Below are 72089 nucleotides of genomic sequence, written 5' to 3' on the forward strand. Positions count from 1 at the left end.
GGATACTTATTTGACTTTCTACCTGGAACAACTTCTAATTCCAAATCGCATATTTTATGTTTATTTTAATTTTTTGAACAATATCTTATTCAGTTTGAACAATTTGAAAGTATGATATTATGCTTATTTTATTTAATCTAACTAATATGTAATTATCTATCATAAAATCCTACATGTTACTTTCACATTGCTCCCCTACTCTTCTGTAGCTACCAGATTACTTGATTATAAGATGGAAGCTTCTCATTAATTGCTTTGATTTCGTAGGTATCCATGGGTTTCTGAATCCGAATATCTTAAAACGGTTATATCACATAATCTGAATGAAGTGTTATTCATTCCCTCTTGCCTCGTTCATTTAACCTTAATCTTTAGTCGCTCCTCCAAACTGTCAATCGGCTTCAAGGCTATGACATCATCTATTCATGATTCCTCGTTGCCAAACAGACATCAAATCGATTTTTGATTTATGGTTTAAAGTTATTGTATTTATTTAACTATTTATCTATTTATGGTTGAAACCTGAACATGTTAATCGTGCATTGATTGATGGTTTAAAGGTACTATTTTCTACATTAACTGTTAATCGTAACTCCAACATGATGATCGTTAATCTGTTTAGGGTTAAAGGGTATTATTTTTTTTATATCAAATGTGAATCGATTTAGTTTTTGATTGAGACATGTTAATCGATTTTTGATGTTGCTTAAACACTGGATTCCAAGGGCTAGAGTTTAGGATTCTTGCAAGCAGTACGAATGTTAAATTTATTTATCAAAACCAAATTCTATGAAACTGAAATTATGTGATAACTTTGAGATGGAGTCATATATTGCAAACATATATGATCATATGTAGATCAAGAAAACCATATTTTGTGAAAAAAAATGTATTTAAAATCACTATAAAAGTACTAATTAATAAACATTATAAATGAACCAATAATATTCAAACCCATTAATTATGAAAATTAATTTAGTAATCAATATTTTTATAAAATCTAAAAAGTTTTAAAATAACTATAAAATTACTAATAAACATTATAAATGAACTAGTAATAATTCACTATAGATTATAAAAAAAAACCAAGACTAAACCACCTAAAAGTACAAAAAAATTGTCTTTTAATTTTCTCTGTTGTTGCTTGGAAATTTTAATAGTCTCCTGTGGAGGACAAGTACAACAAAACTTATATACCTCAAGCCATTGTCCATAAGCAAGTTTTTAAACAAATCTAGAAGAAAGTCCATGATAGATATTCATTTGGAACCTCATAATCTTTTTCATACTTTTCTGAGTTTTTTTTCTAATTATTCCCACCACATTTTAATTAGTAGTTTCCTCTAGACAGATCAAAACTGCAGTCAATGAACAATAACAAATTGATCACCATTAGAAACTAAAAATTAAATAAATTGTAAATCGTGAATCGTCAAGGGGTTTAACGCGTTCTTATGGTGATCACTCTATAAATTGATATGATATTTGTTATTAACACACACAAAAGAGGTATTGTAGTACTTACCAAATAATAGATAGAGATGTTTCTTCATTTCATCCTTTTTCTTTTCACATTTCCTCTTACAATGGCCATCACAAACAACATATTAAAACCAGATTGTCAAATCCGTTGCGGGAATATTACTGTTCCTTATCCTTTCGGTATAGGCACAGAATGTTCCCTAGACAATAACTTTAATGTTACCTGCGAAACTCCTAAGTATGAAGCCCCAAAGTTGTTTCTTGGTACCCTCCAAATATACAACATTTCAGGTTCAAACATGCGGATCTTCAGCCAAGTTTCTTACAAATGCTATGACCCATCGAATGTGTCAGCTATGAATGCACTAGAGTTACCTATAGGATTGACTTTCTCAGAAAAGAACAGGTTCACAGTCGTTGGTTGTGACGATCTTGCTTTACTTTACCGGACAACGCAGATGGACGACTTGGCTGGTGTTTGTTTTTGGACTATGTCGAACACCACAAAATGTGTCTAATGGGGAATGCTCAGGAGCCGGTTGAATATCTTTTCCCAAGGGTCTCGTGAAATACAATCTTGTATTTTACAGCTTTCAAAACCACTCGCCAGTTTTGTCCTTCAACAAATGTGGCTATGCCTTTATTGTTGAGGAAGACAGTTTTCAGTTTAGTGGTGCCAATGATTTATCTGCTAATTATCTGGACTTTGTGAATAGGATCGAGTCTACTATGCCCGTCTTGCTTGATTGGGTAATCTCACAAAGTGGAAATTGCGCTGCTGGTAACGAATGCAAAGGAAACAGCTCATGCCATGACGTAGATGGCGGGTATCGTTGTGAATGCAATAAAGGTTACGAGGGTAACCCCTACCTTGGCTGTCAAGGTATGTGAGCATCTCATTTTACATGGAAAGCACAACACTAAATAAGATACACTCTTATAAGAGAAAGTGACCAAAATTTTCATTTAACTGTCGGGGTCACTTAGTGTTTCTTCATTGGCGCCATCCGTGCATTAAGCTAGAACTTTTCTTTTTCTCAGTTTTTTCAAACTTCTGGAAAGATGGTTAAGGTTACTCCGATGCCAAAACCACCGAGTAACCAAGAAACTCCGGTAACCACAACCCCAGCTGCTGGGGGGAACACCGGTGAATACACGATTGTTACGAACACTACCCCGGTTACCCAAGCCGGGGCAAGTGCAGTAAACAATCCCCTCCTGGGATTCATTGATACCCAGTTGGGGAAACAACAGACGAGACTTCCGCGACAAACACCAGAACAAGTTAAAGCTTGGGCGGAAGCACGTCAGAAAGAATTCCAAGCCGAGTTGGACGAACGTTTAAGTTCATTCCAACAGGCCAATGACGAATTCGGAAGCACTCAACAACAGCTCAACATGAGCAATGATTGGGAGTATGTGGATGATGAAGATTGGGAAAAATCTGACAGTGACGCAAACCCTCGTCATAAGGCGAAAGGGAAGCGTAAAGAAGCAGACTTCCACTCGAGAAGAAATTTCGAGGAAACCTTCAAACCAAAGAACACGGGGGGAAACCCACGTGACTTCTCCAAAACTTTCAGACCAACTGTTGCGAATGAGGGAACGTCCAAATTTGCAAGGGACATTGCGGAAGCAATCGCTCCAAAGAGTGCCAAACAGATGTCCAACATAGGCACTTACGATGGCATATCTGACCCGGACGATCACTTGAACAGATTTATAGCGGGGGCAACCGTCAGTAATTGGACGGAACCCACATGGTGTTACATGTTCCAGATGACGCTCGTCGAGGCAGCCAGAGCGTGGTTTGATCGTCTACCGGTCCACCACATCTACGATTGGGCAGACTTCCAGCACAAATTCAGCCAGCACTTCAGTCAACAAAGAAAATATACTGAAGAGCAATGGACGATCCTCAACTGCATCCGGGAAGAAGACGAATCTTTGCTAGACTTCATCACTCGCTTCAACTCAAAGAAGCTGAGTCTGGGCACTATTAGCGAAGATCTTGTTCGCGCTGCTTTCATCCAGGGCGCTGAGTACCCAGAGCTTATCCGCACGTTGACAGGAAAAGACGGCATGCCATCATGACGGCAGCTAAACGCTTTGCCGAAACGGAGAAGCAACTGGGTAGAAATCTTCCCCAGAACACAAACCTCTACACCCAGAGAACAAGAGAAAATAACGTCCGTACTGCCCGACAGAACAAAAAGAGGAAGCTTGGTATTTGGCAGTCAAGGATAAACTTTGACATCTCATCGAACTCTCGCCCTCTCTTAGGCGGAAGGGACAACATGCAGTCGCCGAACCGGAATCCCAGATGGACGCCACTCACCAAAAGCGTCACCGAGATATTTACCACCGAGAGGCTCCCATGGCCAAAGGCTCCAATAATCCGACAGCGTCAAAACGCTGATCAGAGCAAATCCTGTGACTTCCACGGGAAAAAAGGCCACACCACTGAGGAATGCACATCCTTGAAGGATGTCGTTGAAACATTCGTCAAAGATGAGAAACTCACACACCTCGTGGCGTCAATCAAGAACGGGGGGAGGAAAGACAATCGGTACAAGGGAAATGGACAGAAGCCCGTCGACATCAGCATTCACATGGTTCACGGCAACATCAGAGGAAGAAAACGACGAAAAACAGAGCCAAGTGCGTGGAAGGAAGCAGAAGTGCGCTTCCCGCGTGTGCCAGGGGGGCCCAACAAAGAAGGCCCCATAGTCATCAAAAGCCAGCTGGGGCACTACATCACCTCCCGCACCCTTGCTAATGATGGCGCTTCATCAACGGTCATGTATAGGCAATTCTTCGACAAGCTAGACGACGAAGACAAAGAACGCCTAGAAACAGTTTACGCCTCGATGGAAGGGTTTGACGGCAGCACAAACACCCCCTTGGGAATCCTATCTTTCCCTGTCACTCTGACGGACGGGAAGTACTCCCGCACAGAAGACATGGACTTCGTCGTAATGAGGAAGCCACACCACACATACGACATTCTCTTCGGGAGAGATGGGATGGCAAGATTTAATGCCGTGGTGTCTTCGGTCCATGGTATGATGGGATGGCCAACAGCTGAGGGCGTTGCTATGATCACGGGCATTCCCCAGGTATGCATCGCATCTGTCTCATCTAAACCCAAACCAAAAATGGCTAAACCAACCACTTCTGAGCCAGAAGAATGGGCCTTCAATGGCAAATACCCTGACTAGGCCGTTACCATTGGCCCAACGATCACTAATCCCACACGCACCTTACTCAAACGCTTGTTGCAAAAAAATGCTGACATCTTCGCGTGGACACCAGCTGACATGACTGGTGTACCTCGAAGTAAGGCTGAGCATAAGCTCAAGTGTGACCCAGCGTTTGCGCCGGTCATACAAAAGCGTCGCGTAATGGGTGCTGAGCAGGCTAACGCGTGTAGGACCCAAGTCAGGGAACTCCTTGACGCAGGCATCGTATGCGTTAGCAAATATCAAACATGGGTTGCAAATCCCGTCATGGTACCAAAATCCAACAAACAATGGCGCATGTGCATAGATTTTAAAGACCTAAACAAAGCATGCCCCAAGGACTGTTACCCGTTACCCGAAATTGACCTTAAGGTAGATTCATTAGCACCGTTTCGCCTTAAATGCTTCCTTGATGCATATAAATGGTACCATCAAATCCACATGGCTGTTGATGATCAGGATAAAACCGCATTTCGGACGCCCGATGGCACATTTTGTTACCAAATGATGCCATTAGGACTAAAGAATGCCGGATCCACATACCATCGCCTGATGGACAAAGAGTTTCATGCCCAAATCGGGAGGAACTTGGAAGTTTACATGGATGACTTGGTCATCAAAAGCCTTGAGCCAGATGCGATGTTGAAAGACATCGAAGAAACTTTCAACACGCTCAGAAAAATAAACATGAACCTCAACCCGAGCAAGTGTTCCTTTGGGATGGAAGACGGGAAGTTCTTAGGAGTCATTTACCAAAGATGGCTTCAGAGCGAACCCTGAAAAGGTTGAAGCCATTATGAAAATGGAATCACCTACTACCATCAAACAGGCTCAGACACTGAATGGACGACTAGTCGCACTTAACCGCTTTTTGGCAAACCATGCGGATAGGTCGTTCCCATTCGTGTCAACATTGAGAAATTGTTTGATGAAAACGCACTTCCGCTGGACACCAGAAGCGGAAGCAGCTTTTCAAGAGATTCGGTCACGCTTGATCAAACTCCCAACACTCACAGCACCGGAAGTGGGGGAGGAATTAATTCTCTACCTCTCCGCCACAGACAGAGCAACTGGGGCAGTCTTACTAGTAGAACGAAAGGGCATCCAAATGCCCATCTACTATGTAAGCCGCGTCTTAACAGGCGTGGAAACCCGGTACTCCACCTTGGAAAAATTAGTCTTAGCGCTTGTACTTCACGCAGGCTAAGACGATATTTCCAAGGCCACCCAATCACCATTTTCACCAACTTCAAACTTACAAACGTCCTAGGCAAACCCGAGTTGTCAAGGCGCCTAGCCAAATGGGCAATTGAGTTGGGAGAATACGCGATAAAGTACAAGCCAAGACCAGCCATAAAAGGCCAGGTCTTGGCCGACTTTATTGCAGAAGTCCCCGCTTCGCGGGAAAAAGAGTGCCAGGAAGAGGCTCAACCCTCTCCAGCACAAGACATTAACGATGTCTGGTGACTCTATACTGATGGAGCAGCCAACAATGAAGGTTCAGGCGCAGGGTTGAAACTAACTAACCCACCAGGCCAAGAATACACTTACGCTATTCGGCTGGATTTCCCAAGTACGAATAACGAAGCGGAGTACGAAGCATTCTTGGCCGGATTAAGAATTGCGCGTAAGATGGGGGTGAAAAACTTGGAAGCCCACGTGGATTCCATGCTAGTAGCCAATCAGATAAACGGGACGTACACGGCCGTAAATGACACAATGGCCCTGTACCTCGCACAAGCAAAAACCCTTATGCGCAATTTCAACGATTGCAAAGTTGTGCACATCAAGCGAAGCGAAAACAAATCTGCGGATGCGTTAAGCAAGCTTGCATCGTTAGCCTTCACCCACTTGGGAAAGGACATCCGCGTTGAACTTCTTGGAGCACCATCAGTCCCGCACAAGGAAATTTGTGTTATCCAAACCGGCACGAAAACATGGATGACGCCAATCATAAATTACCTTGCGACGGGTGTACTACCAGAGTCAAAGACACAGGCAAGAAAGATACGCTGTAAATCACTGAACTATCAACTTGTTAATGACATACTGTACATGCGTAATTTTCTTGGCCCTCTCCTTAGATGCGTTGACGACCAAGATGCCGACTACCTCCTAAGGGAAGTACACGAAGGCATTTGTGGAGTACACGCAGGTCCACGCGCAGTTGTAGCTAAACTAAACAACGCGGGATACTTTTGGCCGGAGATGCACACGGATGCGCTGGCCTACATCAGAAATTGTAGGTCCTGCCAGCTCTACGCACCCAACACGCATCGCCCGAAGAACGAACTTGTTCCAGTCACTTCTTCATGGCCATTCCAGAAGTGGGCCATCAATGTTACAGGCCATTTCCCACAGCAGCAGGGAACGTTCAGTTCCTAGTGGTAGCCATCGACTACTTCACCAAGTGGATAGAAGCAAAACCCCTAGCCCAAACAACCGCAAAACATATCAAAAAATTTATTTGGGAATTTATTATTTGTCGTTTTGGACTTCCACGGAATTTGGTGAGCGATAACGACACCAACTTTGCTGACCAGAAGCTACAAAAGTGGTTGAAAGAGCTTCAAATCACCCACACCTTTACCTCAGTGGCACACCCGCAGGGTAATGGTGAGGTGGAAAGAGCAAACAAAAGCATCATCGACGGCATAAAGAAAAGACTCTTGGAGCATAGATCCGGTTGGGTGGACGAAGTTCCACACGTCCTCTAGGCAAACAGAACGCAGAAAAAAGCAAGCACGGGCGAAACCCCGTTCAGCCTCACCTATGGCACTGAAGCCATGGTTCCAGTCGAGATCGGTCTACCCTCTCCAAGAGTCATGACTCAACCAGAAGACAATGACGCGGAAAGACGGTTAGACCTGTCACACCCTCAAAATCCACTAACGGAGTTTTACCGTCAGAGGGTGTGAACTGGCAGGATCGGAATCATCAGTTATAATCAAACCATAAAATAAAGTTTCAAAACCATGAAAACGTTTACGAGTAATTAAATGCGGAAGCGTAAAAATCTTTAATCAAAAGTTGCGTCACGCAGGACGACTTAAAACCAATGATAACCGTTAAAAATAAGTTTTGCATAATTAGAATGTGTCAAGCAATGCATGTTCCTAAACCGCGCGCCCGCCTCGGCTACCTGAGAATAACATACTAAAAGTGTCAACACAAGGTTGGTGAGTTCACAAGTTATATAAAAATAAATCGTTTAGCGTTTGCGTTCAGCGTTTTGCGTTTTGCGTAACCACGTTACGGCGTTTTGCGTTTTGCGTAACCACGTTACGGCGTTTTGCGTTTTACGTAACCACGTTACGGCGTTTTGCGTTTTGCGTAACCACGTTACGGCGTTTTGCGTTTTACGTAACCACGTTACGGCGTTTTGCGTTTTGCGTTACCAGATAGTGTTATGTCAAATTATATATCGATAGGTAGCTAGTCTATACAACAAGTATTACTAAGTGGTTCGAGACCGAAGCTGACTGTTTATCAAGTGCCCGTCACCAGGTCAATCCAGACCATGGTAAGTGTTAGGCAAAATTACACCCACTCAACCTCCAGTTGAGCTTAGCGTCGGGTGGGGTTTGTCAAACCCAGTAGTACTACTCAACAGTGACTCGCTATTCTAAATATTAACCGGTTCGATGTGTGGGACTTCAAGTGTTACGTTTGCCGCTTAGCCTTTACAAGTGATATATAATTTATAACAAAATCTTAAATATGCGTTTATCTCAAAAATGCGTTTATCGGAGTATGTTATCTCCCCCAAGTGAAAAACGTTTGAAAACAGTTCAATGAGCGGGGTAAGTGAACTCACTGTTTGCGAAGAATATCCCAAATTAGATCACCAAGTGATGCGCGTCGTAGAAAACTCTCTAGCGTTCTAAAATAACAAAGAGATTTTCTAAGTACCGGAACGTTTAACGAGTCTCTAGACTCGGCACATAATACCTATGCACGTAACATGTTTCGTGTTTCGTTTGTGAATCGTGTGTGACTTAAACAAGTACACTTGTGATACGATACGTGAGTGAGCAATTACTTTCGTGTCATGTATTAATAACATACTTTACTAGCAATTATCCCCGTAAGGGCATTTTGGTCAACAAATAACAATTAACTAGCCATTATTCCCCATAAGGGCAATTTGGTCAAATCATGGCAATCAATTAGCAACTATTCCCCGCAAGAGTATTTTGGTCAAAACATAACAATTATATAAGAAATATCATATTTCATGCATTTTTACACAACTCAGCAGCTAGTTTCACCGAGACAGAATTTCTACTTGAAAGATTGTACTATTTCACCGATCATAACATCTCAATTAATTCACCAAAAATCACCACTGAAACATACATGTCTTAGGTTTCCAGAACATATTTTATTTTATTTTTATTCCACATAGATTTCTTATAATGATCAAAACACTACAGCAAACTCATATCAGTCAGATTTATGCACAACAGAATGTTATTTGCAATTCCCGTTAAACGAAAAATCCAATAAATGCAAGACCACTTGGGTTTGGTTCCTAACTCAATGAGTCAACTTCCAGAAGTGGAACCAACCCAATTGGTCTCGTAGTTCATGAGATATAACATTTACAACATAACCTAACAGCAGGTCTAACAGCTCAGCTTTGCACAACGTTTTTGTAAAATCATAAAAGCAGACTTCTACTTATCCAAAAATTACAAATTTATACTTTATAGAAACTAGACTCAACCTAGTTTACTGCAGTACCCACAACCTCAACCAATTTTCACGTTTACACTTCGTTACAGTCACTTAAACATCGTATACACATTCTGTCCAGAATCTGTTCACATCAAAACTCAACAATTTAACTATCTATGGACCACAAATCAATCATATAACATTCTAGACACTATAACTACTATCCATGCATATCAATTTCACCATACATACAAGATTAGGGTTTGTGTTTTAACTCAAATCAAAGACAACAATCAACATGCAACAACATCAATGCTAGTTATCAATCATCATGAATTCAACAACCATCATGTTAACTCATACATACACATGAAAATCGGCTGCCTAGGGTTTTCAATTAACCCATTAAACATCAAAATCAAACAACAAGAAGGTAAAGGATGATCAATTATACCTTCCTAGCACCTAGTTCTTGGATTAAACACTTGATTTGATGGTGTATATGTGTGTGTTTGTGGACGGCAGCCAAGGAGAGCAAGGGAGAGAGGCCGATCGGAGCTTTGGGGTTAATAATAATAAGTTAGGGTTAAGTGTTAAGGATATATTTATAGATATACAAGTTACACTCAAGTCCCTCTACTTTCAAGTGTTGTTTTTCTAGCCTAACTAACTTGTTTTCGTCTTGACTTAACGTTTATAATCATGTTATCACGTAACACATAAGTCTAACACATAATTATCACATAATTACTGTTTTGACGTTTTTCGTTTATTTATCAATCGTTTGCGTCAACTCGTTTGCGTTTCGGTGCAAATCCCGAAAGACTACACATGTAGTAAGTGTTAAGCGTCATTTAAACCCTAGTTTAAATGTAATGAAGTGTGCGTTATAGATTCAATGATCTTAAAGTTTGAATTGACGGAGTTGAGTCAACGGGGTTAACCTGAAATTGACGATTGTCACATCATTCCCATGTTAAAGAATTTTCGTCCCGAAAATTTGAGTCAAGTCGTGATGAGAGTCTGAAAGAGTAAAAAAAAAATTTTCAGTTTGTCATATCATCCCCTAGTAGAAAGAAATTTCGTCCCGAAATTTAATTCATACCTCCGGTGATGTTTGACGGTTTGCCGGGTTTCGCGGTTTTCGGTGTTTGGTTAGCCCTTCAAAAAGGTGAGGATACTTTTTCATCATTTGATCCTCGCGTTCCCACGTGAACACCGGTCCACGTCTCGAGTTCCAACGAACCTTAACGATTGGAATTTTGCTGTGTTTGAGCGTTTTGGTTTCCCAATCCAAAACCTCGACCGGTTCCTCAATGAAACGTAACTGTTCATCAACTTGCAGTTCCTCCAAAGGGACTACTTGGGTTTCATCAGATAGGCATTTCTTCAAATTTGATACGTGGAATACATCGTGTACGCCACTGAGTACTGTTGGTAGATCCAGTCGGTACGCCACCGGACCAATGCGCTCAGTTATCCGGTACGGACCAACATACCGTGGGTTGAGTTTGTTTCGCTTTCCAAAGCGAACCACACCTTTCCAAGGTGAGACTTTGAGTAACACCCGATCGTTCACTTGAAATTCGAGAGGTTTTCGGCGCTTGTCGGCGTAACTCTTTTGGCGATCTCGTGCTGCTGCCATGCGATTTCGGATTTGAACAATCTTTTCCGAGGTTTCGAGTACCAGTTCTGGACCAGTGATTTGGCTGTCACCCACCTCTGCCCAGCAGAGTGGTGATCGACACTTCCGTCCGTACAACGCTTCAAACGGCGCTGCCTTAATACTTGCGTGGTAGCTGTTATTATACGAAAACTCTACCAAGGGTAAGTGGGGTTCCCAACTTTTTCCGAAATCTAAAACGCATGCACGCAACATATCCTCCAGGGTCTGAATAGTCCGTTCACTTTGCCCATCCGTCTGAGGATGGTATGCTGTACTCATATCGAGACGGGTGCCCAGTGCGCTTTGCAGCGACTTCCAAAAGTGCGAGGTGAAACGAGAATCTCGATCGGAAATGATCGAGACAGGCACTCCGTGTCTAGACACCACTTCTTTCATGTATACGCGAGTCAGTCTTTCCATTTTGTCCGTTTCTTTAATTGCTAGGAAGTGTGCCGATTTAGTCAACCGGTCAACGATCACCCAGATGGTATCGCATCCCGTCGGTGTCTTAGGCAAACCCGTAATAAAATCCATTGAGATGTGTTCCCATTTCCACATTGGGAGTTCCGGTTGTTGCAGTAGACCAGATGGTTTCTGGTATTCTATCTTGACTCTGGCACAAGTCAAGCATTTGCTCACGTAGGTGGCAATGTCGGCTTTCATGTTCGGCCACCAGTAAAGTGCCTTTAAATCATGATACATTTTATCTGAGCCAGGGTGGATAGAATATCGGGACTTGTGAGCTTCGTCCATCACTAGAGTTCTCAACTCTCCGTATCGTGGAACCCAAATCCGGTTCTCAAAATATCGGACCCCGTCCGATCTGGCTTCAAGTTGCTTGTTCATGCCCCGCATGAGTTCCGATGGAAGATTATCATCTTTCAAAGCTTCAAGTTGCGCATCGCGAATCTGATCGGGTAAGCTGGCATGAATCGTATGTTGCAATGCTCTCACCCGTCTGGGTTTATCTGATTCTTTTCTGCTGAGGGCGTCGGCCACCACATTGGCCTTGCCAGGGTGGTACTTGATGGCACAATCGTAATCTTTAAGCAACTCGACCCAACGACGCTGTCGCATGTTCAGCTCCTTCTGATCGTAGATATGTTGGAGACTCTTGTGGTCGGTGTAAATGGTAAACTTGGTACCGTACAAGTAATGCCTCCATATCTTAAGAGCAAACACCACAGCTCCGAGTTCCAAATCATGGGTCGTGTAGTTCTTCTCGTGAGCCCGTAGTTGTCGAGAGGCGTAGGCTATAACCTTCTCGAGTTGCATCAGCACACAACCGAGACCTTGTATAGATGCGTCACAGTGTACCTCAAAATTTTCCGTTCCCTCGGGGAGGGCTAAAATAGGGGCGCTACAAAGCTTGGTTTTCAACAGTTGAAACGCGGATTCTTGCGCGTCACCCCAGTTGTACTTAGTGCCCTTGTGGGTCAAAGCGGTGAGGGGTTGAGCAATCTTTGAAAATCCCTCGATGAAACGCCGGTAGTAGCCGGCCAGTTTTAGGAATTGTCGCACCTCAGTCGGAGTCTTAGGTGCTTCCCAGTTTTTGATGGCCTCTACCTTACCGGGATCGACATGGATACCATTCTCGTTGATCACATGTCCTAAAAAGTGAACCTCGCGAAGCCAAAATTCACATTTCGAGAGTTTAGCATACAGTTGTTCCTTCTTCAATAGTTCCAGAATTACCCTTAAGTGCTCTTCGTGGTCAGTCTCGTTCTTGGAGTAGACGAGAATATCATCGATGAAAACAATCACGAACTTGTCGAGGTACGCCTTGCATACTCGATTCATGAGATCCATAAATACGGCTGGCGCGTTGGTTAGGCCAAAAGGCATAACCGAGAACTCGTAGTGACCATACCGTGTTCTGAAAGCCGTCTTTGAGATATCTTCTTCGCGCACTCTCAGCTGGTGGTAACCGGATCGTAGATCAATCTTCGAGTAGTAACTCGATCCCTGAAGCTGGTCAAACAAATCATCAATTCGGGGTAAAGGATAACGGTTCTTGACCGTCACCTTGTTCAACTCCCGGTAGTCGATGCACATTCGGAAAGTCCCGTCTTTCTTTCGGACAAACAAGACAGGGGCTCCCCATGGCGATGAGCTAGGTCGGATAAAACCCTTATCCAACAAATCTTGCAACTGAGTGGACAACTCCTGAAGTTCCGCCGGTGCGAGCCGATACGGGGCTCGTGCTATGGGTGCTGCACCGGGTGTCAACTCGATTTGGAATTCGACTGGACGAATAGGAGGGAGTCCGGGCAAATCCTCCGGGAAAACTTCCGGGAAGTCTCGCACAACAGGTATATCTTCAATTCATTTCTCCTCAGCGGGTTTCTCAACAATCTGCGCCAAAATTGCCGGATGACCCTTTCGTAGATACTTCTGTGCCTTCATAAGGGTAATGACGCTGGTGGTCATGCCGCTTCTCTCGCCTCGGACCGAAATGATCTCGCCGGAAGGGGTGGTAATATGGACTATCTTATCATGGCATATAATCTCCGCTCGGTTCTCGGATAACCAGTCCATGCCGACAACGACATCGAAACTACTAAGCGTAAAAGGAATAAGGTCGATGTCAAAGACATGACCTGACAGTTTCAACTTACATCCCGCAAGTATATGAGTTGTTACTACAGTTTTACCGTTAGCTATTTCAACAGGAAACTTAGCGTCTAACGGGGTTGGAGTAAGGCCTAAAAGTTGGCTAAAGGCTTTCGACACAAAACTCCTATCAGCTCCAGTGTCAAACAAAACAGAAGCAAAACAATCATTTACAGGGAACTTACCAGACACCACATGCGGATCATTGCGGGCTTGACCCGATCCAATCACAAACGCTCTTCCTTTGCCATTGCCTCCACCATTACTGCCACTTCCATTACCCCCATTGCTGTCATTCTGTTTCAGCTTAGGGCAATCTTTTCGGAAGTGACCTTCCTGTCCACATTCAAAGCATCCATTTGTTGTCATCGGTTGCTTAGGAGCACCCTTTGCCGCAAGGTCTCCTCTACATTCTTTCGCTTGGTGACCTATCTTTCCGCATCTTTGACACTTGACACGGTCACACTGGCCAACATGATGATAGTTGCACCTGTTGCACTTTGGATATTTCCCAGCATATCCGCTCGAAACCTGCCCGCTACCGTTGTTGTTGTTGTTGTGATTCTGAGTGTTAAAGCTCCGAGTGAACTCGGGCTTACGGTAGTGTTGTTGCGGTGGGAGGTTCGAGGATGAAGATCTGGTGTTGTCAAACTTCCTCTTCCCGCTGCTCGGGTTGCTGTTGCTGTTGCTGTTGTTGTCATGACTCGGGTTGTCACGGGCTTTAACGGTCGAACCCCTAAGTGGTAACGCACCTTGGGTCACAGCCTGATCCGTCAGTTTGTGAGCTAAACGGATCGCTTATTGAATCGCGGCTGGTCTGGAAGACGTCACCATGCCCTGAATCTGCGGTGCTAACCCATCAAGGTACATTTCGAGATCCTCTTGCTCGGCGGATCCACCATCCGCGGACACATCACAGCCAACTCGTGAGAACGAGTAGTGTAGGCTTCAATTTCCGAGCCCACCATCTTCAGTGACCAGAATTCTGACTCTAACCTTGAAATCTCTTCTCTCGGACAGTACTCATCTCGCATCATGCTTTTGAACTCCTCCCAGTTCATCGCGTTAGCCAGTTCCAATCCAAGGATCTGCACATTTGTACATCGTCTGTGGACACCTCTGAGTGTGCATCTGGCTCAGCCGGTTCTTCCTCCGGTTCCTCTTCGGGTTCCTCCTCGGGATCTTCCTCGGGATCTTCTTCAGGCTCCTCTTCGGGATCTTCTTCAGGTTCGGCCTCAGGCTCCGCCTCAGGCTCGGCTGCGTTCTGAGCAAGTTGCATTTGTAAGACATCGCAACGCTCTAGAGCTATCTCGGTTCGGGTCCTTGCTTCTCGGAGTTGCTCTTGCAAGTCTATCATCTCGGCTTGCATCTTCATCATAACCTTCATCTGTTGATCACTAGCCTCTTGCATTTCTTTCATTGCCGCTGCCATGCGGGCAATCTCCTCCTTAGTCTCGGTTCCGTCTTTAAACAGTCTGGAAACGTTCTCTCTCGTGTAGCGCATGTAACCCACATCACGCTCCAAACAAGAAACGACAGCTGCGAGAACTCGCTCTACAGGTTCGGTTATGGGTGGTAGGGTGTTGGGATAAGCAGGGTGGTTCGGGTGAGGCAACGGGGGAACTTGTTTGCGATAGACCATACGTCTGATCATGTTAGGGTACCAATCCCAGCTAACGTCGTTTTCGTAAAGGCCTCCGGATAGGCGGTACCTCTTCGGTGCGGGAGCTTCGAGTTCCGGGACTACGCGAGGTGGCGAGGTGGTAGGTAACTGAGGTTCCTTCCCGTGAGCATGCGTCATCGAATCGGATGATGATGAGGGTGGCGTCGACATTCTTACAGGTAAGCCGTGAATGCGCGCGCGTATGAGTGAAAATAGGTAAAGAGATAAGATTACAAGACTACACAAACCTATGCAGTGCGTATCATTATAACTAATGGGTCGTCGCGGTTATAGTCTAGTATGCATGCAGCTTCTAGTTCGCTATAACCAATGGCTCTGATACCAATCTGTCACACCCTTAAAATCCACTAACGGAGTTTTACCGTCAGAGGGTGTGAACTGGCAGGATCGGAATCATCAGTTATAATCAAACCATAAAATAAAGTTTCAAAACCATGAAAACGTTTACGAGTAATTAAATGCGGAAGCGTAAAAATCTTTAATCAAAAGTTGCGTCACGCAGGACGACTTAAAACCAATGATAACCGTTAAAAATAAGTTTTGCATAATTAGAATGTGTCAAGCAATGCATGTTCCTAAACCGCGCGCCCGCCTCGGCTACCTGAGAATAACATACTAAAAGTGTCAACACAAGGTTGGTGAGTTCACAAGTTATATAAAAATAAATCGTTTAGCGTTTGCGTTCAGAGTTTTGCGTTTTGCGTAACCACGTTACGGCGTTTTGCGTTTTGCGTAACCACGTTAAGGCGTTTTGCGTTTTACGTAACCACGTTACGGCGTTTTGCGTTTTGCGTAACCACGTTACGGCGTTTTGCGTTTTACGTAACCACGTTACGGCGTTTTGCGTTTTGCGTTACCAGATAGTGTTATGTCAAATTATATATCGATAGGTAGCTAGTCTATACAACAAGTATTACTAAGTGGTTCGAGACCGAAGCTGACTGTTTATCAAGTGCCCGTCACCAGGTCAATCCAGACCATGGTAAGTGTTAGGCAAAATTACACCCACTCAACCTCCAGTTGAGCTTAGCGTCGGGTGGGGTTTGTCAAACCCAGTAGTACTACTCAACAGTGACTCGCTATTCTAAATATTAACCGGTTCGATGTGTGGGACTTCAAGTGTTACGTTTGCCGCTTAGCCTTTACAAGTGATATATAATTTATAACAAAATCTTAAATATGCGTTTATCTCAAAAATGCGTTTATCGGAGTATGTTATCTCCCCCAAGTGAAAAACGTTTGAAAACAGTTCAATGAGCGGGGTAAGTGAACTCACTGTTTGCGAAGAATATCCCAAATTAGATCACCAAGTGATGCGCGTCGTAGAAAACTCTCTAGCGTTCTAAAATAACAAAGAGATTTTCTAAGTACCGGAACGTTTAACGAGTCTCTAGACTCGGCACATAATACCTATGCACGTAACATGTTTCGTGTTTCGTTTGTGAATCGTGTGTGACTTAAACAAGTACACTTGTGATACGATACGTGAGTGAGCAATTACTTTCGTGTCATGTATTAATAACATACTTTACTAGCAATTATCCCCGTAAGGGCATTTTGGTCAACAAATAACAATTAACTAGCCATTATTCCCCATAAGGGCAATTTGGTCAAATCATGGCAATCAATTAGCAACTATTCCCCGCAAGAGTATTTTGGTCAAAACATAACAATTATATAAGAAATATCATATTTCATGCATTTTTACACAACTCAGCAGCTAGTTTCACCGAGACAGAATTTCTACTTGAAAGATTGTACTATTTCACCGATCATAACATCTCAATTAATTCACCAAAAATCACCACTGAAACATACATGTCTTAGGTTTCCAGAACATATTTTATTTTATTTTTATTCCACATAGATTTCTTATAATGATCAAAACACTACAGCAAACTCATATCAGTCAGATTTATGCACAACAGAATGTTATTTGCAATTCCCGTTAAACGAAAAATCCAATAAATGCAAGACCACTTGGGTTTGGTTCCTAACTCAATGAGTCAACTTCCAGAAGTGGAACCAACCCAATTGGTCTCGTAGTTCATGAGATATAACATTTACAACATAACCTAACAGCAGGTCTAACAGCTCAGCTTTGCACAACGTTTTTGTAAAATCATAAAAGCAGACTTCTACTTATCCAAAAATTACAAATTTATACTTTATAGAAACTAGACTCAACCTAGTTTACTGCAGTACCCACAACCTCAACCAATTTTCACGTTTACACTTCGTTACAGTCACTTAAACATCGTATACACATTCTGTCCAGAATCTGTTCACATCAAAACTCAACAATTTAACTATCTATGGACCACAAATCAATCATATAACATTCTAGACACTATAACTACTATCCATGCATATCAATTTCACCATACATACAAGATTAGGGTTTGTGTTTTAACTCAAATCAAAGACAACAATCAACATGCAACAACATCAATGCTAGTTATCAATCATCATGAATTCAACAACCATCATGTTAACTCATACATACACATGAAAATCGGCTGCCTAGGGTTTTCAATTAACCCATTAAACATCAAAATCAAACAACAAGAAGGTAAAGGATGATCAATTATACCTTCCTAGCACCTAGTTCTTGGATTAAACACTTGATTTGATGGTGTATATGTGTGTGTTTGTGGACGGCAGCCAAGGAGAGCAAGGGAGAGAGGCCGATCGGAGCTTTGGGGTTAATAATAATAAGTTAGGGTTAAGTGTTAAGGATATATTTATAGATATACAAGTTACACTCAAGTCCCTCTACTTTCAAGTGTTGTTTTTCTAGCCTAACTAACTTGTTTTCGTCTTGACTTAACGTTTATAATCATGTTATCACGTAACACATAAGTCTAACACATAATTATCACATAATTACTGTTTTGACGTTTTTCGTTTATTTATCAATCGTTTGCGTCAACTCGTTTGCGTTTCGGTGCAAATCCCGAAAGACTACACATGTAGTAAGTGTTAAGCGTCATTTAAACCCTAGTTTAAATGTAATGAAGTGTGCGTTATAGATTCAATGATCTTAAAGTTTGAATTGACGGAGTTGAGTCAACGGGGTTAACCTGAAATTGACGATTGTCACAAGACCTTATGCTAACCGAAGAGCGCAGAGACTTAGCCGCAGCGCGTGAAGAGAACTACAAGCGACAAATGCAAAAGTACTACAACACGCGGGTGAAACTCTGCAACTTCAATGTCGGAGACTATATACTGCGTAACAACGAGGCTTCGAACGAAGAACGCCCAGGAAAGCTGGCCCCGATCTGGGAAGGGCCTTACATTATTAAAGAAGTTCTGGGAAAGGGCGCATACCGGCTCGAAAAGCTCGATGGCACCCCCATCCCGAGAACATGGAATGGAGCTCAATTACGCAGATGTTACATGTAGATCAATTCCAAACTTGTAAAGAAAAGGCCTAGAGCCACTTCTAATGGAAATGATTCTCCTTAACACATTGATGTTGATAGCCTTACCTTTATACTTATGAACTGACCACACTGATATGCCGGTATTCACCGCATAAAAAAGTGAGGGAGGAAGTAAGTCGTTGCGTGTGGAAAGCGGCACAACCCGCATAAACACAAAAACAGTAAAAATTTCTAAGGGGAAGATGAGGAAAACCTTCACGCAGGTCAGATATAGATGAAGTTTGGTCATCCTACTAAGTGAAAGTGACGGTCCTACCCGCACAATCATGATAGAGGAAACAGAACATTAACCTATTATCTGACGCGTCGAAAGGTTAACTTATTCAAAACACTTAGAAAAATTGCTAAGTTAAACAAAAATATGCATGAGCAAATCATATAATGTTTATAAGGCAAGGCATTAACAAAACATTTATATTCACAATAAAAGCTGTTCAAACATTACAAAATGGCTAGGTATCTACCCGCCTACAAAAAGTACAAATCTATCCTAACGACTTGGAGGAATCAAGATTCAGGCTTCGGGACCACTCCCTCCAAACCGACTTGAACCCGCACCATCAGTTGGCTGCGGCTGTTCAATGAAAGCTTTGAGAACAGCTAGCCGTCATCAGCAGCAGCAACTTCGTTCACCTTCTCCACGACCGGATGAGAGAAAGCAGCATACCGGTTCACAGCTTGGTCATAGGCAGCTTCAGTATCAACATCGTGTAGAGGAAATTTGGAAGGCGAGATACCTTTCTCTACAAATCCTAGACCAAGTAAGAAACCAACTCTCTCTCCATCCTCATGAGAAGCGTTGAGGGTTGCGCTCATGGCATCATCATAGGATGTGTTCGCGAAAATCCGAAACCTACACAAAAAAAATATATATAAACTTTTCTAATTATAAAAAGCAAAAAGCAAAGAATAATTGAGCTATGCGTACCTGCGACAACGCTTCTCGTAGAAGCCAATCCTTATTGGACAGAGCCTTCTGAAGGGTAGCTTGAGCCTGATTGCGGGCGCGTTCGGCCTCATTCTTGCTAAGGTTGGCTAGCAACACCTCCTTTGCAGCAGCCTCCTCAACGCCTTTAAGCTTGCGCTCAGTGCGATCAAGCACACCCCTCTGATCCAAGAGCTCCTGTAGCTTCTTGGCGTCCACCAGAGCCAAAGCCTCATGAGCCTGCTGAAGCTTCTCCAGTTTAGCTTTCAGTTCTTCATTTTCAGCGCGTAGAGGCTCAGCAATAGCTTCAGCTTTTGAGGCTCTTTCAGTAGCATTGCGCGCAGTTTCCTTGGCCAACCTAAGCTGTTCATTAACAACTTGGGCAGCCTTGGAACGGGCCTCATGCCTAGCTTGGATTTCGGCCTCAAGATCCTTGAAGGCCTTTTCTTTCTCAGCAGTGGTGGCGGCAAGCTTCTTGTTCTCTTCCCTCAGCGATCGCACCTGAGCCCCCTCCAAGCTGCGCGCAGTCCTTAACTTATCGTTTTCACGACAAAGTAATTCGACACGCGGCTGCATCCGGGCGAGTAGAATTCGGAGCTCGGTGGACAACCGGCCTTCCTGGTAACTAACCATGGCCTCCCCTAATGCACCACTTGGAGCGGCATGGCGCGTCCAATCGACGCAGTCTGCAGCCGTCCTGAGAGTCGTCCCTCAGCGGATATTCCACCTTGGGGCATAGACCTCATTGGAATCTGAAACTGCAACAAAAAAAAAACAGTTAAGAAAAAATGACTAAGGATGGATAACAGGCCAAGTAACCCCACGCACCTGTAGGGTCGATAACAGGCCGATAGCCGCTAAACCCATCACCCGAACCTAAAGGATATCCATCCAAGAGGTTAAGGAGATGGGAAGGAGGCAAAGATCAGACCCCCTCAACAGAGGTAAGTCTAGAGTTCCCAACTCTAAACATACCTGAAGAACCGGCCAAGGACGAAGTAGTCGTTGACGCCGAATGTGACACTGTAGAAGCCACTGAGGTAGAGACCATCGGAGATGAACTCATTTGAGATGAAATCATAACCGTGGTAGCCGCTGCAGATGAGCTCACAGAAAAAGTCACCGCCGATCCGGTGAATGATGTAGTAAATATGGCATTGACGGCCGGCGAAGAAGTTGAACTGCTCAACGCAGCAACGAAAGTGGACGCCATCGTCGGCACATCGGCCATGACAGACGATATCATAACGGGAACAGTTGCTTCAACAGTATAAGCAACTGAACCAGTACCAGAAACAGGCGCAGCCGCCTGGGTCATCGCCTCGGATAGGTTGACCAAACCTATCGTCGTGGGTCCTGAACTAGCTCCTCCCGCACCACTTTCTTCAAAAGCAGATAAGTCCACTCCTGCATAAAGAACAAAGATATAAAAAACAAAGGCGGAAGGAAATACGGAAAAGGTACACAAAGAGTATACTTACTGGTTTTCTTGATCTTGAAAGCCCTGACAGGCGGAGATGGACCCGATGAAACTGGCCTCTTCACGCCAGTCACCTTCGCAATGCTTAGCGGCTCGGAAGTGACAGCCGTAGTCTCAACCTCTGAGACAATGGTCTCGTCACCACCACAATGGTTCCCCGCCGCCTCCTCACTTCCAGTCTCGAAACCAGACTGATTCCCCAGGTCAACGAAGGTAGCAACCTTCATTTTGCCTTTCACGCCAGCCACCTTCTTTTTCCTCACAATAAAAGGCCCGTTTGCGGATCCCTCATCAGAAGATGACAAGATCAGAGGAATTCCAGTAGAAGTTTGAGCATGAAGAGGACGAGGATTAAAGAACTCCTTACCTGGCCGAGTGGCGCTTAAAATGTCATGGCCTGGCGGGTAGACCTCTACGAACCTATCCGCGGTCCTCTCCAAAATGGGCAACTCGTTCTCATCAAGATCACGAGTACCCAACCGCGCTGGACCACCAGTCTCCCGCGGGTGCAAGAGCGACTGTAAGTTGTTCCCTTCTGAAATAAAAACGATAAAAATGTTAGAAGGAAAACCCTAAACCAACACAAAAGACTGGGCGTACCAAAAGGAAGATAGTTCAAACCGTATTCAAGAACGATGGGTATTTGCAGCGTCCCAGACCCGGCGTCCTTCCACACGCGACTCATCCCAAGCATGACCATCCCAGACTCCGCGAAGCGATATACAGGAGTCTGAATCTGGGAAATCTTGGTGAACCATTCCGTCTCCTGGTAATTGGAAGCCGGAAGGTTAGGGAGTGCTCTCCCATTCTTGAACGTCATCGCGATGGGAACGACACGAGCGGAAATGAAGAAAAACTCGTGCTTCCAAGAGCGAAGACTACGCTCAGTAGCACAGATCTTCAAACCCTTGATCCGAGTGACAAGGGTATACCAACCCTGGACGCACCTCCAAGTATAGAAGGTCATCAGGCAGTCGACTCGAGGCTCGACATCCAAAATACGACACACCCACTCGAAATGGCGAATTTTAGCAATCGCCATTGGGTGCACCTCTGTCAAGTGAACACCGTGTTTCTCCAAAACACGGTATAAGAACTTCGTTAATGGGAATCTTAGATTCCCATATACGAAGAACGAAGCGTAAACCGCTATCTTTCCCTTAGGGACGTCGTATACCGTCTGGTGGGTCTCCGGGAACTCCGGCTCGTAGGACTCCAACATGAATTTCTTAACGATGTAATGGTATACATCGACAGAAAGAGTACACTAACACTCGCCAGCAGTACTCTTATTGTCCTTATCGGACGTTGATGTTGGGTTCTCAGGGAAAACATCGGACTCTTCGACGTTAACCTCTGGGTCATGAGAGGAAGACATTTTTTAATGTTGAGGAAAGAAAGCGGTTTCAGGAGAATGCTCGCCGGAAAAGATGAGTATTCGCCGGAAATCGCTTAAAAGGAAAAAGAGTGAAGTGAAGATAATGGACGACATACACCCTCTCCCCCTTATATACTCATCGCAATGAATGCGATGAATTTAATGCGGATGAGAGAGAAAGCGCAGGCGCAATGACACGGCGACACGTGTGGATAAAGCAAGCTGGCAACAGGTGTCGGAATGGCGCGTCATGAAACTCGCGCCCACGCGCCTGAAAAAGCGTTCGGATTGACCACATGCTGTCACGTCGTCATAACTCCCTGCACGTCCTGAAACCGTCAGAAGACGCCAACGTCCTTTCAACCGTTTGGACTGTCCTTATCCTTTCACCAACCCTTCTAATTTCAAAAAGATTCAAAAAGATTCAAAAACAAGAGGAATATACCCCCTTACCTTGGAAAGCAAGAAACCATAAGACAAGTGCGGGTACAGTGTCAAGGCGAAACCCTTCACATACTTAGCACTTGCAGGGAATTGAACCCAAGATAGATCTTATGGGTCATGCTTGCGGAAAGGAAAATAACACCCCCGAATGGCGGGAACGTTGAGAACTAGATTGTTTGAAGCTTCAAGGTGGAATTGGTTGTTTAACATAACTGATCACTATGTCTAAAACTACCAATACCCCGTGGAGAATCTACACAAGTGAAACTCAACGCTCTCGACTTGCGGAGAGGTTACACACCTACCCGCATCATACCCAAAGATCGGGCAGAAAGAGTCGGGAATTTTCTGCAAGTGACATTAGGAAAACTGCGGGAAGAATCCCCACGGAGAACCTTAAAAAACGAAAACCCCTTTAAAACCCCTTGCTTAAGTCCAAAAGTTCACCTCACTTATTAACAATTCATGAGAAAAACAATGGACTGGGGGGACTTGAAGAGGTAGGTCCCCGCAAAGCCCAGTTGGACCCGCAAGACTTACCTTGAAGAGGTACGTCTGCGCAAAGACCAACTGGATCCGCAGGACCCACCATGCTCAGAGAGATGAAGACCTTACACGCAGTAAGCCAGCTGTTCCCGCAGGAAAGCCTCCCTTGGTACAGTACCCTGCCTGTCCCCGCAGCTGTGGGTACAAGCCAAGAAGGAAGGCTACCCGCACTAACAGTAAGGCTACACACATAAGGCACTAACTCTTATACTTCAGTAATGTCACCTGAAGGAATGAGCAGGGCGGGAATATTCCCGCCCAAAAGAGTCAGTCCGTACGCTTCTAGAAGATCTTTTGTACTATACCTACCAAGATATGGACAAATGGACAAGATCTGACAAAAGCGACCCATGAACCAATCACAGGGTGACAGCTCACCGACAATAGTACGAGGAGGAGCACGCTCCAGTACAAAATGTCACTATCAAGCCGCTGCCTACCCACCAACTCCCATCGTGGCACGAACGTAGCCCATAGTTGGTGGAAAAGGAATATTATATACAGCTGGCCGTACATGCTTGGAAACCTACCTTCGGCTATAAATACTCTAACACCTTGGAACGGTATCATTATCTTATCTTATCTTCTCTCTAGCTATTTCTCTCTATATAAACTTATATTCAGAGCAACCTAGTCTGATTCTCACGCCGGAGGGTGGTCACAAGGAGGAACCCCCCCTTCTCAGTGACGAGCTCACGGTGTCTGTTTTGCAGGTTGAGAAGAATAACCATTTTTGCCTGACCTAACTCTCGTGGGAAACATCTACTTAACCCTAAGATTATCCTTAATCTGTCGGGGTCACTTAGTGTTTCTTCATCCACATTTTTCCTAACCAAGTAATACTCATAGTCCCGACCCCTTTTTAATTACTTAGCGGTTGTTTTAACTAACCAGAATCTGACACTTGTCCAAAAAAATCTCGTCAGAAGCCAAATAAATCTTGTCGGAACCCAAAATAAATCTCGTAGGACGACTAAACAATCATATTAGCGAATAATGATTAATAAGCGACCATTATTCGAATCTGGTTAGCGATTTGATTAACAATCCTGTTGGCTTCGACAGTTTTATGCCGCGTGGTAGAATCTGGTTAGTTAAAAGTTCTACCGAATAATGATTAATAAGTGATCGGGCCAACGAGCTTTAAAGGACATTTAACATAAGCATGTCAAATGAACATGTTGATTATTATCCATTTACTATGAATGACTCATGTTCAAATGGTAGAACCCCAACATAAAGGCCCTAGGGATTTAGATCACAACCGAAACCAATGGTGTTTTTTAGGGAGCAGCAGTTGATTATATAGATTTAATTTCCTTCTAGTAGAAATAGTAAATTAGACGTTGATTATATAAAACAAAATGGTCGAAGATTCAATCGGAGACCTTGAACTAGTACATTGCTAAAGATGTAACTTTTAACAATCTTTATGATCGAGCTTATAGTTTCTATGTGATTGTCGAGCAATTTGTATGGTAAATCCATTTTTAAGCATTTCCGGTGGTAAATCCAACCAATCCACCAATTCCTCCCCAAGAGATGTCACAAGGGTTTTTTGGTTTTGAATATAAGTATAGTTTTTTTTTTTGAAAGGTGTTAGCCATTCAAGATGTTTGCGTAGCGATGCTTTAAACCTGTCCCTTGAATGATTCAGGTGCCTTACCACTACACGATGTTGTTATATACAGTTGTTATATAAAAATGATACAATGAGGATCATGTATATTTTCTGAAAATATCTTGCAACATAACATTACCACATATACCATTAGAGGTGTTAAAAAAACCCATACCTGGAACCGGACCCGAAAAAAATACTCGAAACCGGTTTTTTTTATACCCGGGTATTCTATACCCGAAACCGGAACCGACCCTACCCGTAGGGTATGGATAGGGTATGCTTTTTGAGCTCAATACCCGTACCCGGAACCGTGCCCGATTTATACCCGTAAATACCCGAAACCGGTCATACCTCATACCCATACCCGGTTATACCCGATACCCGATAACAGTTTTCTAATACCCGAAATAATACATGAGTTTTTATAGTATAATTTTATGTTTACTTCAGAACTATTATGTTTAAGTTTTTTTAAAATGCATATTATTAAGTAAATAATTTATACGTAAGTGGAATTATGGTTTTTGTAATATAGTTTAATTATATTTATAAATTACAAAGCAAATTTAAATTTTAAACAAATTTAAAAATGAATAAATAATTTACAAATTCAGAACCGGGTATTAATACCCGGTCGTACCCGATTCCAATACCCGAACCCAAATATACCCTACCCGGGTACATAGGGTTGAGTTTTTCTCCTCAATACCCTACCCGAACCCTACCCGATTTCTCTCAATACTTGAATTTTCAATACCCGATCATACCCGAAACCGGTTCATACCAGAAACCCGGGTATTAGAAAAAACCCGATTTGTGCACCTCTATATACCATTAACGCAATATACTCTTAAGATAAACAATACTATCCAAACAAACATTATAAAACAAGTTTCTAAACTCAAAAGTTTTGAGGACCAAGGTTGAAAACAAAAGGTTAAGAGAAGATATTTGTAATTAATCAGCTACGTATAGGGGTGTTCATCGTATCGAATAACGGATTATTCGGTTCGGGTTATTCGGATTTGAAAATTTTTGGACCTTATCCGAAATCCGATCCAATCCGAATTAAGAATATTCCTATCCGATCCGAATCTATCCGAATTCAATTCGGATAGGATTCTGATAATATCCGAATAATCCGAAATAAACATAAAAAAAATTCCTATTTTTTTGTTGTTAATATTTAATAGTTTACAATCACAATAAACATACAAACCGGAAAATACGAATTACTCTTAACACAAGTTTAAACTTCAAATAATAGTCTAATAAATACACCAAACTGGAAAATACCACTAAAAACATGTTTTTTATTCGGATTAAACGGATATCCGAATAATCTGAACAATCCGAATTTTTTAAAATTCCATATCCGAATCCGATCCGAATCCGAATTAGTTATTCGGATATTCGGATTGATCCGATCCGAATATCCGAATAAGAATTTGGATCGGTTTATTTGTGTTTCGGTTTCGGTTCGGATTCGGTTTTTTTCGGATTTCGGATTTCTTGAACACCCCTAGCTACGTACAAGTCTACAAGGATAATTTATATAATTTTCTCTTTTATTTGTAAATTTTGTTGCCTTGTGTTTTTCTAACTAGTTTGTTTAATCTCCTTTTCTTGTCAGACGTCGATGAGTGTAATGATCTTCAAACGAACCGTTGTTATGGTACTTGCATGAATACTGTAGGGAATTACAGCTGTACTTGTAAGTCAGGATCTGGTGATCCTTACAAGCTAAATGGTTGTAAGGAAAACAATACAATAACCATACTATTAATTACAGGTAACTCTTCCATGTTAGTATGAACATATTTATATTGTCCACTTCTCTAACCTTAAAAATTACTATGCTTGACATGTTGATTTCCAGACAACCACTAATTGTAAAGTGTTTGTTCATATTGATGCAAATGTGTAGTGAGTGTATCAACCATCTTTGCAATACTATGCGGAATAGCGGGGATTTGCTTTGGTGTAAGGAGGAGAAATTTAATAAGACTCCGAGAAAAATTCTTTGAGCAAAATGGGGGTGTGTTGTTGAAACAAAAGATTAAGTCTCAAGGATCTCATGAAGTAATGACTTTGTTTAACACAGAACAACTTAGAAAAGCAACTAATAATTATTCTCAAGATCAAATTATTGGTAAAGGTGGCTATGGTGTAGTGTACAAAGGTGTTTTGCCGGATAAGCGTGTAGTTGCGATAAATAAGTCTAAACTAATAGATGAGAGCCAAGCAGAGCAATTCATAAATGAAGTCTTGATGCTTACTCAAGTCATTCATCGAAATGTGGTAAAGCTTTTGGGTTGTTGCTTGGAAGAAGAAGTCCCAATACTAGTTTATGAATTTATCTCCAATAACACTCTTTTCCATCATATTCATCATAGACCAGGTGGAATGAATTGGTTATCTTGGGAAAATCGATTAAGAGTAGCCATCGAAGTGGCAAGTGCACTTGGGTACCTTCATTCAGAAATTACGATGCCAATCGTACACAGAGATGTCAAGTCAGCCAACATGCTACTAGATGATAACTACACAGCAAAAATTGCAGATTTCGGTGCATCAAGGCTAGTCCCATTAGATCATGAAGAAGTACCTACTCTTATTCAAGGTACGCTTGGCTACTTGGATCCAAAATACTTTAACTCAAGCCAGCTAACTGAGAAAAGTGATGTATATAGCTTTGGAGTAGTCCTTGCCAAACTCATGACAGGAAAAAAAGCCATTGGTGTTGACAGAACCAATAAAGAAAAGAGTCTAGCTACATATTTTGTTAATTCAGTTAAAGAAAACCGCTTATTTGAAATTCTTGAACCTAGACTTTTGCATGAAGGGACTTTTGAACAGTTACATACATTAGGTAATCTTGTAAAGAGATGCCTTAGTTTCGTAAGTGATGATAGACCTACAATGAAAGAGGTAGCAGTGGAGCTAGAGGGATTAAGGAAGTTCACAACTCATCCTTGGGTTCAACAACAAACATGGAATGAGACTACAAGTTTAGTCCTAGAAGTTGAGGAATTTGATCTTTACGACGTCCCACAAATGAATAGTACAAATGAATGGGAATCGTATTCAACTGATTTGATTCTTGAAAAAAATAATCCACATTAGCTTCGTTGATGCTTCTTATAGTATCGATTGTGTGAGCATCACCACTATGCATATATCATGTTATGTTACTAATGTAGTGATGTTACATTTGTTATGTTTAATCTTTTATATAGTGTTATTATTTTAAGGTGTTATTAAGTAGTCACTTAGAGTTGAAGACATGTGATGCAAATATAGCAAGACTTGCTTGTAATAGCTTGTTAATGATTATTACATGAGATTTTTTTATCATCTACTCAACTGTAAGCTTCCAAGAAAAACTAACTCAAAAGCACGTACATATAGTTTCCATAATCAAATGAGCAATTTAGTTATTGAAGTTTTTCAACTTAATTCTACCTCTTCACTTTCTTCCATTTGAATTTCTACAACTACTATTTGAATTTTAAAGTTTTTATTTTGTTGTATAGTCAAAGGTTGTTGTACTTGACTCCTATCAATTCTCATTCACATGTGTAAAAACTCTGTATATATATTTGTGATTTGTTAATGAAAGATTAACCTTTTCCAACCAAACCGTATTAAATGATACATACAGAAATCTAGTACATATTGCGGAGATGTTAACTTGTACTGATAATTTTTTATGTTAGTTTTTTAGAAGAATTTATGTGGATTAGTATTTTCTACCATTTACATGTTTTTTTTGAATATATATATATTATATTTTTTTTCCATTGAAACAACATGATAGAAACCGATAACCAGCAAGGAACTAGCTGGAACTCGGAAAAACAATTACAAGTACATGAGAGTTTCACTCCACTAATATTTAACTTACATTTTCTACTAACTAATTCGGAAATATGAAATAAACTAGTAGAAATAGGTAACCTCAAATCCTACCATATGAAACTCACCTCCATGTTCTATGGCTATAAAATGATCCATGGGCTCAGCCTCCTTATAAAACACTCGATACAAAACCGAAGGAACATCTATTATGCTAGTTTTGTAGTTTACAAAGAGTCATTCTTAATCATCAAATATAATATTAAATTTTTAAAAAACACGGAAATAAGATGTCTTGATTTTCTTAAATCTTGAAATATGATTTGCTGCTGTTGAATATTCTTTGAAAGTTTAACAACCACTTGGCTATGGTAGAGTCATTATAACAATATCAATTGAAATCCAAAAAAAGTAGTTATGCAGCTTGTTTCTCGTTTTCCTTCTATTTTGATATAAAAAATAAATAATATCATTTTCACCAAAATTAAGTTTTCAATACAAACGTAACTTGGAAAAGGGGTCTTGGTTAATTACTTTTCCGTTGGCCTAAAAATTGGTTGAGCACCTTATTTAAGTATCACACCATTAGTTAAAACTCTCATTAACGATACTAGATATAGGGCGTCTCAATCTTTTTTGGAGCCTAAAACGCTTAGTAAAATTAATGTCCTTTCCAAAAGAATTTTTTTTCCGACCATGGGACTCTTTTGTCATTTATGCGTATGTATAGTTATAAATCTATCGTCAAACAATCTTAAAAATAAAATTAATTGTAATGTATAATTCGTTACTTTTTAGAATTTCATAATTAACGAGTTAGAGCATTCTCATCCCATTCCACATCCTTATCTCTATAATTACACTAAAAAACACTACATTTCTCTCTCCTGTTCAATTAAATAATATTTTTTATACCTTTATCATTATAGTTTTCTCTCTCCTCTACTCACAACCAATCCAACAAATATTAAAAAATAAATATGGGCAAACAATATTCCCCAAATTTACAAAAAATCACTACATTTTTTCCTCCATCTTATAATTTACACTCACAACCACTTAAAACCTCACCCTATAATTTACATATTCTCCTCACATAAATTTAGAGGATGGGATGTGAATGCTCTTGGCCGTAAAAAGCCACTATTTTTTTCCACTACTTAAAGTGGGGCTAATGTAGCCATACTTTCGGTTATTAACTGCTGTTTAAAACTTATATATATATTGCATTGTTGCACATGGTCAGGACTTATAGGACCCATTAAACACCATTATTTAAGAGTAAAATTATCACTGTTACTTTACCATCATATTCCAGCTGTTATAATGTTATGCATCATGGCATCATGCTACTATCATATCATTATTATTCTGGCACTATATTCTCCACACTCAGTCTGCATGGTAAATGGGTCGGGTCGGGTCAGTTATAAATTTTGTTGAGGCATATATCTGGTAAAACTGTTAAAAGTGTCATATGAAATTGGAAGATGAGTTGATCCAACTGTCTAAAAAGCTTAACTAATTACTTTAACTCCCATTGAATGTGGTTTCTTGTTGAAATATTGATGGTAACTGCAATCTTTGAAACTTGCAACCATGACAACCATTAATGTGCAAATTTAGTCAACTTATACTCAGATATGTATAGGTCTTTTTAAATGCTCATTAATGTATGCATGTAGTATTACAATTGAACTCACACACAACAAAATCTATATTTCAAGTGTTAGTGTTCATTTGGTTGATAACTTGATATTATAAATTTATAACAAAGTATTATCCACTAATTGGCCGGTATCTATTTGTCCGGACCGTTTAATTATCTTGTGACAAATTTTCAATATGGTAGGTCGATCAGCATTTTATTTTTAACGTTTGATTATACAAGTCGTTTGTTAAATTACCAAAATCTAGTGTCAAAGTAGTGTAATTATCAGTTGAAAATGTTGATGAATTTAATATAATCGAATACATTTAGGTAATTGAGATTTAATTAAGACCAAACGGAAATAAGCTTTGATACGAGTTAGGAATTATTAAGTCATAGAATATTGTTTTAGATTGTATTGTTGTAAGATTTAGGGTTACATCATAGGTGAGTTATGTAGCCATTATATTACATGAATAGTCCCTATACTATTACCAACATTACTATTAGTCTAATAGGAAGTGTGGAATGTAAGTTTGTTTGAGATTAATACGATTTTCAGTTTCTATTAATAATGCGTGATGATCAGTCTTTGAACGATCAAGAGGAATTGGCGTACGTAACAACCAATCATCGGTAACAACTAGATTCACATTATGAACCTCCGCTAACCACCAATTGTTTTAACTGACAACAGACACTACACTTCATTAAACTTTGTGTTAATACGAAATATATTGTGCTATTTCAACTAAATGTTAATATACAATCGAAGGTTTTTTTATCGGGTACATGTTTTCACAACAGAAACATACATACTATTCTTATTTATTATATCAAACTATTCGAGTGACAATACTAATAACACAATTTAGAAATACCATCAACAACATTACCTAGAATACATATATGATATAACCTACATATAACATCATTAAGTATAACTAATCAACTTGACCATCAATCTAATTAAGTAAGTAGTTATTATTGAACCTTAACCCCTATGTTACAATGAGTAGGAAAATATTAAAGCTATATAAAGATGAAGGGTGTAACACAACTTATTTCAAGGCTTATGGTGTTGAGTGTAAATATAGTCCAAATGAGCATCTGCTAGAACTCTTCTCTTCAAACATTCTTCATCTTCATCTCCATTATTTCCACACTCCTCCAACCCCATAACCTCCTATACATGTTACTTAAACAATTAATAAGAAACTTTATAGTATAAGTGTATAACAACATAAACTAATTAATAAAAAAGATGGTAAATAGTAACTATACATTGAAGTCAAGAAGAGAAGTGTTGATGGATTCATCAAGTTTCACCATGTTTTCATCTACAAAATGATGTCAAATTAAGGTTTAGAAGGTAAAGTGTTTGATGCAAGTGAATATTAATATGAATATTAATATTAATAATATTAATATTGTTATTACCTGGTTTGGTGTGCAAGAAACGAGCAGATGTATGAGAGAAGGCAATAAGTGAGAGAAGGAAGATGAAAGGAACACTACAACGGAAGCTGTGCTTCATTGTCTCTACTTTGGGTGGTGTTGTGTGAGAGTGTGTGTGATATATGTGTAATGTATGTGTATATGTTGTTGGGAGTTGAAGTGGGGTGGGGTGGGGTGGGGGTGGGGATACTTTAGTTAAAAACTTTAAATACATGCAATGACAACCCACTCATATGTTTTGACTTTGATTGACTATTTTGAGTGGATATTTTACATGTACACAATCTTCTAGTCTTGCAGTCTACATCTCACTAATTTTTTAAAATACCTACAAATACAAACAAAGAATTGCCAAGGTTATTAATTTCATACAAAATGACCCAATGAAAAAAGCTTATTGACACCTGACCCAACCCAAGTACACAGAGTAGCTAAGCATCTTCAAATTATCTTTAATTATGGGTAAAATACACTCGTTCAAAGACCCACTGATGATAAAACTCGGACGACCTCAGGATCGAACCCAATAGAGCATCATAATTGACATCTATGTTTATGTGACAACAATTTAGTTAGAGCGCACTATGATTAAAATCTATTTCATTTGCATCAAGCCTTCTATCACTTAATATGTTAAAGTAAAAGTAATTTTAAATGATTATGATTTATGTACCTAGCTACCTTATATTCTCTCATATTCTTTATATAACAATTGTTATTTTGTTAGCATGCATAGAATAATAGAATAACATGAGTGATGATGAAGTTAACGTTATTATGATATGTAATTATGATATGTAAATGGTTCCGATTTATATGGAGAGGTGATTATGCTCATGATGATGATAACAGTCATGTGAACCACCATTGAAGATATATGTTGAGAGAGGGGGTGTTTGGTCATTGTCAAGGGGTATAGTGGTCCAAAGTAGAGGTGTTCAAAAAAACCGGTTCCCTAACCGGTTTGGCGGTTTAAACCGGAAACCGGTTTTTAAAAAAACCGGTTTTTTAAAAACCGGTTTGACCGGTTTACAAACCGCCGGTTTGTATATCGGTTTTTAGTTTTAGATGCAAAACCGGTTTTGAAACCGGTTATAAAAAAAAACCGGTTTTTTTATAAACCGGTTTATTACCGTTATAAAAAAAAACCGGTTAACCGGTTTTTTAATAACCGGTTAACCGGTTAAACCGGTTTTTTGAACGTTGGCAAACGGCTTTATAGCCGTTTTTTTTTATTTTTGACCGTTTTTTTTTGTTTTTTTTACCATTTTACCCCCACAAACATCTATATATAGTTTAGGTTGGGTATTGGTTAGATCACACTTGATTATACAACTCCAAACGCTCTAAACGTTTATTTCATACGCGATTATTTTGTTATCTCACGCTCAATTATACCACATTACCACTCCATACGCTCTTATTTCGTAGTCGTTTATTTCATACTCGAGTATACCACTCTTAATTCGTAGTCGATTATCATGGCCTCCCAAAGTGTTGCTTCATCGGTCAACATGGGTGCCTCGAACACGGGAGAAACCGTCGTTCGGGTCATCCCCACGAAACGAAACCACGATGTTTGGCAACATTTCGACCTATGCGAAATGTCTAACGGAACCCAAAAAGCTCGATGCAAACATTGTTTGAAGTTTTATGGCAAAGATGCAAACTCCAGTTTAAGAGCTCATGTAGAAAGGCCCTTTTGCAAGGCCTTGAAGGACGAATCGGGAAGTAGTTCGCAGCCGGAGATGACGAATCAAGGAACGGTGTTTACGTACGACCTTGAAGCGGTACGTCAACAGTTTTCAAACTTTGTGATTCAACAAACACTTCCTTTCAACCACTTCGACAACCCTCAATTTACGGAGATGATGCAAAAGTATGTTCAACCACGCTACCAACACGTAAGTCGTTCGACCCTTAGAAGAGACTGTCTTAAATCATGGAAAAACGCGAAATCCGAACTAATTTCATACTTTTCAAACTTACAAACTGGTGTAAACTTAACAACGGATGTGTGGTCGGTACCTAATGGTTCGCCCGACTCATACATTTGTGTGACGGCTCATTGGGTTGACCCCGGGTCGTGGCAAATGATGAAACGAACCGTTGCGTTTCAATTGTTTGATTACCCGCACACGGGTAGAAATATTTTTAAACTCTTGGATAAAGTCATTCGACAATACAAGATTGAAGATAAAATCTTTTCAATATCGTTTGATAACGCGTCCAACAATACGGCCGCGGTTGGCCATTTAAAATTAAAGTATAAACCTATTTGTGATGGCGCGTTTTTTCATAGCCGATGCATTGCACATATTATCAACTTGGCCGTCCAAGATGGGTTAAACGTGATCGAAACACAAAGAAACAATTTTAAAAGAATGTTACGAGATGTTTTTAGCAACAATACAACATTTTCAAGATACAAAAAATTTTGTGTAGAAGCTAATTGTCAATGGTTGGGGCCAAATTGGGATTGTCCAACAAGATGGAACTCGACTTGTGAAATGTTTGAGAAAGCCATCCAACAAAAAGAATCGTTAATTGCGTTTCATCAAATTTTGTCAAATAGGGGTAAATGTGCACCGTACGATCCTAGAAACTGGTTATTGATTGAGATCGTTACGGAGGTCCTTCAAATTTTTAAATCTTGCACAACTAGTTTATCCGGGGTTTACTATCCAACAAGCCCCATTGCTTTACCAAAAATTGCTGTCATGTGCACAAAGTTGAGTGAAATTCATTGTAGGGGTGCACCTTATTTTGATATGGGTGTAAAAATGAAAGAAAAATTTAGAAAATATTTTCAAGAACTACCCGCTGTTTTGACCTGTGCGGCTGCGTTAAACCCTTGCATCAATGTTGGTGGTGTTGAAGCTTTAATAGAAAAAATTTGTGATGAGCTAGAGTTAAACGACGATCAAAACCCCTATTATAACCAAACTTTAAAGAATGCTTTCAACACCACCTTGGCAAACATGTATGATGTTTACCTTACAAAATACGGGTCGTCTTCCCAAATTCATGACTCGTTAAGAGCTGTTGCCCAATCCCAATCCCAAACCGACCTTGAAATGGGCATGTACTACATGATTTGGGAAGACGCCGGTAAACGTCAAAGAGTAAACACCCCAAGCAGTGAACTTGGAAGGTATGGTGGTACCAACTTTGTGAAACACATGACTCCGGATGAATTTATAAGTCTTGATTTGCTGGCTTGGTGGAGAGGTAAGGAGGATGAGTTTCCGATCCTCGCCGCCATGGCCAAAGATTTACTAACGGTCCAAGCTTCCACGGTAGCTTCGGAGTCTGCTTTTTCTGTTTCTGGCAGGGTTATATCGATTAGGAGGACTCGACTCACTCCACCAGCTGTAGAGATGTCGATTTGCTACAAGGATTACTTGGACTCTTTAGATAGGGCACAACATCAACGCTCACTCGAGGGGGAAATGGACTATGAGGCGGCCTTGTATGAAGACGAGGTCAATCAAGAACACACTCAACCAATGACCGATGAAGAAGCCGCGTACGACGATTACCTAAGGAATAGCTCGGGATCGGGTAGCGAAGAAAATGAGTAAGAAACAGCAAGTTGTTAATGTAATCGTGTCTAAGCATTCTTTAATGTTTGTATTTTTGAGTTACGAATATGCGATAACGATTTAATGTTTGTATTTTTAATGTAAAAGCTATAAATGAAAGTTATGTGTTTTTAATCTTCCAAGCAAAGAATGCTAACAACGAAACCCTAAACCCTAAACCCTAAACCCAAAAAAAAAAAAAAAAAAAAAAAAAAAAAACCGGTTAACCGGTTAGACCGGTTATTAAAAAACCGGTTATAAAAAAACCGGTTTAATAACCGGTTCTAACAGGTTTCTAAACCGGTCCTAACCGGTTTGACCGGTTAGGGTTTTCAGAAACAAAAACCGGTTAATAACCGGTCCGGTTATTAACCGAACCGGTTTTTTACTGGACCAAAAAAAACCGGTCCGGTTAATAACCGAACCGGTTTTTTCAAAAAAACCGATTTGTGCACCTCTAGTCCAAAGTAATCTTAGAAAGAATCAGTGTGTTAGTGGCTGACACCAACAACCCAAAGTCAACCTTTTCCACGTACTTAAACAACTGTTTCCCATCTTCTACCTTTCTTTCTTTGTTATTTATATTTTTCTCCTAAAAATTTGAAACTTTTATTGTTAAAAAAAAAGGAGTGATATTTACAGTTTTACTTTTACACCAAAAGTTTTATTATTTTCATGTAAATTACAAATTTCCAACTTTTTTTGAACGGCCAATATTATAAAAAAACACAAAAAGGGCACCTTTCAAGTCGTAAGAAGGCTAAACATACGAGGAAAATAATCAATTATAATCAAACTAAACAACTAATTGACAAAGTTAAACTTGCATCAAACTTTCCAATCTAGACACGATCTTAGGTGCCTATGCTAATATGCTTAACCAATAAAAAGAAGTTGTTTTGATATCGTTCACCAACTTATCCACCGAGAACAGCTTATTCATAAAAATATTGTCATTCCTTGTTTTTGAAATAATCTAAAATGTTACTAGTGAAATTGCTTGTATTACCTCACACTCCTCCTTATTGCCCTTATGCTTAATTGCTTGGATATTCCAAAATTTCCTTAACCGAATCAAAATAGTGAAGGACCGGACGACCGATAATGTACTCTATTAATAGAACTAGTTACAAAGATCGTATCTATGGTTTAGGTACAATTGCATCTTTAAGTACCGATATTTAAATGTAACAACTTTGGGATGCTTTTAATTTTGTAAACATTTTGGATGCTAAAACTAACTTCAATAAAACTTTTAGTTAACTTTGTATGAAATGATAGTTTTGCCTTCTAATAACTACAAGGGCCATTTGTTTAAAAACCACATTTTAAATAAAAGGCCTAATCATGTAAATTACCAAAATAAGAATAACCACAATCTCACCCACCCGATTGAGCCTAAAGACAACTTCAACCTATTCCGTCCGTTGTCACAAATAAGATCTAAACCTAAATTAAAGAGTAAATATTTACAAAGCGATAGTGGTGGCATTTGTTGCCCTTGCGGCTCTATTAGATGAATAAACTAAGGTGTCGATTTTGGGCTTTATCTTTGGTGGAATTTTGGTGCTTCAAGTTAGCTTAGTGGGATGGTTTGTGTTTTGTGGTTCAGCGTCAAAGATGTTCACTAACGTTGCTAATTGTTTGGTGGTAGTAATTCCGATAGAAAATTCAAGAGTTTTGTGTTGAGGAGCTGTGATCAAAGAGAAAGAATCAAATATATGATGATACGTTAAACTACAAAACTCCTAATGTCGATTGGGCCACCTTCAGTTTATAAACTGAACATTCAATTCTGCACTAACCTAATGTGATGATTTTGATGATAAGAGTTTTGTAGTTTGAAATAGTATTTTTAATAGGGTTTCAAATTTGAACAACAAAATTAACTTCACATGACCGACACATAACATCATTTTTACGTTAAAAAGTAACTAGGATTAATGTGTAACTCTCTCACAAATGTTTGGACCAATCTTACAATTTTTAAAATCAGTGACAAACTTGCAAAATGGTCAAACCGCATGAACCAATTGTACAAATTTCTCTAAATAATTTAATAAATTATGATTTTAAAAATAAATAAATAACAATTTTGGGAGCTCTTTTATGAAAGTTATGGGAGAAAAGGTATATTGATCAGAAAAGCATCACATAAATAGATAACCATCGATCTATACATTAGATTAGATGCATCATGCATGTAATGTAGCAAGTGGGTTTAAAGAAAAAGATTGTCTCTCTACATGTGTCACCTTTAAGCCTGTTGTATATGTTAAACCAGCCCCTAATTGGATCCCACATGCAAGCAACCATTTTGGTGCCTACTCCACTCCCATTCATTGTTTTTAAAATTTTTAATTCCACTTTACAAATGCTTGGTTTCTTATTTTAGTTTCTAAATATGAGGAAACAAAAACGGTACAATAAATAGTCTCATAAAGTATTGGCACTAAGCTAATGGAGTACGTAACTACTGCTAGAGATTCAATTTAAAAAAAAAAAAACACACACACACACAAAAACAATATTGCACGAGAATATAAAAACAAAGATGAACATGTCAGATTTACGTGGTTCAATCAAACAACCTGTATCGACAGGATGTAACCAAGATAATTAATACTTTTAGTACTATCAACCTCATTCGTGAGGAATTACGTAGTACAATGTATGATTATACATATATGTATTAAGGTTACTAGCTTATTTAACAAGAAAAAATAAATGATCTAATAACAAAAGATTAGTGCCAGCCCATGCACGATCATAGTTTGCGATCTCCATATAGGCACAAAACGATCTGCACTTAGAAAACCCAATCAAGACTCCATAAATCCAACGTCTTCCATGGGCAGAGCGGTTGTATAATCAATTTGGTTTTCAAATAGAGATTTCGTAGCAAATGAGTCAACACAATTTACTATGTGGAGATCAGATTTAGGTCTAGAGGTTGTAGTTTCATGGTCGGGATACTTGTAAGTCATCGTTTTTACATTAAAAGACTTATCACTACATCATAATCACGCACGCACATTTATTATACATAGTAGCTAACTATTTCTTTATACGTGTTACCCTAAGATAAACAGTATCAGTGTATCACATTGTCACGTAATTTTAATGTTTGTATATATTAAATCCTTGGATAAGAGTGGTATAGTGGTATAGAAAAGCATGTGCAGGGTATGATTAATAGTGCTTATTCTATTTCTGCCTAAATCGAATCTTAGTGCCATTAACGCGGATATACGTGTTCCCAATCACCATTAAATATAATCTATAAGAAATATGATATATGCCATCAACTTTATATTTGTCTCATGTATTGTGACCATTGTTTCCTATTCATATCCATACAATAAATATATAGCAAAATTAAAAGAAACCCTTAGCAATCTTATCATTTCTTTCTTTGAGTTTGCAAGTACTTGTTAGAAACATTTTTGTTAACGAATTAGCGTAAATTATATCGATTAATCCCGAAGAACACGATATCAACACAAATTATGAACTAGAACAATTACACAATAAAACCACAAATTGAATTAGGGCTAACACACTTTTATTGATTACGAAAAGAATGAAATAAGCTAGAATGAAAATGATACAAGATCGAAATCAAACTGAACGAACTAATTCTATGTCTAAAACGAGCCCTGATATATCCTAACCGCGAGTTATCAAACGCTAACAAACTAAGTTTCATGAAGTACAAACAACCCCCTGAAGATTCTCCCATAAAATCACACGTAGTAGGTAGTTCTGAACGTAATCCTCAACTCCGGAGAAATAACTCCCTCATAGTAACCTACTCCGGAGAAACCAACCGTTGTTAAACAAGATGTTTTAAGTACGAATTAAACTAAGCATCGCTTCCAACAATTTAATAAAAAGAAATATATCATCACTAGTAGTATTAATGTTGGTTAACTATATACTTTGTGCCATTTAACTACTAAAATACTATATGTCTATAGTCAAACAATTATAAAATGAAAGTAATAAAAACATCAATCACATCACATACAAAAGCAATAGTTAATCAATGGTTAAATGTTAACGAATACGGGTTTGAAAAATCCAAGATATTACAACAATGTATAATTCTCAAGCTAGTAATTAATGTGTAAATCTCGTTAGATTTTTCGTACAGGGGGGAAGGGGCACTCTTAGGTACTGCCCACACGCCGGTCAATCATGCACTGCCTTCTCATATCTATCCTTAATTACCCACAAACCACATAATTACTGGCAACATGTACCCACAAGTACCCTAAAACTTTATTAATTCATTTTAATTCTTCAATGGTCAACAATGAATAAATTTTGTATGGCAAACATTTGCCTTGGAATGAAGCCATGCATCTTACCCACATGATGTGGGATGGTGTTGCCATGTAATTTAGAAGTCACGCACCCTATCCATATTAATGCCCCGTCCTATCTAACACAGAATTACCACAAATAATATACCTTTGAAAGAAAGAGTTTATGTATTAAATAAGTTAATGTAAATTTATTGAAAACACAAAAGTATATATCCACCTTAATGTCTTTTTCTCTAGGTTTGCTTCCATTGGTACAAATATAACATTCATATGGAGTCATAAACATCATGTGTCCATAAGCCAACCAAATTATTCTGAAACATTGTCTCTAAATTTATTCATTGTCTTGTCGAGTTTTTTATCAAAATGGATGAAGGGGGAATTTATTTACCAAAACTGGAAATTTGAAAAGTATTTATCAAAATAAGTTTTTTTTATAAAGTTATCATTTAGCACTCTTAATAATCTTATTGATTAAAATATAACTTCTATTCAAATTTTCTATTTAAAAGACATTAAAAAAAAGAATTAAAAAATATTAAAACATGCTATTTTTTTTCATCTAGATTTCTTTATATGTATTCCAAAAGCTTATAACAAAAATAGTGTGTTGAGAACTATTTCTAAATTTCATATTTTTGTTTAGTTAACAAAACCGAGTTAAAATAAAAGCTTTATATTTTTTTATAGTAAGTCTTACAAGTGTTGACACCGTACTAGTAATAACGACGAATCTAACCAGATCGATTCCGACCAAACGTCGGTACAATTGTGCTAGTATCGGTATTATCGGAGTTGGTATTAACAAATAATAATATATATTTAGTCAACAGAAAGGATTTATTCTCTCCTTAATTTATGGAGATATATTTGTATATAATGATTGTATCAGTTAATAGAATATATCAATTAACCATTCTTACATGGTATCAGCCAACCATCGATCCTAAAACCCTAATCTCTAACAATGGCTGACGTCTCTTCTTCGGCCGACACTACCACCGTTACAATCCATGCTCTTCTCCACCTTCTCACCATCAAACTAAACTCTACCAATTATCTATTTTGGAAAAACCAAGTCGTGCCTCTCCTGTCTCTTCACCGATTAATCGTCCATGTCGACGGCTGTATCACGCAGCCGCCGGTGACCATCGAGAACAAAGGAAAAATCGTTCCGAACCCTGCATTCTCTCCGTGGCATGACACAGATCAACGTGTTCTTGTTTTGGCATTGGTGACGACTGGAATTAAACCCTCAAATCTTTCTTACAATGACCCCACAATCATCTTTCTTACATTTAAACACCCATTTTGTCGGGATAGGCTTCTTATCCCGATCAAGCGTATAGATATCATTAAAAATTGACAACACCGGTTAACTGAGATTGTCAACTTTTGCAAACACAAGGCATAGTTGTTTAAATAAGAATCATTAAACTTTTGATAACAATGAAATGTATATAACTTTAATGGTCATACAGTAACCTCATAACTTTCCAGAACTAGAAACTTTATCGAAACCGAGCAAGTGGATTGAGGTAACTGAAAATCTTAGAAGTTGAACTATATACCCCAAACACACAACACCAATGCTATAAAATTATTCCAAGTGTAATCTTTCCATAAAAGAATTTTTATTCACTGGGAATCAAACATTTGGTCGAAACTTAGAATTAACTAGTACACAATACCAATAACGAATTTTATATTGTTGTCCAATAACTTATTGTTTATTAATATATGCTAGGCTAACTTGGTGGTTCATAGCATAGTTGCAAGATTATAGATTGTCTTTCATTTACATATATTGCATACGGACTGAGGTGAGTTTCGTGCTTCCCTTTTTACTTAAACCTTTTGGGTTGGGTACATGCTGCGAACTGTTTTACTTATGGTGTGATGATTATCAATAACTGTTTTCTACCATTTTTTTGTCCCACTTTAAATTACACAATCATTAACTCAGGGAGTGAGCCTATGGCTCGTATGGGTAGTACTACTTGGGAGACGCCCATGCACAGTTTTGCAACTAAAAACAAGTTATAAAAGGGAAAGGGCATTTGTGTTAATAAAGTGAGCTAGGTATAAACTTATAAATATAAAAAGGGACATGGAATTTGTGGTAATATAGTAAGCTAGGTATAAACTTATAAAGTTGAAACTTATAACAAAAAAACTTTGACAATGAACCCTTAAAAGTTACACATAATTCAACCCTTAAAACCGTAGCCAATTTATAGTCATTCGATAACACGTTCGGTTGTAAGTCGAGGGGAGACTTATGATCGAATGCAGGATTGATTATGGGCTTGATTGATATGCACCATGCTTTGTACTTACATACACGCAAACTTGCGCGTTTTTATGAATTAAATATTTTATGTGTATGTGAGCTAAACTCACGAACTCGCCAACTCTTAATTGACACTTTTTAGCATGTATTCGGGTACCTTGTGGATAGCGGTTTGGATTAACATTGTAATGCGTATTACTAAGGATAGAGGCGTATGTCAAACATGAACAATAAAGATTAGATGCCAAGAAGATTTGTAGAACCTAACACGGGATTACAACAGTGTCAGAGAAGAGATAGTTGTGTAGTTACACATTGTTTTAAATATATAGTACAAACATTGTAGCTTATTCTTATTAATGATATTCTGCTGCTTACATTGGTACCAATTTGTCCATAAAACGACCAGGCCCCATGGCAGGGCGTGACAGATTGGTATCAGAGTCAAAGGTTTCAGCGAATTAGAATTCGATTGAGAGTTCTAAGCTTTAACCGAAATGATTTAAGGATCCATACTCTCGAATACTGACTCTGACACTGCAAAGACCTTGGCCAATTAGGTGTATGAAAATATTTAAGTGTGATCAAATAGCTCTAAGGGTTGGCTATTGGAATTAACTAGTTCTATGATTTGGGTTATAGAACTCTACGACTTCATTTAGAGGATTAAAGACTAAGTTATGACCTGATTGATTTGAATGTGTGCATACATGATAAGCTATCGATTTTCTCGTGGATACTTATAAGACCTTTATGCACACGTGATCAGTATTAATGTTTACAGGGCACACTAATTTTATTGGAGCGATTTATGCTCGAGAGTATCTGCCAATACCAGAAGGTTATTATATTCAATGGAGTGTGTTATGCTCGAGACTATTTGGGAACTTCGAACCATTTTTGTGTGAAGTATTTTTTTTCTCATACTTAGCAAAGAAGGTTATGTGATTTACCTTCTTCGATACCCATTGAAAGCCATAGAATGAGTAACATAGGAGCCCATATTACATTACTAGGAGTGCCATAAGAGCTTGCTTAGGGAAATACTAGGAACAAAAATTCTTATAAAACACCTGACGGGAGAAAACTATAGTGACCATGCATGGCAAATTTATAATTATGGGTGATCAACGTAATTATAAATTTGCATGTAAGGCCCCGTTCCAGGTGCCTTACATTGACGTTGGAATTACTCATAAACACAGTTCTAAATATCAGAGTTAGTAAAAACTGTCCCGGAATAATTAAAAATTCAGCCATTCATTACAAAAACATTCAACATTGTCTTTAAAACATAACATAAAAGTACCTTATTAAACATCATGACAAATCTTCATAGGATGTCAGTCCCTTCAAAACTTGTCATGTGTCTCCCTTAAGCTAGCTGCTTCAACCTATTTACCTGTGTGCATACTAAAAATTCAGCTACGCTGAGTGAGTTCTAGGTAATGCGGGTAACATATAATACATTCACATGCTTATATATATATATATACACACATATACGTAGATACATACTACTTACTCGTACGTATCTGTAGATACATGTTACTTACTTAACATGCCTATCTTTATATCGTACATACATAAGTACATACCTTCTTTCTTTCTTTAATTCTTTCATACTTTTATATTTACTTTCACTTTACATACTCATACGTTATAAAGAGCATTACTACCTACTTCCTCGAGTATTATTAGGGCTCGGTCTCTTTCTTCCTCGGATATTATTAGGGTCTGGTCCTTTATTCCTCGAGTATTATTAGGGCTCGGTCCCTTTCTTCCTCAGAGATTATTAGGGTCCGGTCCCTGCTTCCTCAAGTATTATTATGGCTCGGCCCCTTTCTACGGGTAACCTTACCATTTCTTTCTTTACATTTATTTTATAAAATTTCAAGCGTACTCTTAATCTTTCATATGACAAGCACACATCATTCATGCATCATATATATACACACACACATACACACACCCCTTATACAATCATCTTCCCTGGCGGTAAGTGCAATATGCGAAGATCGTTCACACACCGACAAGAATTCATTCTTATCATCAATAACTATCACATAAATCATACATGGCATACACTTACCACATAAGGTAAGTGTACACATTGAGTATACACACAGCCCTCCCCCCCCCCCCCCCGAAAACATAACAAGGAAATGAGGCTAGAAACTCACCTGTAAGCGATTCCTTTCTGAGTTTACGGTTATGCCGTACTTGAGTTGTGCACGGCTAACTGTATATTAATCATAGAATCGATTAACTACTTCTAGCTATACCATACTTCTAAGTTATTACAACCCTCAACGAACGGGCGCTCGGGCCCTGGCAGCGGGGTTCTAGGGGCATCATCCCCTAGACAAGTGTACATATCGTATTTGTAGTAAAGTATAGGTTGTATTCATTTAACCGAAAGTAAATATCATGTTTGTTTTAATTTTGGTTTTTAGTAAATAAGTTCTAGTAGAAATAAAGTAAAAGACAATATTTTTGGGTTTTTTTATATTTTAATGTGGAAAGAAAATCAAAGATATAAGGGTATCATCTTGGTTAAAACACCTCTTAACTAGGTTTGATAGTTAATTAGTAAACATGTGATCTTGAGCTTGCTATGGTAATTAAATATGAGAATAACATAGTTAGTCATGTTATTCCATGATAATTAGATAAAGAGAGGACTCTTGACCCCTTTGACTAAAACATCATTTAATGTAAGCATGTGATTTTAAATAAAGATAAGTTAACTCACTTTAAAGATGAGACAAACTCTTAAATTTCTAAGTTAATTGTCCTTGATACTTTAGTAAAATAACCTTTGTATTATGCCTAAAATACCAATTAAGATTAGCTGAGTCTTAAAGGGTTAGCCTTAAATTACCAAGTCTTAATTCGCATAACTCTTAAACAATTATGCAACTCATGTAATAACCACTCGAGAGTTTCTTTATATTGATTATGTTGTACACTCACTCAACGAGTAATTAACCGATCTTAGTTGATGAACACCAACAATCCGTTTTCACAACGTGTAAATCCATTTTCAACGAGTAATTGATAGATCTCATTCTAAAATGGTCAATCACTATCAATATTCCATTTGTTCCATGTTAGTATTGAGATTCATGTCCCCCCCCCCCCCCCAATCAAGCTCTTACAAGAATGGCGATTTCTCGACTTATCATCAAGCTTGAAATCTTGGTGGCTCTTTAAAGGTTTCTTAAGTTATTTCCAAACCCTCACAAGAGTGGAAGTTTAAAGATATTTTAGTACTGAAAAAATGTATAATTTATCATACATCATTCGTGAATGCGACATGAGCGGAAACATGGTGGTGATGGTGGGGGTGGTGATACTGAGGAGCGTGTCATGTATGTAGCGGCGATGGCAATAAGACCAGCTACTATGAAAATAGTGGAGGTCAGGACGACGGGCGAACCATATTTATAACTACTTTGACAAACTAAGTTCTTTCGCAATTTAAAAGAAACGTTGAATTTCCTTACAAAAACTTTTGTATAGTTTAATCTAATTCTAATCACCTATATTCATCATCTATATAGATTGATAGTGATTGATGGACCACTAATCTTAAATGAATTACTAGCAAGGCTTAAGAAATCGAATATCCCAATCTACTTCTTCAAAATTGATCTAAACAAAGCCTTTGTTCAATCAGTTGGTCTTACATAGACAAGGTTTCGAATTCTATGAACTTCCCGAGCAAATTGAGAATGTAGGTAAATGGAATTCTACACTCGGCCAGCACTTTAGTTCTTGTCAATGGATCCCCCACGTGGGAGTTTCAATGTCACAGGGGTATTCCTCAGGGTGATCCATTGTCGCCTTGTCTCTTTATTATTGCCATGTAGTATTTCTCTTACTTACTTGATCGTGCGGTCAATGCCAATTTACTACAACCGATTGTGATCCCAAACGGTGGACCGGTCCTTACTCATTTGTTATTCGCAGATGATACTATGTTATTGGGTACTTGGTCGGAAACGAATTTGATGAACCTGGCAAGGATCCTTCGAAGCTTTTCTCTTGTTTCCAGGCTACGAATTAACCTTAACAAAAGTGAAATTGTTGGGATTAATATTTCCTAGGGGTGAGTTGGAAATTATGGCAAATAGATTACACTGTAATATTGGAACCTTCCCTTGCTCATATCTTGGTCTTCGAGTGGGAGAAAACATGAACCTACTTAATAGCTGGAATTCGGTGGTGGAAGTCTTTGAAAAACTGTTGTCAAGGTGGAAGGCTTCAAGCCTATCGATGGGAGGTCGATTAATATTAATAAAATCAGTTCTTGATGTGCTTCATATTTACTTTTTTTCCCCTTAATAAAGCCCCGGTTCAAGTCATCGAAAGTTTGGAAAGAATCCGACAGGGATTTCTTATGGGGGAGCTCTTCAGAAAAGCGAAAAATCCATTGGGTTAATTGGGACCTATTGATAAAAGATAAAAAAACAGGGAGGCCTTGGTCTCGGTTCATTACTAGACACAAACCTAAGTTTACTTGCTAAATGGTGGTGGCGATTCAAAACGGAACCGGAAAAATGTGGCGACGAGTAGTTACCGGGATCCATTTTAACACGCGGGGAGTCAACCCTATCCCCTCCATAGGAATACTAACTCGGGTTTGGAACAACATCTCGAAAATAGATGAATTATTCTTGGCTAAACGTGTTTTGTTAAATGAACAAATAAAGGGTAATGTGGGTGATGGAGCTAAAATTCTCTTCTAGATTGACACTTGGGTATGAAACAAACCTCTTTGTAAACTGTTTCCATTGTTATTTAAGTTGACGCGTAACAAACGCTGCACAACACGAGATATGACGGTTGCGGGATCATCAGTGGCTGAACTGGAACTGGAACTGGTTGGTTTACCGATCGAATGTGTTTTGTTTTATTATTTATTTTAATTTTACTAACCGTAACGAACGTAACCGAAACCAACCGAATTCGAGTCGACTCACCACTGCAACACTCGGGTTTTACCAACACCTATAAAAATGTTGTTTTAACTATATTATTTTTTATATGTAAATTTGACAAACTAGTTTTTTTTTTTTTGTGTTTTAATGCTTAGGTTTTATCAGCGTTGTTTATACTGTAACAAATGTAATCGGTTCTGACCGAATTCGTGTTGACTCGCTGTCGTAGTGCTAGTGCTTTACTAACGCTTGGATTTTAGAGCCTGGGTTTTACCAATGTTGAGGTGTTACCAACCGAATGAATGTCGTTTTAAATATGTATTTCAATTTTCTATATGGTAGTATTTTTATATGTTAATTCAATTTTTTTGTTTTGCCGATAGAATCGTTGCTACAACGCCCTAGTTTACCGTTTCGAACATTACAATATGTTCATTTTTTACTACTATAAATTATATGAGCATCGCTAGTGTTTTCAGCTTTGAGAGTTTTTTTTTAATTCAGTGTTGGTGTCTTAATAAACTTAACTCATACCAACTGAATCCACATGAGTTCACCGCCACAATCCTACTGGGCATAAACGGATCCTAAATGCCGTGGAACATGGCGGGTGAAACAGTAGTTACTGACAGAAAAATATCGTTTAAATTGATACTTTTTCTCTAAACAATTATATGGACCAGTTGAATTGGTCGTTGCAAATGAATATGACCGTCACTTAATAAAAGTTTACCATTGCAAATGAATATGACCGTCACTTAATAAAAGTTGGGGTTGTACGTTGTGTCTTTTATAATTAGGCGAATTGAAAATAAATAATCCAAATAAATAATCCAAACTTTGTGTATTGGTCGATAATAACCTCATACACCATAATTTAAAAATCACTACCAGCGGTCTAACCTTTCATATTTGTCTCAATGGACTCAGTTAAAAAACACTTAACGTCGTTAAGTTTTTTTCCGAGTTTTAAACCGATGTTTTAGGGTTTTTATCCAAAGAAGATGCGAATCAACTTATGTAAAACTTATCCTAAAACGGTGATTCGAATGTCTGATTTGAGGATTAACCATGATATGAAATGTGTAGAGACTTATTTTCTTTTAACAGAAATAGTATGATAGGATACGATAGGATGTTCATACTAACATTGCACGAAACAAAAGACCAAATTCACCAATCACCCGTAAACAAAGTTAATTCAGATCTTTAAGAAGCGATTTAAGAATATCATCAGTCATCCCATCAGCATACGGCAACGTGTGTCCGGTGCCAGGGACCTCATGATAATTGACCCATTTGACTTGTTCGGCTATATATCGTTGCAATGTCACAGGCACGATCAGATCTTCACACCCCATCCATAAGTGAAATTATCCATTGTTGTTTGGAAATGGGTTGTCAATATCCATTGGATCAAAATCCCACTTCCCAAGTCCAATATTCAAGTCGCGATGGATTGACTCGAATTCGCCTTGCTGTTTTGGATGTGTTCTTATTATTTCCATCTGTAACATATATAAAACAGTAGCGTAAGTGTGTTGTATATATTTCAAAAGCTTAATTAAATCTTAAGCTTAGTTAAAACTATATTATCTCCATAAAATATATGCTACTACGTTATTTTTCTTGAATTGTATGATATGCATGGTGTACAAAGCCTCACTTCTTATTGACAAAATTGTTACATAATTTAATTACGAGTATTAAGCGTGCGGGTTATTAGAACCCGGCACGAATATGAAAATCATGTCACACATGAACCCAAAATAGGACATGCGTATCTGCATGTTGACACGAATCCAACATGTTTAACCCGGAAAAAAAAATATGTTTTCTCAATTTTTTCGTATTAATACTTTGCAAATACAAATTCATAATATGTACATAACAAATGTATATAAAACAGTTACATTTTTAATCCAAAAACCTAATGGCAAAATATCAAGTTGTCCCAAATCTTACCTGTTTATCAAAGTGTGATGGTGGGATCAACATGAAGCTGACCCGAATTCACTTACAATAAAACCAAATTACCTTGTATATTGTGTTAGGCCGGTATATAGTTTTCTTGCTTTTCCAACTAATTAGTTCATCTAATCTCTAACCGTACTTAATTTAAAATTAAAGCAAACAGGAACATAGTTATGATATTAGACATGACAATAGACCTAGGCATGTATACACAAAAACAAACATCAAAATAGATTCTAAAAAATAGATGAAAAGAAATCACTTTTAGTTTTCCACTCGTATGTAAGTCATCTTTTTGCTCTATCTTCAACAATTAAATATTTTATATTATCAAACCATTTGACTAAACAAAAAGAAACTTCAAATGACCAATTTATGAATCAAAGTGACATGAGTCACATGATCATGCTAAAATTAATGAACAATATGTTCCTTAGGTTCAAAACAAATTAATTATGGATATGCTTTTCACTGCTACTATTAGAAAACTGGACATTTACGACCATATATATATAATTTTTTGGGTCAAATTCTTTTGCCAAAACTAAATCAAAACAAAATCTTGTTTATGGGTATAATATTGTCTAATAAAAAACTGGTACCTGTAGTGGATCCGCAAGTGAATTCAATTTTTCCAAAGCATCTCTATCTGGAGGAGATAGTACAGCAGGATGTCCATGGATCAAAGAAAAACAAGGAAACCATGTTTGAGTGTTCCACCAGTAGGTCAACCATGGTAGGTGGTAAGCAACCCTGTAAGCCCATTGATCTTGTTTAAGTTGTCGAGAATATGCTTCGTTGGTTAAGTTTGAAGGTAGGTTATGCCACCAGTAATTGATCCCTGGAGCAATAAGAACAGCTCCGGCAAGCCTGTAACCATCACATAATTATTAACTTATTACAGGGATTGGTACATTGAAACATACAAGATTTAATGTCTTTTTAACAACCTGTGAGGGATATACTTGAGACAAGACCATGTGATCATGCCACCCAAAGAGTATCCAACCACATAGAACTTTGGTCCGAGGTTCAGTTGATCCGCAAACTCCTCAATATCAAGTGCCAAGCTCTTAACAGTTCGCTTAGGGTCCGGGTCACTCTCACCATAACCAGGACGATCTATTGAAACAACGTATACACCAAGCTCTGTAACAAGTGCCTACAATAATCGAACTTTTTGTGCAAGTAGGTTGTTTAGGCCCAAACCGGTACTTCCATATGTTTTTCGAAACATGTTGTATTTCTAAGCCAGCTTAATTATAAGAGTTTACTTATAGGATAGCGAGTTGCCAAGAAGTACAAGAAGCTCTAAAAAACACTTAGAAATACCAATTTGGTTCCTCTACCACCCACTAATACAAAAAGATCACAAAAATAATGATTAATCAGAAGCTAGAATATTCAAATGGTGATATTAAGAGGTAGGAATGAATCCGATCATCCATACCGGTGAGGCTACGGTGGCAAAAGGATGAAAATACTTGCTACTACCAAAGCCATGGATGAATATTATTTTAGCTTTGGCTGTATCTTTTGGAACTCCAGATTCTTCATACGCTATATGTCATCCATCACGAAGCTTTATTCTTGGGGATGTAATTGCAGGTCCGTCCGGCGATCCTAGTATTCTTGGAGGCGGTGGACGAACTGATTTATAAGCCCATGCTAACAATCCCACGAAGATCACAAGCAGTATATTGTTCAAGATCGTAGAAACAAGAAAAAGATTCATAGTCAGTCTCGTAATTATGGTACGAATTGATTAAGAACACACGAAACTCACCAGGGGAGGAATTGGATTTCGACATTCTAGTATATGATTGTCACCTGCACTTAAAAATCGAGGTAAATTTTTATCATGTCGTTAATAATTGCCTTGAAATTTAAAAAAAAAAATTTCATATACGAATTGATTAAGAACACCGGAGACGCAAGAACTAACAGATTTAAAACGTTCAAATGTTTATTATTGATGAACAAAAGAGAATTACAAAGAACAAATCGATCACAAAAACAGAATCGACTAGACGAACTAAAGCTAACAGTTATATGTTAACAAACTAGTGTAATTTCATGTTGTAATTCTTGTGTTTTGTTGCCTGTTCTCTAGCGTGTTGCTAGTTGTTTCTAGTGAAATTTGCCGTTCCGAATAAAAAAATGTTAACAAACAAACCTCCAACTTGACAACTCGAGTCCCTCATAGATAGCCAACAGTTGACTTTACTAACTTTCAGTTGAGACTTAGCATTAACTCCAGTTAACTTTTGACTTTACCAGCTTACTAATTTTGACTTTATTAGAACATTAAAAGTAGAGGTGACATATCTCACACGATAAGATACGGTTACATGTGGTGTTAGACACAAACACGACACGATACCTATCGTGTCAGATCTTCAAAATCAAGCACGAACTTGTTTAGGAATAGGCTATACAACACAACTTGTTTGGGGACACGTTAATATTAGACATGTACTGAAACAAAATTGCCAAAACTATTTCAAGTTGTGCCTTGTGTTTCTGATCATATCTTCAGTTATGAGCATCGAATGAAGTTGAAGGTCATAAGGGGCCAAGGACGCGTAAAACTAAGCAGGGCATATATTTTATTGCTTAAAAAAATAAACAATATACACAGGTTTAAACATGTCATTAACATGTTAACAACTGTTTAACCTGTTTAGACACGAATTTTAACATCTCTTAAACGTTTCGACCAATTTCAGGCACGGAACCTGTTAAGCCCATACTCAAACTTGTTTAGCTATGTGGGGTCGTTTCATGTCGAGTTAACAAGTTCGTGTAAGAAGTCGACAACCTAATAAGAAGACATGCACAACTAGTAGTTTGCTTGGTTTTTAAAATTTGTGGGATGAATTGAGATTTCATGAAAGAATCAAAGTTGAAGGAATTAAATTTGGAATTAGTAACTAAAGGAGTTGATATTTGGCAAAGGCTTTAGAATTTAACTATCAATGTTTCCAACACCAATCGGTCACCACCAGCAGCGCGTGCCAAACCACCACCCCACGTCTATCGCCATCACATCCACCACCACCATGATGGTGGTGGCATATATGGCACCAACAATTGGGTAGCAGTGCAGGTAGTAGGGGTGGTGATGGCGGCATGAGAATTGAAAGTACACATGTCGATTTAGATAATGTCGGCGATAGTAAATTGACTATGGCAGCGTTGCTGGTGAGGTGACGAAGGTGGTCTGCCAGCATTCCACAGAGATGGCAATGGGTCAGATTTGTGGCGGCTTTAGGTAATCCTAACCTTGTACTCGATTATAATAACGTGTCCCATACCAAACCCAAAACCCGTCTAGTAACAATTGAGTAATTACCCATCGGATATACCCTGCCAAACATAGCCGGGTCTAACAAATAACCATTAATCAGTTATAAATGACAATAGCGTGGACAGCGGGAACTGTAGGATTTGAGAAGACAATTAAATAAATTCGACATGTATACTTAAAATAAAAAAAATTAAAAAAAAGGAAAATCATGTAAGATATTTAACTGTTAAGTGGGCATAGCTTTTCCGGTAATTGTGTCAAATAAATGGGTACATCTCCAAATTCCATGCACGTCCCATGCCGGTGAAAAAAAAATCAGTACTAACTTTATACCAGTTACCATACCGGATTACAACCCTATACTAGTTCGAATGTTCTGAGTTACAAGTATGGCGGCTACAACAACGACGAAAATGAATGGGAATGCGGTGGTGTAGATTAGGGCTTCATTTGTCCCATAGTTGGTTTGAAAATATGCACCTGACTCGCGTCTAGGCGTAAAGTTGTTTCGGGCATCATAAGCTTAATATTGTATAGAAACTCAAAAGGCGAGTGCCTAGATTTTTTTGCTAGTGAGGCGAGAGTCAACCACCTCTAGGCTAAATGTATCGACGATTTTCTTGTGTGCTAATTAGAAAATAAATACCTAGGATGAAGATGCAGATGTGTTAACTAGCTGCCAGAGAGAAGAGGCGACGAAGAAGAGCAAAGATAAGAAGAAAATGATATAATTGAAGAGGTGGCTTAGGATTACAGTGAGAGGGGGTCGGGGCACTTATGTGGGTAGGCTTTATGGGTTTTTTGCCATATGGCAAACCTACTCCTACCTATATGGGTAGTTTGCAGTTCATGGCAAATGTTTGTCGTGAATATACTACTCTTGAGACCTTTAAAGAATTAAAAAACACTCATTAATAATCAATTAATTACACATATAGTTTTAGGGTACTTGTGGGTACGTGTTATCATTGATTTTTTGATTTGTGAGTACTTGAGGGTAAATATGAAATGATGATGTAGGATTGGCCGATACACGCGTAGTGCCAATGAGTGCCCCTTCCCCTCTAAGGACAATAAATAGGTGAAAAAAAAACGAATTAAAATTTATTTTATAGTGAAAGTGGTAATCTTTACAAAAAAGAAACTTAAAAGGTGTATTGGGACTTGTAATATTTAAGGAAAAAAACTTCACTTTGTATTTTTTTTTTCATTTAATTGAAAATATTTTATAATTAATAGTTTGAAATTTAATTTTACATTGCTTTAATTTTTTTTTATTTTCTTATAATATAAGTAGTTAAAAATATGATAACTTTATTGAATAATAACTAAGTTTTAAAAGTGTTTTAATAGGGTCACTTAAGTTTAAAAGGTGCTCCAATTAATTTATTCAACTTTCATATTTTATAGTTTATAGGTTTTATTATGTTTTTTTATCATGTTTTGTATTTGTTTTAATGAGAAAATCTTTTTATATATTTTTGGATATTGATGTGGAGTACTAACACGGATTTTATTTTATATTTTTGTTTTTTAATATAAATAACGGTTTTTTTTATTTTTAAATATAACTACATATATTGTAAATTGTGACCACCACATGGTCTTCTTCATTGCTTTCTAGACGCACAAAAAATCGATAAGTTGGATTTGAGGATTTAGTGACCCAATTTAGAAAAATATTGCATGAGTAACCAAATTGAAACACTTTTGAAATTTGGTTACTATTCTATAAGAGAATAGTGTGGACGGATTTGAAAAGACAATTAAAATAAATATCATGTATAACATAAGAAAAAATAAAAGGGAAACTTATATAAGATGGTAAGTGGGCATAGCTTATCGGTTAATTGTGTCAAGTATATCTCCAAATTCCATACACGTTCCATGCCGGCGAAAAAAATCATTACTAATCTAATACTCGTTACCATACCGGATTACGGATCTATACCCGTTAGAATGTTTTAGGTTCCAGGGATGGTGGTTGAAACAATGATGAAAATGGATGGGAAGGGGTGGTGTGGATTAGGGCTTCATTTGTCTCATAATTGGTTTGAAAATGTGCACTTGACTCGCGTCTAGGCGTAAAGTTGCTTCGGGCACCATAAGCTTAATATTGTACATAAACTCAGAAAGCGAGTTCCTAGATTACTTTGCTAGTGAGGCGAAAGTCTACCACCTCGAGCCTTAAAGTAAAGACGCTTTTCTTATGGGCTAAATAGAAAGAAGTACCTGGGATGAAGATGCAGATGTGTTAACAAGTTGCGGAAGAGAAAATGGAGTGGAGAAGAACTAAGATGATTTTATTGAGGAGGTGGCTTAGGATTATTGTGAGAACAATAAATAGGTGAATTCGAATCAAATTAATGCTTACTGAAAATGGTCATTTAATAAAAGTTTAAAAAGTATATTGAGACTTGTAATATTTAAAGAATAATTAAAACTTCCCTTTTTGTTCTTTTTTTCATTTAATAGAAAATATTATGTAATTAATAGTTTGATATTTATTTTTATATTATTCTTTTTTTTATTATATGTAAATCTTTCTTATTACTTTTTTCTTTGTCATTAATATTCTAAATTTTTTATTTGCTTAAAGTATGAAGTGGTTATAAATATCATACTTATTGTATTTATAGATTATTTGAATATTAAACTTTATATAAAGTTTATTTATATCTAAATATTATGTAAATGGAGCTAGTAAGCTATAGAACGTATATAATGTCACCCCGACCTCGAGATCTATACATATGAGCAACAGGCGATGACCTTTGTTCAACAACGTGCATTAGGAATGACTAACCAAATGAGACTTAAAACTCAAATTCGTAATGCACATAAAGACTCCCTCTAGAAACATAATGTGGAAAACTAGTCTCGCGTTACTTGGAAAAAAAAAATTGAGTCTAATTCTAATAAACTACTTTAATTTTTGGATAGAATGTGAATTCCGAGCGTTAATAATCCGAGTGAATTGGTTTTCGATGAAGCCAACAAGTCCAAGAGTTAATAACTTGAGGGGACACTTATGATTAAGGATGGCAAACCCAACCCAAATAGATTGTTTTGGGTCAAGATGGATTAATTTTAAAAGTAAGATGGGTTAGGATGGATTATACAAATTCTTCAAGTGGGTCAGGATGGGTTGGAAATATACAAGTGAGTTTCATTTATAGGTTAAAATGGGTCAAAACAAAATATCCAAGTTATCCAAATTTTATCTAATTCAAAATACCCAAACTATCACTTGAGAAACAAAGCTCATCCGAAACCCAAAAAACGATCAAAACGAAACAAAAATCTCGAGCCGACTAAAACGAAACAAATAAACAAAAAGCGAAACTGAACCGAAATAGAAAAACGACCAAAACGAAACACAAAAAACCGGAACGAAACCGAAAAACTAACCAAAACGAAACAAAAAAGTGAAATACAACCAAAAAGCTAACCAAAACTAAACAAAAACACCGAATCGACTGAATCGAAATAGAAAAACGAACAAAACGAAACAAAATAACCGTTATGAAACCGAAAAGTTGACCAAAACGAAACAAAAAAAAAAAGCGAAATGCAAATGAAAAGTTGACCAAAACTAAACAAAAACACCGAACCGACTAAAACGAAACAAAAAAACCGAAACGAAACTGAACTGAAATAGAAAACGACCAGAACGAAACAAAAAAATCGAAACGAAACTAAGCTGAAATAGAAAACGATCAAAACGAAACAAAAAAACCAAAATGAAACTCAACCGGGATAGAAAAACGACTAAAATGAAACAAAAAAAAGCGAAATGTACTGAAAAGCTGACCAAAACAAAAACACTGAACCGACCAAAACGAAACAAAACGACCGAAAAGAAACTGAACTGAAATAGAAAAACGACCGAAACGAAACAAAAAAACTGAATTGAAACCGAAAAACTGACCAAAAAGAAACATAAAAAAACTAAATGCATTTTAAAATTTGGATCAAAACGAATCAAAAACACCGAACCGACTAAAACGAAACAAAAAACTGAAACTAAGCGAAACCGAAATAGAAAAACGACCAAAAGATACAAAAAAACCGATGACACCGAAAAACTGACCAAACGAAACAAAGAAAAGCGAAATGCAATCAAAAAGCTTACCAAAAGTAAAAAAAAAACTGAAACGTAACCGACTAAAATAAAACAAAATGAATCGAAACAAAACAAAAAAAACGAAATGAAACCGAAAAAACCGACGAAAACAAAACAACACTGAAAGCGAAAAACTGAGAAATCGAAACCGAAATCATTGAAACCGAGCAAATACCGAAACCGACCGAAATGAAAAAAAAACAAAACCGAACCGAAAAAAAACCCGAAAAACTCGAACATGCACCTATACAAAACGAGTTTTTTTTTTGTTAATGAACGAGGATGACGGGGGAAAATTTTTAGTTATTTTACATTTTGCATTTTTTATTTATATTTTGAGTTATTATTTTTTTATAGTTTTTTTGAATATTTTTTTGAGAAGTTTTCAAAACCTTTTGTATGTCAACCTTAACTTGGGTCAAGATGGGTTAGCTTTACCCATCTTGACCCATATCCATCATAACCCTCTATTTTAAAAATTCATCCTGACCTCATACTCATCCTGACCCATACCCATCCTGACCTATCACCCAATCCATTTACATTGCCACCTCTACTTATGATCATTGATGTAAGTATAAGCCGGCCAAAAGGTCAATGTTGGTTTAATAAGTTATATGTTAATTTTCTCGAATTTCAATTATAGCCATTGATTATGATGATCGATGATAACTAATTTGTAACTTCTTTTTTGAAAAGATTCTTTAAAATGAGTCAATGCATACTCAACTATCATAAAGGTAAGCAGACTCTTATGGTTAGCGCAAAGTGATCCATTCGGTGACGATATTTTGGTGCATTTAGATAGCGAGAAAGAAGTCTATTTTCGAAAGAAAAAGACCCTCCACCAACTAGGAATTTGAAAAATAGAGATTTGAAAAGACAAAGGCGTTGGAGACCTGGCTCATGTTAATTGGGGAACGGTAGACAACTCATGGTGGCATGAAGAACGAAAGATGACAAACAGTGAGGTATAGGAAATCAAGTTTTGAGTTCAAAACAATCGTTGTCACAAACATTCTGAATAGTTGTTCGGCCAAGGAGTTACGGGGACTTGTAGAATACTATGGTTGGATCATTCATGCTTATATTTCAAAGAATAAGTAAGAAAAACTTCAGCTTCATTAGTTTCAAAAGAGTTGAATATTAGAGAATTTTGGTGAGCATGTTGGATTATTTTCGGTTTACTTGGACCGGAAGAAGAGGAACAAAGTGGAAGGAGTCATGGACCCACTAACTAACCAACTTAGCTATCATGGAGTAATACGTGGGAGTCTGCACGTTTTTGTTTTTATTATATATAGCCTTTATGTTAGTTTGTTTAGTATATAACAAAAAAAAAGAAGAAAAACTCAGTACTTTCAATTTCCAATTTCCTTTGTAATCGTTCATTTTCAGTTTGAATATAAACCAGAAAATCGTCCCAAATCTTTTCTTTATTTCCGATTAACTTTGCATCTGTTTACCAACACTTGGTATCAGAGCTTCGTTTATGCCAAAGTATCCCCGTTTTGCAAACATGTCGATTACTACAACTCAACCGAAGGAGAGTACCGGTGTCCCGTTTCAATGTCCGATGCTCACAGCTGTTAATTACACAACCTGGTCAATCAAGATGGAAGCCATTCTAGATGCCCATGGTTTATGGGAAGTTATTGAAATTCCGGCTGGAGCGACGGTAGACAAGAAGAATAACAAGTTGTGTCGGGCATTCATTTATCAAGCCATCCCGGAGGATATTCTCATGCAAGTCGCCAAGAAGAAGACGGCGAAAGAAATTTGGGATTCCTTGAAAACGAGGTATCTCGGTGCTGATCGAGTAAAGAAGGCGAGACTACACACGTTAAAAAGTGAGTTTGAGGCTATACAAATGAAGGACGGGGAGTCCGTAGATGATTTTGCCGGGAAATTAAGTGGCATGATCTCTAAATTTAGTAGCCTTGGGGAAACTCTTGAAGATGGTGTTCTAGTCAGAAAGTTATTCGATTCTGTTCCTGAGAAATTCATCCAGTTAATAGCCTCGATCGAGCAGTGTTCAGATGTGGACACGATGCCATTCGAGGAGGCAGTTGGAAGGATGAAAGCATATGAAGATCGAATTAAGTTGCGCAGCGGGAATTCGAGTAAAGAAGCCAACCTTCTGTTCTCAAAAGCAGAAGGTTCTCGACATCAGAAAACTTCGGGGAGAAGTTTCACTCCAAATGGGCGAGGTCGTGGTTCGCATTACCACGACAGAGGAGGCCGAAGCGGAACACGTGGAAGGGGTAACTCACGTGGAAGAGGAAATCGCGGAGGTTTTACCGGGCATAAAGATTCTGGGCACAACAATCGGAACACGAGAGATAAGCAACACATAAGATGTTTTAAGTGTGACCAATATGGCCACTACGCATCGGAATGCACTGATGCAAAGGAGAAAGAAGGTGAAGCAAACTTAACACACTCACAAGAGGATGAAGGTGAAGTGAACTTGAGTGTATGTGGTGAAAAAGTAGATTCAATGGTATTATTGAATGAAGATAAAGTGTACCCGGATCAAGTTCAGGAAAATGGTGAAACGAAACAAAACACATGGTATTTAGATAATGGGGCGAGCAACCATATGACGGGGGTCAGGGAATTCTTTTCAGAACTGAACGAGATGGTAACTGGACAGGTACGGTTTGGAGACGGTTCAAAAGTCCAGATTATGGGCAAAGGAAAAATCCTTTTGGATTGTAAAAATGGTGACCAGAAGATAGTGGAAGATGTATACTATATTCCGGCGTTGAAGAACAACATTTTGAGTCTTGGGCAAATGACAGAAGATGGGTACGAAGTGGTGATGCTACAGGAATATTTAAGGGTTTTTGATAAAAACAAGAGGCTAATTATGAAGGTGCAGAGGTCGCGAAACCGCTTATACAAGATGGTGTTACACATCGCACAACCGGTATGTTTGGCCACAAATCTGAATGAAGAGGCGTGGTTATGGCATGCTCGGTTGGGTCATGTGAATTTTCGGGTTATAGAGTCGATGGTCAAAAGGAAGTTGGTGCATGGAGTTCCATGCATTCAGCACCCAACACAAGTCTGTGATGGGTGTTTAATTGCCAAGCAAACCCGACATTCGTTTCCATTGGAGGCTCAATGGCGAGCAAACAAACCATTGGAATTACTTCATGCGGATCTATGCGGACCAATAACGCCTCAAACCGTAGGGGGTAATCGGTATTTCTTCTTGATTGTTGATGACTACTGCAGATTTATGTGGGTGTATGTCATTAAATCAAAGGATGATGCATTCAAAGTGTTCAAGCAATTCAAGGCCCAAGTCGAAAACGAGAGTCCATACAAAGTGGTTACTTTACGAACGGATCGAGGAGGTGAGTTCACTTCTAATCAGTTTAACGAGTTTTGCAGCCGAGAAGGAATTAAGAGACAGCTAACGGCACCCTACACCCCTCAACAAAATGGGGTTGTAGAGCGCCGAAACCGAACCGTTCTTGAGGTTACAAGGTCATTATTGAAGACGATGAGTGTCCCGGATGTGTTATGGGGTGAAGCGGTTCGCCATTCTGTTTACATTTTAAACCGAGTCACGACAAAGGGGGTGAAGGGTATGACACCATACGAAGGATGGAAGAAACGTAAGCCGAATCTTCAACATCTGAAGATGTTTGGTTGTGTTGCACATGTTAAACGACCAAGCAATCAACTAACGAAGCTAAATGATAGAAGTACAGCCATGGTCTACTTGGGTGTGGAATCTGGAAGTAAAGCATATCGGATGTATAACCCCATGACTAAAAGGGTGGTCGTGGGCCGTGATGTAGTGTTTGAAGAAACGTTGAAATGGAATTGGGCTGGAACTAATGTTGGGCAGCCCGTACAAACTCAAGCCCACATTGGTCAACCTAATGATATTTGGTCCACTGTGCATACCAATGTAGCAGTCAGTCAAAATTCACCCGATGAAGAAATTGGGAACCCTATTCCCCAATTTGATGATGAAGACACACATTCACCTTTGTTCGCAACACCGATTACATCAAATAATGAAGGTATATCATCAATTTCAATTCCAATTACAGGTAGTACGTCGGTCGGGTCATCAAATTATGATGATACACCGATTCGGGGTTTTCGGTCACTTGATAAAGTTTATGACGAGACTGAGCCAATCGAGGCCGATTTAGAAGAATTGATGTTTGCCGGTGACGAACCTGCAAATTACCGTGAAGCATCAACAGACCAGAACTGGCGTCAAGCTATGAAACAAGAATTGGTGTCAATTCAGAAGAACCAGACATGGAGGCTCACAGAATTGCCCTCTGGTCATAACCCCATCGGGCTTAAATGGGTGTTTAAACTGAAAAAAGATGCTGAAGGAAATGTAATAAGGCACAAGGCCCGTTTGGTTGCGAAAGGATATGTGCAGAGAAAGGGGGTGGATTATGAAGAAGTTTTCGCGCCTGTGGCACGGTTGGAGACTATTCGTTTGATACTAGCATTGGCTGCAAACGAGGGTTGGCAGGTCCATCATCTTGATGTGAAATCTGCCTTCTTGAACGGAGAACTTCAAGAAGAGGTATACGTCTCCCAACCTGATGGATTTGTTATTGCAGGGAAAGAAAATATGGTCTACAGGTTAAATAAGGCTCTTTACGGGCTCAAACAAGCCCCGAGGGCTTGGAATACTCGGTTGGATAAAACACTAAAGGAGTTGGGTTTCGAGAAGTGCCCACAAGAGCATGCGGTTTACAAACTCCAGAAAACAGAAACAAAGCTTGTTGTGGGTGTTTACGTGGACGATCTAATTGTGACGGGTCCAAGTGAAGAAGAGGTACGTGAATTCAAAGTTAAAATGTGCAAAATTTTTGATATGAGCGATCTTGGTTTGTTGTCTTATTACCTTGGGGTTGAGGTTGAACAAAGGGCAAGCTATATAAAAATTGGTCAAGCAGGCTATGCAAAAAAGATTTTGAAAGCTGCGGGAATGTGGGATTGTAATGCTTCTAAGTGGCCAATGGAACCAAAATGCAGTTTGACAAAAGACCATGAGGGTGAACCAGTGAACGCCAAAGAATACCGAAGCCTCATCGGGAGCTTACGGTATTTAATCCATACCAGACCCGATCTTGGCTACTCAGTTGGAGTGGTCAGCAGGTATATGGAATCTCCTAAGGTAAGTCATCTCAACGCCGTGAAACAGATTTTGAGATACTTGAAGGGGACGATCAGTTATGGGTTGAAATATTGCCAAGGTGGTGACGGTAAACTGATCGGGTATTGTGACAGCAGTGATGGAATGGATCGGGATGATCGAAGGGGTACTACTGGAACCGTGTTTTATTTTTCAGGTAGCCCGATAACGTGGTGTTCACAAAAGCAACGCACGGTTGCATTGTCATCGTGCGAGGCCGAGTTCATGGCAGCGACCTCGGCAGCCTGTCAAGGGTTGTGGCTGAGGGGCCTTCTTGCAAATATCACTGGTCAGAAGGAACAATGTGTGAAGCTGTTGGTCGATAACATTTCAGCGATTGCTCTTATGAAGAATCCGGTATTTCATGGCCGGAGCAAGCATATAGACACTAAATTTCATTTCATACGGGAGTGTGTCGAAAGGGGTCAGATTTATGTTGAGCATGTAAGTGGGGAGCTACAGAAAGCTGACATTCTAACTAAACCACTACCACGAGTCAAGTTTATTGAGATGAGAGGTTTACTCGGGATGGAAAATCTTGAGGAAGTAACCCGAAACTAAGGGGGTGACTGTTGGATTATTTTCGGTTTACTTGGACCGGAAGAAGAGGAACAAAGTGGAAGGAGTCATGGACCCACTAACTAACCAACTTAGCTATCATGGAGTAATACGTGGGAGTCTGCACGTTTTTGTTTTTATTATATATAGCCTTTATGTTAGTTTGTTTAGTATATAACAAAAAAAAAGAAGAAAAACTCAGTACTTTCAATTTCCAATTTCCTTTGTAATCGTTCATTTTCAGTTTGAATATAAACCAGAAAATCGTCCCAAATCTTTTCTTTATTTCCGATTAACTTTGCATCTGTTTACCAACAGAGCAAACAAAACTCTACTTTTATATGCGATGAATCTTTCGATTAATCAAGCAAAGACTCTCATATGTCAGGTTGGGGAACAAATGAAAACACATAAATGGTGGTTCTGCATAGAAGGAACGTGATTATAATAAGGTAACTATTATTTTCACTGTGAATGATAAATGGTTAATCTGATAGATATTTGCATTATTGAAGCTATTTAAAACAACGCTTTACTGGGAAAGGACACCTCCTCTGCTAAAACTGCTAATACTTAGGACAAGGTTGCTTTGTATCTTCATCTTGCATGAACATATCTATACTATAGGAAATCTTAGGAAACAATTTGCGGATGATGGTCTACAAGTTTTCGAACTAGCATACATCATGGTTTAAAGTTGATAAGTATGCAAAAAAAACAAGACTGGATCTTTGAAACATCTCTCTCGCATGTCACAACCCATATTACAGTCGCAAACAGTTCGATGTTCTTAGACTTTGGAATGACATGAGGATAAGTTTGATAAAATTGTTGGTTGTAGGTATAGATGATCAACAAAACCGGTTCCTGGAACCGAACCGGTGGAACCGAACCGGAACCGAACCGGTTCCTACCCGTTTTTTGTAGGAACCGGTTCCTATCTGATTCAACCCGATGATCCGTGACCGGTTCTTGCATTTCTGAGTGGGGGCGGGTAGGAATCGGAACCGAACCGGAACCGGTTCTGGAACCGGTTCCGGTTCCTAACCGTTTTTTGGCCGTTTTTTGACCGTTGGGGTCAAAAATAGCCGTTTTTTGACCGATTACGGTACAGGAACCGGTTTAGGAACCGGTAAGAACCGGTTAGATAGGTTAAGGGTCCGAGGGTGGGAGAACTGGTTCGGTTCCCTAACCGGTTCTAGCCTGGAACCGGTTTAAAATGGGGTTTTGAATATAGGAACCGGTTCCTAACCGGTTCCGGTTCCTAGTCAAAAACCGATTTGAACATCTCTAGTTGTAGGATTTATGGTGTATTCTTGATGTACTCCAATTAATACAGTTATTTTATATGCAATGCCCATATTTGTTACTATATATGCTGTAAAACCTTATCTGTATGGATAAGTCATGGTGTTTATCTAAAATTTGTAGGATTTGGTGAAAAAGAAGAAAATCTAGAGGTAATCACTACTATAAAAACGTCAATTAACACCGGTCATAAAAGTGTTTTACAACAGCATGAATGTCAACTGTTGAATAAGACGTAATCCACTGTTTCAAAAAGAACATTTTTCTAAACTCGTTGTAAATAAGAAGAAACTAGCGTTGTGTCACACCCTCACTTAGGGCCTAGGCGTGTGACCAATAGTTGGTACCTGTTTTGAAAATATATCAGAGTTTTAGCGGAAGTCTTTAGTTTATAATAAAATATTAATTTATATTTTGAAACATTAGTTTATTTGTAAAATATAACAAAATATTTGATTTAATATAAAGTTTCTCGAATGATAAATATTCAAGAGTTTGATTTTCAAACCTTTGTTTCATTTATAAAACTTTGTTTAAATATTGTTTGCAATATTTTAATAATTTAAAATATTGAGCCATCTCTACCTTGTGAGCATCTATCTCAATAAGTTGGCTATAATTCCATGCTACCTGTGCTAACTTTATTTCCTGTAATATTTTGGGGGGAAAATACGTCAGCGATATGCTGGTGAACCGTTGACTCTAAAAACATTTTATAAATCTTTCTTTAACTGACAAGATAGTTTTCATGAAACACCCTCAGCAGAAACGTCTCTTATTTCTAGGATTTGTACCACTTGCCATACACACACAATTACGGTTCTCCGGGAACTGACGCCCATTGGGAACTGATGCCCATTGGAGAACTTTTATTATGATCTCTAGTCTGCGGCCACGTAGCCTTTACTGATAGACTAGATTAATTATGTTTGGATCCAAACACATGTGTACTCGGTCTGAGTTGCTTTCATTTTCTATCTTGTATTTTAATAGGGATCATGTATCCCATAAATTTTTATTTGACTGTCTTTGTTTAAGATAAACAACCCGTTTATCTTGACTGAAAAATGTTTAACGTATTCACCTGTGACTGTCTGTTGTGAATGATGTGGTGATCTCGTTTGAAAACCTTTGTGAATAAATGAATGATTGACCTATAATAAAACAGGTTTATATAAATACCCGGATCGTCTTTTAATCCGGCTACAGAACTTTCGTCTGTTTTTGATAGCTTAAACCTTGATTGATCATTTGCATATAAAATACTTTGGACATGAATTCATTTCTCTTTATTTGCCAATCATGTACTTTGTTTCTTCTTCAAGAAGAAATGTTTACAATATGTTTCTTCTTCAAGAAGAAACGTCATTTATCTATAACCTTTATAAAATCTCATGTTTCTTAATCATAAAGAAACACTAGTTTTTGACTATACCTTTTGTGGGTAAAGCTTATCTTTTCTCACTATATTCCCATGTATGTGAATACTTGCATTTCTTATCCATAAAAGAAATTATATTTGGTTATAGCCTTTGTTTTTGTATTTCTTAATTATAAAGAAATTTTTATTTAATTATAATTTGATCAAGGTCTAGGCATACCCCTGGCTAGGGTCTAAGCCTTTGAAATAATAATATTTTATTTGGGCAGAACCCTTACCTTGTTCGGTTTATTATTTTCTAGATTCTCGGGCAGCACTTCGACGCTTGCACGTATAATGAGAATCTTGATCAACAACTCCTCGGCACGCAAATCGAGGCAACGTTCGGGGGTTGTCGGGTCGTGCACGTACTTCGAGGCAGAATGTCGGGTCGGCACGCAAAACAAGGTGCGCTGGTCATCGGGATTGTCGGTACGAACTTCGAGGTGTCGTCGGTATATGGTGCGGATTACGAGGTTACGATTGTCGGGTTGCGGCACGGAAACCGAGGTAGAGAGAGAATAATTCTAGAGAGAGAAAGTATTTCTAGAGAGAGAGTGGAGTGGAGTGAAAATGAATGTGCCATCACCCTCGTATTTATAGCTGAATTCCGGTCCCATCACGATACACGATGGCACCTTTCTATTGGTCATCGCGTATCGCGATGACACGTGTTTCTCATAGAGTGCCACATGTCGCCACGTGGCGGACACGTGTCACTTTCTTACACACCCTCTGCCACGTGTTGACACGTGGCGTACACGTGTCGTTTTCTAAGACACGTTATGCCACGTGTCGCGATGTCTGCCACGTGTCACCTCCGGGTGACACGTGTTGATGTGTCATCAAGGACCATCGCGTATCGCGATGGCCTCTTTGGCTATGCCCATCGCGTACCGCGATGGGTCAATAAATCAGGATTTTTATTTTTAAACCCATTTAGTATTACTAACATGTCATTTTTGGATTTGGAATTTTGGGGATGTTACACGTTGTTTATTGAACTAATTGAAAAGTAGCGTTGTTTATTGATAAATAGCGTTGTTTAAAATGTTGAGGTTTACTCCACAACTGAATACCATTGTAAATAAGAAGAAACTAGCATTGTTTATTAAACTTATTGAAAAGTAGCCTTGTTTATTGAAAATTAGTGGTTTAAAGTTTTGAAGTTCCCTCCCACCATTGTAGATAAGAAGAAAACTAGCGTTGTTCATTGAACTTATTGTAAAGTAGCGTTGTTTATTGAAAGCTAGCGTTGTTTAAAGTTTTGAGGTTCCCTCCCACCATTGAATACCATTGTAAATAAGAGAAAAATAGTGTTGTTTATTCAACTTATTGTAAGTAATGTTGTTTATTGAAAACTAGAGTTGTTTAAAATTTTGAGGTTTTCTCCCACCAATGTATTGTGCTTTCATTTCCCTCCTTTGAATATTTCTTAAATTTTATTATCGCTCTTTAACCTCTAAATATGGCTTTCTTAAATACTTTATCTGTCTCTCTCAATCCACTCTTCAAATTGCATTTGTGTTTGTCGTAATTTGTTTACAATGAGGTTTACTTCGTTAATTATGTTTATAATTTTAGGAATGTTTATGAGGCTTGATTTTGTTATGTTAAATTTGTAGATCTTAGTTAACTGTATGTAATTTCAGTAAGGATTTATTTATTCCATGCTTATGTTTACTTATCAGAATATTGTATATGTCTAGGGTCATCGTTATAATGAGCTTGTTGATTGTTTGATTTCTCTAATTTAATTGTATAGTTACATATCAATTCCGTGATTGCCTTCATTCACAAAACATAAATTTGATTATTTACGGAAGAAGCTTTTTTGGCAATAATTCACTATAGGTATGTATCTCATTCTTTCATTTTTTGAAGTTTTATTTGTTTGGATAATAAATATTTGATAAGGAGGGATATTTTGTTTTTGAAGTTATTTGATAATGAAAGAAGCATAAAATTAAAGGAAAACATAATGCATACCAAGTGTTTGATTAGGGTTGGCAGTCAAACCCGGACCCGACGGGAATACCCAAAACCCGACATAGTTGGGATGGGTATTACCCGTCCTATTAGGGTTTGGGATGGATTTGGGATTAGTCTTGAAATTTTTTGCGGATCTGGAACGGGTTTGGGATTTATAAAATACCTGGTTACCCGGCCCAATTACCCGATAACATTGACCCATTTACCCGATTATATACCCGACATAATTTTTTGTATATATTTGTTATATATATCTAAATACATGTGTTTAAAATAGTAATATTAAAAGTAGTATATTTGATTTTCTTGATTTTTTGTTAACCGGTGCGGTAGTGCCGTGATTGACTAAAAGATACAGTAACATTAAAAAAAAGTATTCTATTATATATATATATATATATAGAGAGAGAGAGAGGGGGGGATGGTTCATGCGATAAGTGATATTACAGCGAGAAGTGCGAGAAGTCGATTTCAACCATTGATCTTGTTAATCAATGGTCATTAACGAAAGTGGCATTTTTGCAATTAATAAGAGATCATTATAAAGATTATTTTAATTAAAAGGGGTAATGTGGTAACTTGTGTAATTCAATTAAAATAAAAGAAAAGTATAACTCCCACCATTCCTTGTTAAAAGCTTCAAGTTTTAATTTTCATTTATTGATAATTAACTGAATTTAATTCATTTGATTTCTTTAGTTTTCTTGTTTACATCTATTATTACGATAGTCTTTTTTCTTGTTTTTTAGTGTATTATACTAGCTTTCATATTGCATATTATTGATTCTTTTTTACACTCTTATTGATAAATTTTTTTATATGTTATTTCAGACAATGTAGTTTATTAATTCAGCTTAACAATTTGTGTTAAATGTAACACTTTGTGTTGAATATAACAATTTGTGTAGGACATATAATTAAATGTTGTTTGTGATATAACAGTTAACGTAGGATACATGTTGTTTGTGTAGGATAAGCAATTAGTGTGTAGAATTGAAAGATAATATTTTGTTTATGATCAATAGAGTTTGTGTAGGATACATGCATGTCATTTCTTTGTGATATAACATTTTGTGTAAGATCAATAAAATATTGTGTAGGAATGAAAAATACTTTTTTTGTGTAATATACATTATTGGTGTGTAGTAATGAAATATAATATTTTGTTTGTGATATTTTTTTTCATGTAGGATCCATATATTGTTGTTTAATGTAATAAAAAAAATTTATTTTGTACTATGTAGTTTCATACATGTACCGTGTAGGTGATATTTTAATTTTGTATGTCTATTTTTTTAATCGTGTGTAGGTTCATTTTCATACTAATTACTATGTAAATTCGTATGTATTGTGTATATGGTATTACGAATTGTGTATGTGTAATTTTCTATCATGTGTAGGTTCATATTATTACTGTGTAAGTTCATATATGTACTACGTATGTGATAATGTGATATTTTGAATTGTGTATGTGTGATTTTTTATTGTGTGTAGGTTCATTTATCTACTACGTACGTTCATATATGTGTTCTGGAGGTGGTATTTCTAGTTACGTGTGCAATTTTATTCATGTGTAGGTTCATTTATGATAAATGTATGAAATTAAAATTAAGAGAATAAAAAAATAATATGGATAAATCGACAACATTGAATTTGATAAAATAAAATAAAACAAGAATTTAATATAGGTTGATTTGACTTTATATTAAAAAATATAAAAACAAATTTATAACTCTCCATAAATCATGACCTACCAAATATGAAAATATACATGACATTTTACTATAACACCCTTTTTATTAAATAAATGAAAGAAATAAAAGAAAAAATGTGATTGGTGAAATTCATTTCTCGCACTTCTCACAATAAAAAAACTTCTGAAATGAACCTAATCATATATATATATATATATATATATATATTAATCAATTAAAAATAATTTGATTATTCACTTTCCGATCAAATTCTTGTTAACTAATATATTTATTTGTTACAATATCTAACATTCCACTTTTTTGCTACTTTTTTTTTTAGAATTGTAAAATTTTATTGAATTAAATGTGTCATGATACTAAATTACTATATCATTTTGGTTGATTTGGATTATTTAATGGTGATCATTTTTTGTAATTGATTAGTTGACCCGATTGGTTTTATGTCGGGTGTGCCTGGCGGGTAATTTTAATAAACTCACGGGTACGCCCGAAACCCACAGGTATGCCCAATACCCGATGAGTAATTACCCGATAAAAACCCGACGGGTTTGGGGCGGGTCTGGGACGGGTTTTATAATCAGGTTCGGGTCTGGGAATTACATATGATTCTTTATGATGTTACATACATATATGTAGGTTGGTTGTATTTATGATGTTACATACATATATGTAGGTTGGTTGTTTTTAAAAAATATTTTGTGATTTCTTTTTAGTGTAATTACCCGATAAAAACCCAATGAGAGAACTCCCTTTCATATGATGTTACATACATATATGTAGGTTGGTTGTATTTATGTCTTAATTACACATTTAAACCTACCTACAAACATATAAATGTACCGAGCCACATTCAAACCTATGTACCTACACACATACAAACATACATACACATATACAAACATACGTACCTACACACATACATATGCACATACACATAAGAAATGGAGTGAAATTAAGGATTAATGGAGTTACACCTTCACTTCTCGCATTTCTCGCTGTAAAAAAACTTCTGAAATGATCTAATACCTATATATATATATATATATATATATATATATATATATATATATATATATATATATATATATATATATATAAAGGGTTCAAATAAAAAACAATTGTTTTGTGAGAAGTGTGAGAAGAATTTAAAAATAAAGTACACCACTCAAATAGGACACTATACCATGTAAATAGGAAACTATACAACTTTTGAAAACTACCAATCTCAACCACTAGATCCTAGATCCAAATGTCTACATCTATTCTTATTCTTCTCACAAAACTATTGTTTTTTACGTTAACCCTACCCTATATATATATATATATATATATAGGGAGAGGATCATGAGAGAACTCCTTTTTATGGAGAGAACTAGAGAACTAATAATGAAATATTTTTAATTTAATTAAAAAAAATATTTTTAAATTTTTTTTTCTTTCATCCTTCTTATATGTTGTTATTCTTCACCACAAAAAAATATAAAAATGAAAAAAAAAAATAAAAAAATTAACGAGTAATGCATATATGCAATACACTGACTTTTTTTATAATGCATATGTGCAATAGTGTGCATTTTGATATTTTAAATAGTGTTGATTAGCATGGAAGTTCTAAAGGAAGAGAAGTTGTATGTTAAGCTTTCGAAATGCGCGTTCTGGTTGCGACAAGTGCAATTTCTAGGCCACGTGATCAATCGTGAAGTGATTACCGTGGACCCAGCTAAGATTGGAGCGATAACGAATAGGAAGACTCCGCAGAACCCGACTGACATACGAAGCTTCTTAGGGTTGGCCAGCTACTATAGGAGATTCATCGAAGGCTTCTCCAAGATAGCTGCACCATTGACCGGCATGACCCAAAAGTCGGTAGTATTCTATTGGGGTAAGTTTCAAGAGGAGGATTTTGAGGAATTAAAGAGAAGACTCACGCAAGCTCCAATCCTTGCTTTACCCGATGGTGACGAGGATCTGGTTGTTTGTACCGTTGCTTCGCAGCGTGGGTTAGGTTGCGTGTTGATGCAATGAGGAAAAGTGATAACTTATGCGTCTAGACAATTGAAAGTCCATGAGATTACTTATTCGGCACATGATTTATAGCTAGCAACAGTAGTGCACGCTCTTAAGATATGGAGGCATTATCTGTATGGTACTAAGTGTACCATATACACGGATCATAAGAGCTTAAAGTACTTCTTCGAGTAGAAAGAGCTGAACATGAGGCAGAGAAGATGGTTAGAGTTGATAAAGGATTACGACTGTGATATTAAGTACTACCCTGGTAAAGCTAATGTGGTCATTGATGTACTAAGCCGTAAGAATGAGGAAGTCATTGCAACAGTGAAGTCATACCAGTTGATTATGAACTCAAGTCTTTTTGAAGAAATTATCAAGGTGCAGTCTAAGGTACTGGTAGATGAAGGGCTGGTGGAGAAAGAAAGGATTTTCAGTCAGCAAGACGAGTTGATGGAAAACACACATGGTGTTAAGACTAGGTTTGACCGTATGTGGATTCCACGCCATGAAAATCTTAGAGGTCGAATCATAGACGAGGCTCATAAGTCAAGGTATTCAATTCATTCAGGAACCACGAAGATGTACCAAGAATTGAAAAGAGACTACTGGTGGCCAGGAATGAAGATTGATGTGGTAGATTATGTCAGTAAGTGCTTAACTTTCATACAGGTAAAACCAGAGCATCAGAAACCTTAGAAAGATGCAACCTTTGGAGATACGTGAATAGGAATGGGAACACATCACCATGGATTTCATAACTAAGCTTCCTCGTACAACTAAGCATCATGATACCATTTGGGTGATTGTGGACCGTTTGACCAAAAGTGCTTACTTTCTACCTATACAAGAGGCTATCTCGTCAGAAACGTTAGCAAGTTTGTTCATCAAAGAGATCGTGACTAAACATGGAGTGCCACTATCGATCGTGTCTGATTGAGATGCTCAGTTTACTTAGAATATTTGGAAGAAGTTCCATGAAGCTTCGGGAACGAGGTTGAACATCAGTACGGCGTATCATCCGCAAACAGATGGGCAGTTTGAAAGGACTATCCAAAACCTTGAGGATATGTTGTGTGCTTGTGTGTTAGACTTTGAAGGAAGTTGGGATGACCATTTGAATCTTGCAGAATTCTCTTATAACAACAGCTTCCATT

The 72089-nt window shown here is 38.1% G+C and overlaps 1 protein-coding gene and 2 pseudogenes across 2 annotated transcripts; 1 reads left to right on the top strand and 2 right to left on the bottom strand.

Moving 5' to 3' along the window:
* Positions 1-1541: 1541 nt before the first annotated feature.
* Positions 1542-28339, top strand: LOC143562759 (putative wall-associated receptor kinase-like 16 pseudogene; annotated as a pseudogene).
* Positions 28340-31670: 3331 nt separating this feature from the next.
* Positions 31671-32316, bottom strand: LOC143562763 (putative phytosulfokines 6). Its single transcript, XM_077050481.1, has 3 exons — positions 32163-32316; positions 32007-32062; positions 31671-31908 (listed from the first exon to the last, which is right to left on the bottom strand). Exons 1-3 carry the CDS (start codon positions 32257-32259, stop codon positions 31789-31791), a joined length of 273 nt encoding a protein of 90 aa, XP_076906596.1. The 5' UTR covers positions 32260-32316; the 3' UTR covers positions 31671-31788.
* A 16182-nt stretch (positions 32317-48498) lies between these two features.
* Positions 48499-51443, bottom strand: LOC143562764 (uncharacterized; annotated as a pseudogene). The gene is made up of 4 exons (XR_013140546.1): positions 50759-51443; positions 50259-50470; positions 49911-50178; positions 48499-48842 (listed from the first exon to the last, which is right to left on the bottom strand). The product of XR_013140546.1 is annotated as an uncharacterized LOC143562764 (transcript).
* Positions 51444-72089: the final 20646 nt, after the last annotated feature.

This window comes from Bidens hawaiensis, unplaced genomic scaffold (genome assembly GCF_021521415.1).
Source record: "Bidens hawaiensis isolate Kalapana, Puna unplaced genomic scaffold, B.hawaiensis_p1.1 tig00021065_1, whole genome shotgun sequence".
NCBI lineage: Eukaryota > Viridiplantae > Streptophyta > Magnoliopsida > Asterales > Asteraceae > Bidens > Bidens hawaiensis.

Excerpts from the sequence above, each read along its gene's own strand:
- LOC143562763 (XM_077050481.1), bottom strand. The coding sequence starts at position 32,259 with ATGAAGCACAGCTTCCGTTGTAGTGTTCCTTTCATCTTCCTTCTCTCA. Across the intron at positions 32,063-32,162 it reads TTTCTTGCACACCAAACCAG|ATGAAAACATGGTGAAACTT; the intron begins GTAATAACAATA and ends ATCATTTTGTAG. Across the intron at positions 31,909-32,006 it reads CTTCTCTTCTTGACTTCAAT|GAGGTTATGGGGTTGGAGGA; the intron begins GTATAGTTACTA and ends TAACATGTATAG.